A 57137-nucleotide genomic window follows, 5' to 3' on the forward strand; every position below is an offset into this window, starting at 1 on the left:
GTCTGACAATCCCCGGGAGAACAAAGGATCCGGTCGAAGGATAGCCGTCTAAGCATAAGAAGAGAGCTGTTGAGGTGAGTTGAAAAGAAAAACAGTAAATAGTGTGTTGTATTTTTAAAAAGGCTTTTCTGATAATGTAATGTAATGTTTAGGTTGAAAAGACAACCCAAGAAGGCTTCCCGCCAAAAGGCCCCGCCATACCTCTGTTCAACCCTCGCCTTCCCCTGAACGCGGTATCTAATGGTTCTGCGCTGACGCCGAGGTAAGAAAAACCCTTGTATCCAACCGACTATATTTACTATTTTAAAATATTTTGATATAATGTATACATTGTTAAAACGGATTGTCCTTTGTTTCAGCAACTAAAGGCGGTCTCAGACCTAGTGACTTTGCATTTGGCATCTGAGGAGGGGGATTTCACGCAGTTTCCACCGTGGATCCTCAACATCACTTATTTATCCTCCGTTTTTAGCTAGTCTGCTAGCTAGCTTGTTACCACGTTTTTTCCCTACAAAGTCAGCCTGTGTTGTTTTTTTTTAATTCTTTTTTTGTGAAAGCAAAGAGGATTCTTTTCCAGCAACATCTACAAGGGGTAAGTAAATTTTAAAAGCATATCTTCTGTTAAGCTATTGTAAGATATTAATGCATTGTAAGATATTAATGCATTCAGTCATTTATGATTAAAAAGGCTGTTGGAGCATTTTAGCTAGTCTGCTAGCTAACTTTTTACCTCGTTTTTCACAGCCTTCCTCAACAAAGACCTCTGGAGTTTTTTGCTTTTTAATTATTTTTGTTTGAAGAAAGAAAGAGACTGCGTTTTTGCAACTATGCATACATGTGGTAAGTAAATTTAAAAAAGCTATCTTCTGTTTAAGCATATTGTAAGATATTTAATGCATTCAGTCATTCATGAATTAAATCGATTTTGGGACATATATTTTATCTAGTTTGCATCATTAGGTCCTTATCCATGTGTTTTTAGCTACTTAATATATAGACTGATGTGTGTGTGTGTGTGTGTGTGTGTGTGTGTAACAATAAGTTACGGGAGTGAGAGATGCAAGGCATTGTGGCTGTTTAACTAATTTATATCAGTTTAAAGACTAAAAGATCATGTTGTAGGGGCATTTATTGGTTTCAATAGGTAATGTCCAGTAGATTTAAGACGAAGCTACAGCTATAACATTATCTAAATGGTTGGTTTGTGACTAAACCTTTATCACAAGCTGCTTTAACACATAAGCTCTCGCCATATGACCCATTTCTATCATGATCAGGTTTAACAAAATCTTAATGTAAAATGTTCACTTTCTTTAGTGTTAACCTTATAAACTATATAGGAGATAGTTTACTGTTAGCTGACATAGTCTGTCCATGTTATGCATCGGACTGCCTATATTACCTTTCAACAGATGTATTCTCAGTAATCTGGCAATCACTAGAAAACAGGGTGCTTTTAAATCACCAAAATACTGGGGACAACCCCGTTTGGTGTGTCCTCAATGCTTTTAGCATTGGGGGGCTAACACTAATGTTACTTTTACTTTATGACAAGTGTGTTCTGATGACCTGTCACCTAACGTTTCTCTGTCAGTCATTTTTAACTAGCATGTTAGAGCGCTAACTAACTAGCTGTTAGCTGTCCATTGTCCTTCTATTTACTTCACTAAAACAATAAGATGACATCCACTGAACCAGAGTGCTATGTTATCAGTAGTTAGCTTGTACTGGTTTCCTATCTGCGTCGCAAGTTATAGCAGCATAGCTGGGAGCTTCACCCACCTACATGTTAGTGCCCATAAGGTGGTCCTTTTTATAGTGTCAACTTCCTATATTACCATCTAACAGAGGTATTCACAGTAACGGGCCAATATGCTAGAAACAGTGTGCTTTTAAATCACTAAATAGTCGTGACAGCCCCGTTTGGCCTACTTCTCAATCTGTTAGCATCATTGCCGTTAACTGTAACATCTTAGGTAGCTAATGTTGTATTTTAGGTCTTTCTCCCTTGTACTAGGGCTGAACGATTTTGACAAATAATCTATTGCGAATTTTTTCAAAAATATTGCGATTCAATATGCGATTATTTTTTAGCTCTTTGTCTTCTGTCTTATTCAACAAAGACGAGCAATAAATCATTGTATAGTATGAACATACCATATTCTTGTTCTTCCTGGAGGCGAGTAGTATATAGTACACAGGTATGCGCGTGCACGTGAAAACCCGGCAGGTATGCGCGTGCACGTGTGTTTCTAGCGTTTTGATTGGTCGAACCTCCGTGCACGTCTCGCGTGCGCGTTGACGTAATGACGTCATCGCATCATTACGTTCGCGGAGCGTGTGTGCCTCTAGTGGCCGATTCTGGGTATTGCATCTCGCGGACGTAATAACGTCATCGCATCATTACGTTCGCGGAGCGTGTGTCTCTACCGGTCGATTCTGGGTATTGCATCTTGTGGGCGTAATAACGTCATCGCCCCCTTACGTTCGCGGAGCGTGTGTGTCTCTAGCGTCCGATTCTGGGTATTGCATATCATCATTTACATACAAAAACATCTGATAGACCAATGGATAGCTGTTACGATGGGGCTTGCTATTGGTGATTTGTAAATACGCCCTACAGGGTGTGGTTTGTGGTGTTTAAAAACCCTTGTTTCAAGGCGGTCTGATCACTTTTTTATCCTCCGTTTTTAGCTAGTCTGCTAGCTAGCTTTGCTACCACGTTTTTTCCCCTCAACAAAGCCCCTTTGGAGATTTTGCTTTTTCTTACCGTCTGAAAGAAAAAGAGACGGCATTTTTCCAGCAATGTCTTTCTACGCATTTGGACAACAATCCGGATCATCTGGTGTTGAAGAAGGTGAGACAGCTAGAACAGATCCCACTGCATTTGGTTTGAGCCATGTCCATCGAAAAGAGTCATTGCGTTGCGGTGAGACTAATACTGGAGCAACATTCGGTTTGAGCAAGGCCCCCAGAAAAAAGAGATTTCGACCCGACATCTTTTCTACAAGCATGACTGACACGTGTACAGCTGATCTAGAATATTCTGGTGTCAATGGTTACTGTTATTCAATTAGCTACAGTTCCGGATATGTGACATTAGCCATCTATACTAGTGTTGTCGTCGATTTATCTAGCAAAGCTAAAACAGCCTGTACAATGTCTGTAAAAGACTGGAGTCTTTTTCGTGAGGTTGTCTGTCCTGATCTTGACAATCCTGGCTTTCCGGAGCTAGTGTATGTGTCTCAATGGGACAACAGCAATGGGAACGGTATCTATCGTGTGGAAGCAGACCGTTTCACCAGACCAGCAGAGGATTTTATTTTCCTTAGCGTATGCACCGAAAGGGCAAAGTTAGTTGCAGACAGAGGTCGTGAAGATTGGAAGTTAAAGCCGTATCCAGTGTCTAACGAGGAATACGAGAAATGGTTTAAAAATGGCTTCTACATACAATGGTGTGACTGGGAGATAATGAAGACACAGTTTGATACCATTGACTATGTCATCAGAAGAGACAAAATAAGGAATTCTTATGAGAACATAAGAAAAAGATTGATATTTGAGGACGATGCCCAACAGTCTCTGACCCTCCCCAGGACCCTCTATAGACCTAAAATCGTCACACACAAAGACTAACAAAACGGTGGGTCTAATTTGTATGTGCTATTTATTTGCCAAAATAGTTAAAATGCTTTTTTTATTTTTTTGATACTGTGGTTGTAATGTGTGATTTTTTTCTTCCAGAGCCAATGGATTGGTGTGATATGTCCCCTGGAACGCCATCTGGCAGTCCCGGGTTATTTGCACCTCTGACGATAACAGGCTCACCCCATTCCCTTTCATCATCATCATCATCATCATCATCCCCCACTCTAAATCCGGAACACTTCCTATCAGCACCCCCTATGACACCTCCTCTGCCACCGTCTCTATTGATCTGCACCCCGCCCCCTCAAACATATGCTGTATTACAACAGGATGCTGTTGATTGTTCGGACACAGTGGCGCCTGACCAGACGGATGGGGCGGTGTCGTCTTTGTTTATAGACAGTGTTAAAACAGCGTCGCTACATCTTCTTCACATTGTTCTTTACAAGTATTTGGAGGAGCTGTGTTATGGCTGTCAAATAAATCATCCAAGCCAGATACAGCATGATTGTTTAGAGGGACTACCAGAGCACTTCTATGTGGTCCACTTTGATCAGCTCATGAAAAGACTGTTGACTGATAAATTCATTGGTGTTGTACAGCGTTTTCTGTCCTTTAAACATCTCAAGGCTGACGAGGGACGAATCCTTGGAGTAACAGAAACCGTTTTGTACGAGTTGAAATCGGCTGAAGATGTCACGACTAAAATCAAGGCTATGTATGACGCTTTTGTAGGTGACGATGCAGTTAAAATAGCCGAAATTAGAGAGATTGGGGACTATTGGAGTAATTTATATGCTAGAAAAAACTAACAGGGTGAAAATATGGGGAATTGTTTATGCCTGTTGTATAACCATATCAGCGTGCGATATCACATATCGCATGTATCTGGTATACTAGATCAGGCTGTTGCTAATAATGTGAATGATGTTACAAAATACCAATGTAAGAGTGTTAATGTAGATCATACGGCTGTTTGTAGGTTAGAAAAATTGATGGTGATTGTAAGAAACCAACATAGCACCCCTCCTTGGGAGGATCTGTTGCAGATGTTATTATCCATGTTAATGACACGAGAGAGTGTAGTGGAAACTTTTTGTGATGTCATAGCTAACATCACACACAATTTTAAGATGTTGAAAGTTTATCACCTAATGGCTATGTATACAATGCTTGTAGATACAGTGAGTTTGTATGTGAAAGAAAAACCCTATAACGACGTCTTACAGGATTTGCAAAAACTACATATATTCATAATCAGTAAAAGCAATGTATCCGAATTAGTAAAGATGCTATCTGTGCTAGAAGGTGTTTCACTGTCTTCATGACTGCTGTGTGTGTGTTTTTGTAAAAATAAAAAGGAAGACATAACGCTGTTGTGGTCACATGTTTTTAAATGAATCATGGAGAAGGTTATGCAAAAAATATACTACGACCCATCCCACCCAGGGGGGTTAGGAGGTATACACAAGCTTCGTGATTCCGTCAAAGCATGTACGGGCTTGTCCCCATCGATCCCCGCGGTTAAAAAGTTTCTGTTGAGGCAAGATCCCTACACTCTACACGCCCCTGTCTTGAAACATTTCCCCAGAAATAGAGTGATTGTTAATGGTATCGACAAACAATTTCAGGCTGATTTGGTCGATATGACGGAATATTCTATGGAAAACGATAACGTGCAATATTTATTGACATGCATTGATGTGTTTTCTAAATATGCCTGGGTAATAGGTCTTAAAAACAAAACGGGTCCCGTTGTCACAAGTGCCTTTAAAGAAATACTGGAACAAGGACGCACACCTCTGAAACTTCAAACAGACGCCGGAAAAGAATTTTATAATAAGGTTTTTCAAAAATTGATGACTCTACATAAAATTCACCATTTTTCCACATCGAACGAAACAAAAGCAAGTGTTGTTGAGCGTTTCAATAGGACTTTCAAAACCAGGATGTGGAGATATTTAACGGCTGTTAATTCGCGTCGATATATTGATGTGCTACAAGATATGGTTACCGCTTACAACTCTGCATACCATAGTTCAATAAAAATGGCACCGTCCTCTGTGTGTAAAGACAATGAGAAAACAGTCTTTAACACTCTGTACAAACTGAAACCCCAAGGAATGGTGATGTTTAAATTTCAGACGGGGGACACCGTTAGGATATCAAAGCACAGAGGATTGTTTCGTAAAGGTTACGAACAAACTTTTACAGACGAGTTTTTTACAATATCAAAACGTATAGGCAGGACTCCTCCTGTTTATATACTAAAAGACAATAGTGGGGAGACATTGACAGGGACCTTTTACGAAGCAGAGTTACAGGCTGTGATTGTAGACAAAAACAAAGTGTTCAAAATTGAGAAAGTACTGGCTAGAAAGAAAACAGGTCGTAAAAATCTAGTGTTTGTGAAATGGCTAGGATGGCCAGAGAAATTCAATTCATGGATTTCTGAAAAAGACATAGTTGATGTGCGATAAAAGAGAGGGGCAGACTCTTAAACTAGTCATTGTGACTTGTTAGTGAAAGGGGATCGGAGCTATGAATAAGAACGGATTTTTTGTTACGCTGCCTAGTAATGCCTCGCCAATAGTTTATCCTAATAATAAGATTTGGCAGTACAGAACAAAATTGGCAAAACCGCTCATATTACAGCAGCCCTATGAGGTAGGTCTCATAGAGATTCAATACCCTAGGATATGGAATAGTTTTAGCACAGATGATGCTGAGGTTGAATTCTTTGACACGAAAACAAAACAGACATGCCGAATAGAACTAGCGGTCGGTTGTTATAATACGATCGACAGAATTGTTAAAGAATATAATATGAAATGTGCGTCTAACCCAATCCTAGTACCCATAACTATGAGTCACAACAATATCACTAATAAGATATTTTTCACGGGAGGTGATGGGTGGCATATTGTATTTAAAGGACGTTTGGCCGAAATTCTAGGGTTCATTCCAGACACGGTGTTTGAAATACACATAGGGCCCCGTTTAAAATGTATAGCCCCACACCCTGCGGAAATTCATGGGGGGCGTTATAATATATTTATTTATAGTGACATTGTGGACTACCAGCTAGTCGGCGATAGTCATGTACCTCTACTACGCTGTATAAATATCTCTGATGAGAACAAACGTATGCCCACTCTGAGTTACGACAGTCCTCACTACACATCGCTGTCACGCTCCACTATTACTGACATTCAAATAGATCTGCGAGACGACCAAAATAAGCATATCCCTTTCTCGTACGGAAAAGTAATTGTCAAACTACATTTTAGACCTGTGAAACAGCATTAAAATGATGCGGAAAGCGTACACGGCGGATGACGGAAGGTATATGGCTTATTATATGAATCAAGCCGGTGGAGAGTTACAGGGCTTTATAGGCTCCAGTACGCAGTATGGTCAGGGTCTAGGAGGTATATTCCGAAATCTTTTTCGAATGGCTGTCCCTCTTTTAAAAAAGGGTTTTAATATCGCCAAACCTCATCTGAAAACAGCTGCCAGTGGTATTATAGGAGATGTGGTGACTAATGTCAGGAACGCAGTTGCATCCAGACAGCAGGGAAAAGGTCTCGTGGTGTACAGACGCCGAGCATTAAAAAGAACCCCCTCAGGATGTGGGCGTAACCAAACTGTGAACAAAAAGAATAAAAACACAAGCAAAAAACGAAGGGTCGTCAAAAAGAAGACAGCTGTCCAAAGACGCAGAGTCCCGAATCGTCGCTCTTTGTTCCTGACAAAAGACATATTTTAGATTAATTTTAAGGAATTAATCATGGCATACATTCATAATCAGTCCGAAGAGTGTGTGAAAACAGAATCACCCATTACTACAACTCGTTGGGCTAGTTTTTAATCTATTTTTCTATTTTTTCTATTTTCTATTATTATTACACTCATTTTATATTTTCCTTTTTTAACATATTCTTTATTATTTTTTTCTATTGAGGGTATTTTCTTTATTCAAGGATGTGAAAAGACAGTGCTGAATGTAACCTGTAGCATTAAATGAAAGTGTTTACATTTTTTAACATATTTTGTTATTATTTTTTCTATTGTGGGGTATTTTCTTTATTCAAGGATGTGAAAAGATGGTGCCGAATGTAACCTGTAGCATTAAATGAAAGTGTTTACATTTCTTAACATATTTTGTTATTATTTTTTCTATTGTGGGGTATTTTCTTTATTCAAGGATGTGAAAAGATGGTGCTGAATGTAACCTGTAGCATTAAATGAATGTGTTTACATTTTTTAACATATTTTTTTTATTATTATTTTTCTATTGAGGGGTATTTTCTTTATTCAAGTATGTGTATGTAACCTGTAGCATTAAATGAATGTGTTTACATTTAACATATTTTTTTATTATTTTTTCTATTGAGGGTATTTTCTTTATTCAAGGATGTGTATGTAACCTGTAGCATTAAATGTATGTTTTAATTTTATGTGAATGCATTTTTTCTGTATTCTCTAAAAAATAAAAACAAATAAGACATTGTAAGATTAATATATTCCGCATTCTTTATTGAAAAAAAAACATCATTACACAATACTTTTTTACCTATAGGTAGCGCATGAACATTGTACACATTTAAATTTCTGATCGTGACACACATTAGGATGTATTCTGCTAACAAAATGACTAACCATAGTGTCGTTGCATACAAGATTAGGACCATACATGCTCAATACTTTTGTATAAGGAATTTCTTTCTGAATATGACATAAAAAGAAAATGCAGTGTTGACCACAGGTTGTAGAATAATTATTTTGCACTTGGATTGCTGAATGGTACATCTTCACACAGTTTTTTAAGAGGAAATGGGTGATTTCTTGAGGAAAAAAGCTAGGAGGATGGCCAAAGCTATCAAAGAACAAACCATGCTTGTTCTTGGTAATGTAAATACCCAGCCAGTGTTCACCAGGCATGTTACTGGGTTGTGTGTTTACAACTAACATGGCAGGTAATTTACAAACAACATTTTTTGGGAGGTGATCACAAGGCAATACTCCTAAGAAATTTGTGTCTCTAGTCGTTCTTTTTCTAAGCACACTAGTGAGTTCTATTGTATTCATCTTTAGTAGTGGTCCAATAGAACTTGCCTTCGGTTAGATATTTCGATTACAGAATCAAAAACAGAATAGCAGATAAGGGTCACCGTCCGTGGAAGTGGGTTTCTGAAGCGTACTTCCAACCGAACGTTACCGTTCTTAATCAGTGAAACATTTCCTGACCCACCGCCATCAGGTTCCAAATTGAAACAAAAGAGTGTATATCCAGCTCCGAAATCGGATCGTGTTATGGCCAACGAGCGGTCTTTTAAATGGCGCCCTGTTGATTCCACCATCTGATAATATTCACGCACATACTGGCCTCTTTGGAAAAGAGGCTGAAAAGGGCGGGATGGGTGAGGCTGTCCATCTGCATAAAGACTGATGAACTCTGTATTATAGTTTCCAAAATTAAAAGGATTATGGGCATATGATCCTGTATATGCTTCATTATCTACAAAAGCTATGACTACGAATTTAGGTATCTGTCCTATGAATAGGTTTTCTTGGTTGCAAACACGTGTGCCTGTAGGTATGGAGAATGTTTTTATGGCTACACGGTCAATAGCATACTTTGCATTAGCATGCTGCAGGGCTCGACTATGAGCTAGTCTAACAGTCGGAGCCACTGATATTTTCTTGACAAATAGACTAGCAGACATTATTTTCACTTTGAATTGAACATTTCCAGGGGTCATTAATACAAAGTCGTCTTTTGAACGGATAAATTTCAGAGACATGTCTACGCCATTTAGCAAAAGTTTTTCCTGAAAAAACAAATCAGCATGTACGGGCGATATTAATTCCACAATACGGCTTTCAGATGTGTAGGCGCCCCTTTGCTCTAACCCCAAATTATCGCCGTTGATAGAAGTCTCATCCATTTTACCAGCTGTGTCCTTACAAAATAGCCCTGTGCTAAATTGTGTGTCCAATGTGTCCTTTCCATAGTTAAGCAAGCATTCTATAATTCCCCGATAGGGGTACGTATTTGAAGACTGAGTGATCAGTCTATCACCCAACATTATATCTACTTGCGAAAAAAGACTGCATCCAGGATAGTTTATAAAACCTACATCATCTGCATTAGCCAACAATGTGCCATCAGGGTTTGTAATCCTTACACGTGTGTACAAGTACGAATCGTTAAGGTCTAGATAATCCTCTCCACTAGCCGAAATAAAAAATTCAATAGGCCCTTGGTCTGTTAGAGCTGACATCGGAGGTATTTCTACAAATGTTGATTTTTCGATAGATGTTTGCGTGAAAGGTACCGTGAACAAGTCGAGTTCTGTTTTCACACACTCTTCGGACTGATTATGAATGTATGCCATGATTAATTCCTTAAAATTAATCTAAAATATGTCTTTTGTCAGGAACAAAGAGCGACGATTCGGGACTCTGCGTCTTTGGACAGCTGTCTTCTTTTTGACGACCCTTCGTTTTTTGCTTGTGTTTTTATTCTTTTTGTTCACAGTTTGGTTACGCCCACATCCTGAGGGGGTTCTTTTTAATGCTCGGCGTCTGTACACCACGAGACCTTTTCCCTGCTGTCTGGATGCAACTGCGTTCCTGACATTAGTCACCACATCTCCTATAATACCACTGGCAGCTGTTTTCAGATGAGGTTTGGCGATATTAAAACCCTTTTTTAAAAGAGGGACAGCCATTCGAAAAAGATTTCGGAATATACCTCCTAGACCCTGACCATACTGCGTACTGGAGCCTATAAAGCCCTGTAACTCTCCACCGGCTTGATTCATATAATAAGCCATATACCTTCCGTCATCCGCCGTGTACGCTTTCCGCATCATTTTAATGCTGTTTCACAGGTCTAAAATGTAGTTTGACAATTACTTTTCCGTACGAGAAAGGGATATGCTTATTTTGGTCGTCTCGCAGATCTATTTGAATGTCAGTAATAGTGGAGCGTGACAGCGATGTGTAGTGAGGACTGTCGTAACTCAGAGTGGGCATACGTTTGTTCTCATCAGAGATATTTATACAGCGTAGTAGAGGTACATGACTATCGCCGACTAGCTGGTAGTCCACAATGTCACTATAAATAAATATATTATAACGCCCCCCATGAATTTCCGCAGGGTGTGGGGCTATACATTTTAAACGGGGCCCTATGTGTATTTCAAACACCGTGTCTGGAATGAACCCTAGAATTTCGGCCAAACGTCCTTTAAATACAATATGCCACCCATCACCTCCCGTGAAAAATATCTTATTAGTGATATTGTTGTGACTCATAGTTATGGGTACTAGGATTGGGTTAGACGCACATTTCATATTATATTCTTTAACAATTCTGTCGATCGTATTATAACAACCGACCGCTAGTTCTATTCGGCATGTCTGTTTTGTTTTCGTGTCAAAGAATTCAACCTCAGCATCATCTGTGCTAAAACTATTCCATATCCTAGGGTATTGAATCTCTATGAGACCTACCTCATAGGGCTGCTGTAATATGAGCGGTTTTGCCAATTTTGTTCTGTACTGCCAAATCTTATTATTAGGATAAACTATTGGCGAGGCATTACTAGGCAGCGTAACAAAAAATCCGTTCTTATTCATAGCTCCGATCCCCTTTCACTAACAAGTCACAATGACTAGTTTAAGAGTCTGCCCCTCTCTTTTATCGCACATCAACTATGTCTTTTTCAGAAATCCATGAATTGAATTTCTCTGGCCATCCTAGCCATTTCACAAACACTAGATTTTTACGACCTGTTTTCTTTCTAGCCAGTACTTTCTCAATTTTGAACACTTTGTTTTTGTCTACAATCACAGCCTGTAACTCTGCTTCGTAAAAGGTCCCTGTCAATGTCTCCCCACTATTGTCTTTTAGTATATAAACAGGAGGAGTCCTGCCTATACGTTTTGATATTGTAAAAAACTCGTCTGTAAAAGTTTGTTCGTAACCTTTACGAAACAATCCTCTGTGCTTTGATATCCTAACGGTGTCCCCCGTCTGAAATTTAAACATCACCATTCCTTGGGGTTTCAGTTTGTACAGAGTGTTAAAGACTGTTTTCTCATTGTCTTTACACACAGAGGACGGTGCCATTTTTATTGAACTATGGTATGCAGAGTTGTAAGCGGTAACCATATCTTGTAGCACATCAATATATCGACGCGAATTAACAGCCGTTAAATATCTCCACATCCTGGTTTTGAAAGTCCTATTGAAACGCTCAACAACACTTGCTTTTGTTTCGTTCGATGTGGAAAAATGGTGAATTTTATGTAGAGTCATCAATTTTTGAAAAACCTTATTATAAAATTCTTTTCCGGCGTCTGTTTGAAGTTTCAGAGGTGTGCGTCCTTGTTCCAGTATTTCTTTAAAGGCACTTGTGACAACGGGACCCGTTTTGTTTTTAAGACCTATTACCCAGGCATATTTAGAAAACACATCAATGCATGTCAATAAATATTGCACGTTATCGTTTTCCATAGAATATTCCGTCATATCGACCAAATCAGCCTGAAATTGTTTGTCGATACCATTAACAATCACTCTATTTCTGGGGAAATGTTTCAAGACAGGGGCGTGTAGAGTGTAGGGATCTTGCCTCAACAGAAACTTTTTAACCGCGGGGATCGATGGGGACAAGCCCGTACATGCTTTGACGGAATCACGAAGCTTGTGTATACCTCCTAACCCCCCTGGGTGGGATGGGTCGTAGTATATTTTTTGCATAACCTTCTCCATGATTCATTTAAAAACATGTGACCACAACAGCGTTATGTCTTCCTTTTTATTTTTACAAAAACACACACACAGCAGTCATGAAGACAGTGAAACACCTTCTAGCACAGATAGCATCTTTACTAATTCGGATACATTGCTTTTACTGATTATGAATATATGTAGTTTTTGCAAATCCTGTAAGACGTCGTTATAGGGTTTTTCTTTCACATACAAACTCACTGTATCTACAAGCATTGTATACATAGCCATTAGGTGATAAACTTTCAACATCTTAAAATTGTGTGTGATGTTAGCTATGACATCACAAAAAGTTTCCACTACACTCTCTCGTGTCATTAACATGGATAATAACATCTGCAACAGATCCTCCCAAGGAGGGGTGCTATGTTGGTTTCTTACAATCACCATCAATTTTTCTAACCTACAAACAGCCGTATGATCTACATTAACACTCTTACATTGGTATTTTGTAACATCATTCACATTATTAGCAACAGCCTGATCTAGTATACCAGATACATGCGATATGTGATATCGCACGCTGATATGGTTATACAACAGGCATAAACAATTCCCCATATTTTCACCCTGTTAGTTTTTTCTAGCATATAAATTACTCCAATAGTCCCCAATCTCTCTAATTTCGGCTATTTTAACTGCATCGTCACCTACAAAAGCGTCATACATAGCCTTGATTTTAGTCGTGACATCTTCAGCCGATTTCAACTCGTACAAAACGGTTTCTGTTACTCCAAGGATTCGTCCCTCGTCAGCCTTGAGATGTTTAAAGGACAGAAAACGCTGTACAACACCAATGAATTTATCAGTCAACAGTCTTTTCATGAGCTGATCAAAGTGGACCACATAGAAGTGCTCTGGTAGTCCCTCTAAACAATCATGCTGTTTCTGGCTTGGATGATTTATTTGACAGCCATAACACCGCTCCTCCAAATACTTGTAAAGAACAATGTGAAGAAGATGTAGCGACGCTGTTTTAACACTGTCTATAAACAAAGACGACACCGCCCCATCCGTCTGGTCAGGCGCCACTGTGTCCGAACAATCAACAGCATCCTGTTGTAATACAGCATATGTTTGAGGGGGCGGGGTGCAGATCAATAGAGACGGTGGCAGAGGAGGTGTCATAGGGGGTGCTGATAGGAAGTGTTCCGGATTTAGAGTGGGGGATGATGATGATGATGATGATGATGAAAGGGAATGGGGTGAGCCTGTTATCGTCAGAGGTGCAAATAACCCGGGACTGCCAGATGGCGTTCCAGGGGACATATCACACCAATCCATTGGCTCTGGAAGAAAAAAATCACACATTACAACCACAGTATCAAAAAAATAAAAAAAGCATTTTAACTATTTTGGCAAATAAATAGCACATACAAATTAGACCCACCGTTTTGTTAGTCTTTGTGTGTGACGAATTTAGGTCTATAGAGGGTCCTGGGGAGGGTCAGAGACTGTTGGGCATCGTCCTCAAATATCAATCTTTTTCTTATGTTCTCATAAGAATTCCTTATTTTGTCTCTTCTGATAACATAGTCGATGGTATCAAACTGTGTCTTCATTATCTCCCAGTCACACCATTGTATGTAGAAGCCGTTTTTAAACCATTTCTCGTATTCCTCGTTAGACACTGGATACGGCTTTAACTTCCAATCTTCACGACCTCTGTCTGCAACTAACTTTGCCCTTTCGGTGCATACGCTAAGGAAAATAAAATCCTCTGCTGGTCTGGTGAAACGGTCTGCTTCCACACGATAGATACCGTTCCCATTGCTGTTGTCCCATTGAGACACATACACTAGCTCCGGAAAGCCAGGATTGTCAAGATCAGGACAGACAACCTCACGAAAAAGACTCCAGTCTTTTACAGACATTGTACAGGCTGTTTTAGCTTTGCTAGATAAATCGACGACAACACTAGTATAGATGGCTAATGTCACATATCCGGAACTGTAGCTAATTGAATAACAGTAACCATTGACACCAGAATATTCTAGATCAGCTGTACACGTGTCAGTCATGCTTGTAGAAAAGATGTCGGGTCGAAATCTCTTTTTTCTGGGGGCCTTGCTCAAACCGAATGTTGCTCCAGTATTAGTCTCACCGCAACGCAATGACTCTTTTCGATGGACATGGCTCAAACCAAATGCAGTGGGATCTGTTCTAGCTGTCTCACCTTCTTCAACACCAGATGATCCGGATTGTTGTCCAAATGCGTAGAAAGACATTGCTGGAAAAATGCCGTCTCTTTTTCTTTCAGACGGTAAGAAAAAGCAAAATCTCCAAAGGGGCTTTGTTGAGGGGAAAAAACGTGGTAGCAAAGCTAGCTAGCAGACTAGCTAAAAACGGAGGATAAAAAAGTGATCAGACCGCCTTGAAACAAGGGTTTTTAAACACCACAAACCACACCCTGTAGGGCGTATTTACAAATCACCAATAGCAAGCCCCATCGTAACAGCTATCCATTGGTCTATCAGATGTTTTTGTATGTAAATGATGATATGCAATACCCAGAATCGGACGCTAGAGACACACACGCTCCGCGAACGTAAGGGCGCGATGACGTTATTACGCCCACAAGATGCAATACCCAGAATCGACCGCTAGAGACACACGCTCCGCGAACGTAATGATGCGATGACGTTATTACGTCCGCGAGATGCAATACCCAGAATCGGCCGCTAGAGGCACACACGCTCCGCGAACGTAAGGAAGCGATGACGTCATTACGTCAACGCGCACGCGAGACGTGCACGGAGGTTCGACCAATCAAAACGCTAGAAACACACGTGCACGCGCATACCTGCCGGGTTTTCACGTGCACGCGCATACCTGTGTACTATATACTACTGATGTGGGGAGGGGCCCATAGAAAATGCCTTTCTACAGGGCCCAGAATTTTGTGCTATGCCCCGGAACACATCTATTAAAAGCTTGTCAAACTGTTGGTCCTTTCAAGAAGGTAAAAAATGTTTCTAAAATGTTTAACAGTAAATACTGTTTGAGAACATTTGTATATGTAGGCTATACCTGTTAAAGATTTCAGATCTGGGTTCTGTTAGTTTAACCTTTTTGAAAAAACTGATCCGTGATTGATTAGTTATATCTGCAAGGTCGGAAGCGGGAGCTCTCAGCGCAATGCCTCATTCTCGGTGGAGCTACCGAAGAGTAGCCACTCCCTCCTCCTCATCCCGTCCCCTCCCCCTACCTTCCGCGCACTAACCCCCCAACCCCAAATCCTTCTTGTCAGTTATTGGCTGGAACACTATTTGTAATGTTTCATGATGCAGGTTGACACGGTTTGTTTTTGTTGCCATTTGTGGAGCCTGGGCTGTCTACAGAGACTGCGTTTTTTTACAGTGTGTTCAGGGGACAGGCAGCTAGCAATAGTGAGGAGATGTTTGCTGTATGTGACAAAACATGTTGTAGCCTAAAAAACGCGTGACATCGCTTTAAACTGTAGTAATTTGTTAGCAAAATTCTTTGTGCATTTTTGTTTTGTTTTAAATGTGTTGGAAGCTGTATATTCATGTTACGTGCTTAGTTAAATATTAGCAGTCTAAAGTGACTCCTAGTAGCCATTACAGATTGGCACGGGTGGGACATGAAAGGTACACGTGGTGTATGCATGCACAGACTCTAAACTACTGGTGCACACAGACTTTACAGCATACAGTTTATATAAAGCATATTTAAGAGTGTATATGTAAGCTTTTGTTTATACTATTTTTGTTAATGTTTACCTGAAAGCGAGTAATTGTTGTAATTGTGCATTCAAATATCTTTTTGCATTTATTTTAAATACAACAATTCTCGGTGGAGCTACCGGAGAGAAAACATCTTTGTCTGAGTGATCATTTCTATCTCGCATTTCCAGGCTGTTACAATTACATATGATAATATAAATAAATATAAAAGAGTGGATTTCCAGTTTACTAAAAATGTGAACCTATTCTCGGGAACCAAACTTGACACCATAGGTGGCTGTGAGCATGTGACCATGTTTCCTATACAGTGTCACATCAGGTTTAACCAATCAAACACATTCTTCTCTCTAAAGAGTGGAGAAACCAACGCTATTCTGTCATTCAACACAGCAACTTCAACACAATGACATCTCCAGTGTTTGCTCTCTTTCTTACATGTTTGTTCTTGAGGATAATGGGTAAGTTGCATTTTTGAAACTCCAACTTTTATCTGTTATACTGTGGGATGTTTAGTAATTACACTGATGTATTTCACATTACATTAACTCAACATTTGCTTTTTCCCTCATTTCACTTTAGCTCAGACGACAGATCTAAAATCCTCAACTGTTCGTCAAGAGACAAGATTTCTATCAGTTAAAACTGGGGAGGAGTTGACTTTACAATGTTTCTATGAAGGTGATGTTGCTGTAATGCTTTACTGGTATAAACAAACTCTGGGACAGAAACCAAAGCTCATCTCTACATATCATGAATATAATATAAATGGTATTTTTCATGATGAATTCAAGAACAATTCACGCTTCACACTGGATATGGAAAATGGTAAAAATCACCTAAAGATCACAGATGTGCGTGTTTCAGACTCGGCTACTTACTACTGCGCAAGTAGTGATACGTATACATATATTTTTGAATTTGCGGAGGGAACCGTAGTCGATGTAAAGGGTTCAGGTTTGAACGTCCGAGCTACGGTCCATCAGTCAGCATCTGAGAGCATCCAGCCAGGAGGCTCTGTGACTCTCAACTGTACAGTACACACTGGGACCTGTGATGGAGAACACAGTGTTTACTGGTTCAAGAACTCGGAGGAATCTCAGCCAGGACTCATTTACACCCATGGAGACAGGAATGATCAGTGTGAGAGGAAACCCAACACACAAACACACTCCTGTGTCTACAACCTGCCGATGAAGAGTCTGAATCTTTCTCATGCTGGGACCTACTACTGTGCTGTTGCCTCATGTGGACACGTTCTGTTTGGAGACCGGACCAAGCTGGAGTTAGAGGGTAAGGAACATTCTAGCATATGCTGTCTAATCTGATGGGTAGTAACATATAGAAAGTAATTTCCCCATTATAGGATTTGTCTTTGGGGAGGTTTTTGTCTATCTGAATCGAGGCTGTGAGGAGGGTGTCGTATGTTGTAGAGATTGTAAAACCCTTTAAGGCAAATTTCTGATTTTGGCTATATGCATAAAATTGACTTAACTAGACATTGTAACTTACTAACCGAACGTGGAATAAAACAACACATTCTCACACTCATCTCGTAAAATATGGACGCTTGGTCAGGTGCCTTTGTCGTTCTTATTAACGCTAAAAGTCTCCTTTAGCGCTTTAAGTAAATGCGCTTGGTCGGGACTATTGCCGTCCCTTTAGCGCTATAAGTAAACGCGCTTGGTCGGGACTATTGCCGTCCCTTTCAGAGTTTAGATTCTCTGCCCGAGCCCGAGCCCGGGCTGATATTTTCTGCCGCTATCCTCGGGCCGGGCCGGGCCCTTGACCAAGCATTTGCGTTTTTTTAATTATTACTTTATTAGCCTTATTCGGTGGGGAGAACGCTATGCCTCTCCAGCTTCTCCCGTAGCTCTGGGTGTCCTGCACTGACTTGAGTGTGAGGTAAACTGTGCTACGTCGTGTCTCCCCCATCTGCAGCATTTTTGTCGGCCAGTGCGTCAGCATGCAGACCGTGGTGAAGGACAGTATTAATTAGGTGATCGAGACAAGAAAATCTCCTATATGGTTCCAGGGCTTTGATTACGTTGCTGCCTGTTACCCACACTATTCGGCTGAGGGAGCAGCTATAGGGTCGAATTTAGGTTAGAGTTTTTTTTTTACGTTTCTTCATTCGGATCCATTTGCGATCCATTCCAGTCTGAATAAACAAACAGCGCAGTTTCCATGCTTCGTCCTTGTTGCATTATTCATTAAGATAATTCTAAACAGATTTCTATTCGTATTAAAAAATGTCGGGTTTAAATCGGGCTCGGGCTCACAATTACAGTTAATGTGTCGGGCCGGGCCGGTTTCGGACGCAACGTGCACGGGCTCGGGTAGAGTCGGGCTTGATTTTTTGGGCCCGATCTAAGCTCTAGTCCCTTTAGCACTATAAGTAAACACGCTTGGTCAGGACTGTTGCCGTCCCTTTTGACGCAGTTATGTTAAGGAAAAGGTCGTGGGTGGGCGTACGGTTCTGTGACACGCGGGAGGAAAGAAAAAAGCGACTATAGCAAGCATGACAAATTCACCCTTATATTCTACTCGCTAAATCCTATCTAACTGCTGCTCTCCCCGGTGCGTTACACAAACACGCTGAAAGACGCCTTTTTCGTTGCATCAGACGCTGACAGCCACTGTCCAAACGTCCTTATTTTACGAGTTCGGAATGAGAACGGGTTGGATAAAAACAGGAAATATACTTAAAGTCTGTCTCTCTACAGATGAGGTGGACTCTCCTTTTTTGGTGTATTTCTTGAGTGCAGCTTTGGCTTTCACCACCATCCTGAGTGTTTTACTGGCTTTCTTAATGTACAAGGTGAACAAAAGAAACAGCTGCCAAACTGCAGGTAATTGGTACTTTTTCTATCTGGCAGATTGTGTTCACTGAATTTTGCTTGTAAATAAAATGTTTTCTGTGTTCTACAACCAGTGAACCACGCAACATTTCCATCTCCTTCCACAGCGAGTGCAGAGGTGTGTACAGTTTTTATATTTTCAATAACCGTAAAAAAAAAAAAAATAAATAGCATCACAATTAACTGTGTTGTCGACATAATTTCTGAGGAACCATAATTTGTGATCTTTTTAAAAAATATATATTTTGTTACCAGGGTTACCAAGATGCAGACAACCTCCATTATGCTGCTTTAAGTGTCAACCTGCCCAACAGATCAAGAAGACAGAGGAACAACACCAACAATGAATGTGTGTACTCCAGTGTCAAGCAGTAGAACTGGACATTATTTCTACGTTCTGAGTAAGATGGCAGATTCTTCTTATAATCTCTTTGATTATGTACATACATAGATGTAGATTTTTAGATAAATATCTGTATCTTTCATTGGTCCAGGATGTAAAGAGTGAGGAGAAAAATGATAAGAACGGACAGAGTCAGTGGAAAGAGAAGTTTAAATGATCTATGTTGCTCTATGAGACTGTATGAACTGTTGTTAGTTGGCCCTTCTCCAATGAATCCCGTTGATTTGCAGTGGACATTTTAGAGAATAATTCATCAAACAAAGAAATTTGATGTAAATTTATTAAGAAAGCTGGATTGATTGATGCTGTACAACAACCTGGTCTTTGGCTATAAGAGCTTGGATTAATTTACCAATACGTGGCATTATTTGTGTTTTATCCTCAATTTTTTTGACCTAATTACGTGTATTGTGCATTTCCATGAACATCTTGTGTTAAATTGGAATAAATCAATCAAATATATTAAAAGAAAACTAACAACATTTGTGTGTTTCTGTTCAGTCCCTAATACTGTAAGGTAACTTTGGCTTTGTCATGCATTAATGAATGTTTTGAATTGGTGATGGTGCTAGATTAAAAGACAGGATAAAGCTTTTCACAGTTAATCCTTTGGGGACCGTGACTGTACCAATTTTCAATCGCTCAAATAGGTGTGGAGATATTTAAATAGTTTAAAAGCAAAAATATCGAACTAATGGTGGCACTAGAGGAAAAGTCAGGGGACTACCAAAGTCGGTAGTAACCATCCAGAGGGAGACATTAATGTCTGTACCATATTTCATGGCAATCCATCCCATTGTTTTCCAAGTATTTCACTCTGAAGGAGAAATTGCAACCTGATCGTGGCATTTGAGGTTATCACCAAAGTCCTACATAATTTGGAAACCATGAAGATCTGTACACAATTATGTGCTAATCCATTATGTAAATGTTGAAGTGCTAAAGGAAAAGTCACGGGATCACCAAAGACTTCAGAATGTATCCTCTAGTAAACTGTTATATCTGTAGCTAAATGTAGGGCAATCCATGCAATATTTCCCTCTGACCCACAAATGTCAATCCCATAGTGACAACACAGGAACATGTAGCAAAGAAGTAGGATTTATCCTCTAGGGACCATGAATATCTGTTAAAAATTGAAATTCAATCCATCCAATAGTTAGTCTGAATCAAAGTGGTGGATCGCCCAATGAAAGACAAACTGACTGCCATCTTTACAGCCATACTGCTAGCATGGCTAAAATCAATTTCTCCCTTTTCACTGCTGCATTATCACTGAGACCTTGGCCAATAGCAATAGGGCCTGTGGGCACAACAGTGTTTCTTCATGATAACTTTAAGAATCCATTAATGCTATATTATATTCAGACTCTTTTGCTGTCAAAACCCATCAAGGATTCATTAGATTATCACGCCATTGTTTTATTGACTAGCCAATGCATAACCTCTTAACCTTCCACATACCTCTGCCCCATGTATACTAGAGTCATTTTTCAGACGTTTTTGTTCAACATGCCTTAGATTTTCTCATTGGGAGCAATATGGATTTCAGTGTCTAAAGCATTGTGTGCCACAAATTGCCATCAGTTTTGCAATAAATGGCAAAACCCCTGTGGTTAACTGAGCTACAGCCAAAGTCTAAACAACATTTATGTCGTCTAATAGTGTAGTTGGTCAGATTCTTTCCCATTTTCGATAATATTTCTGCCAGCTATGCGTGTCATTTGTTAAACATGGCACAGGAAGGTTTTCAATTGACTTTCAGCATTTGTATTCAATGTCCAAGTTTGCTTCATTATGCCTTGTACAGTATATATTGCTGTATTTGTTACAGTTTGGCCTTTCTACATCCCAGTCACTCTGAAACCTGTTGGCCCTTACCCCTATGTTCTTGTTTTTTTAATCTTTTTTAGTGCAATTGGCTTTGTGGTTTTCTACAGGATGTAACAGTGTTTGCACTCCTACATACTATAGATGCTCTTAAAGACAAAGACCCCTCAAACATCCCTCCACTTCAAATACGACAGGAAAAGAAAAGTATTTAAGCATGTATGTATGTGGGGGGGGGGATCTAAATTATTTTTATTTGACGCGGTTATTTGAAACACGATGACATTCCCAAACTTTATGTATCTGACATGTCTGTTTTGGGGGGAAACGGATGAGTTGTTTTTGTAATTCCAACTTTTATGGAGTATGTTCACTCCTCATACAAATGGTTCAAATATTTTTTCAATTACTGATGGATATGTCACATAAAAGTAATTGTGCATTTGCTTTGTCTCTCAATTCACACCAGCTCAGTCAAATAATCTGAAATCCTCATTTCATCATCAAGAGAGTGGGTTTGTATCAGCTAATGTGAGTGAAAGCTTGCTGTGTTGATATTGACATGTTTATATATGTGCACATCTTTTAATGTGCATATGCACTATATTTGTTCAATTTGCACTTGTACTTTTTTAAAGTGTTAAAGTTATTCATTAAAATCTGGCAATTAATAATAACCTGTTGTAATATATGATTATTAAATGTTAAGGACGACTAAGCCCTACTGTATGTTATTAGTGTTAACATTATCATAAAACCACACTGATTTATGAATCAATATCTTTAGGACTGTAACCAAAGACACCATGAATGGTAAACCTGTATCTCTACAGTGGCAGTGAGCATGTGATCAAGTTTCCTAAATAGGACGTACAGAGTCACTTCTGGTTGGCCAATCAAATGCATCCTTGTCTCTGAAGAGTGGAGACAAAATGCAGATTCTTTTCATTCAGCACGACAATTTGAACACGATGACATCTCCAAAGTTTCTCTTCTATCTGATGTGTTTGTTCTTCAGAAAAGTTGGTGAGTTGTCTTTTTTGTGACTGCAAGTTTGAATTTGTTAAGCCACTACTCATGACATTAGTTCTGATATTCCGTTATGTTTTTCACATGTTAATAAGGTGCATTTGCTTTGTCTCTCCTATCACTACAGCTCAGACGACTGATCCAAAATTCTCCTCATCTCTTCATCAACCGAGTAGTTTTGTATCAGCTAAAACTGGGGATGACTTCACTTTGAGATGTTTCTATGAAGGTGATGTTGCTTCAAGGTTTTACTGGTATAAGCAAACTCTGGGACAGAAACCACGGCTCATCTCTACTTACTACAAGTATGAAAGAAATGGAATATTTCATGATGAATACAAAAACAATCCACGCTTCACATTGGATACTGAAACAGGTAAATATCACTTGAAGATCACAGATTTGCGCGTTTCAGACTCAGCTACCTACTACTGTGCAAGTTATTCATTATCTATTGAATTTGCGGAGGGAACCTTAGTCAATGTAGAAGGTTCAGGTTTGAAGGTCTCAGCTACGGTCCATCAGTCAGCATCTGAGAGCATCCAGCCAGGAGGCTCTGTGACTCTGAACTGTACAGTACACACTGGGACCTGTGATGGAGAACACAGTGTTTACTGGTTCACGAACTCGGAAGAATCTCAGCCAGGACTCATTTACACCCATGGAGACAGGAATGATCAGTGTGAGAGGAAACCGAACACACAAACACACACCTGTGTCTACAACCTGCCGATGAAGAGTCTGAATCTTTCTCATGCTGGGACTTACTACTGTGCTGTTGCCTCATGTGGACACATTCTGTTTGGAAACGGGACCAAGCTGGAGTTTGAAGGTAAGGAACTTTCTAGCAGAACTTGTCTCAGCTAATGAATTGTTATTGTGTTAAGCATTGTCTTAGATAAAAAGAGAATAACATTTGAAAGCTCTGTGCTTTGTCCTAATGTCTCACAGCAGATGAGGTGAACTCTCTTGTCTTGGTGTATTTCTTGAGTGGTGCTTTGGCATTCACCACCATCCTGAGTGTTTTACTGGCTTTTTTTCTGTACATTATGAACAAGAGAAACAGCTGCCAATGTACAGGTAAATGCTGCCGTTTGTACAGTATCTACAGAGTGTCATTTTTGAACATGGCAGTACAGAAACACAGCTTTCCATTATATTTCAGGGTCCCACGCAAGAGTTTCCGCATCCTCAACAATGAATGCAGAGGTATTTTTGGCTGATTAACGTAACATATTTTTATAACTTAACAATGGCTGTGTACAAATTCTGATTTACAGTTTTACGTTTCATTGCTAGGGTTACAAAAATGAGGAAAATCTCCATTACGCCGCTTTGAGGGTAAACAAGGAAAGCAGATCGAGAAGACAGAGGGACGACACAGAGGATGAATGTGTGTACTCTGGTACAAAACAATAAAAATGGACATGTCTTCATCTTTTAAAAAAAAGTGTTTTGTAATTTGGCTTTTCTTGAAACAGGAAAACAAAATGTTTACATTATTTTACCTATACATGTATGATGTAAGGGTTTTACCTTGTAATAAACCAACAGAAGCCAAAATAAGGTTTTTGTAATGACAATGTATCAAGTACAATGATTTCCACTGTGTCTGTCCCAGTGGTTTGTAATAACCTTACATATTAGGTTCTGGTGCTGTTCTTAGCATAGGGAACAACCCAAACTATCTGAGAGGTAAATCATGATGGCATTTTGTTGTCTTACGTTTATTCATATAGCACCTAATACATGCAGTTACAAAGTACTTCACAGGCCTAATAAATTAATAGGTTAAAACCCAATGATCCTCAATAAAAATCTCAATAAATCACAAAGGCAAGGAATATCAAAATACAGAGTAATACAGTCAACAATGTGGCTAATTGAAAGCTTGACTAAAAAGATGTGTCTTTTGGTAAGCTCTGATACCTTTAGCTTTCAGCTTTGTACGGTGAACAGCCAGTAAGCCCTGATCTGAGGACCTCAAAGACCTGAACACTTAAGGGTACAGCAGGTCTCCAAAGCAGGCAGGTGCCGGATCACGGAGGGCTCTGTATGTGATGACAAGAACTAGTTGATTGAGTGATTGTGTTGATTGCGTGCCACAAACCCAAACTCTTTTTGTTTCCATGTGGTCGGCCGTGTCATGGAAAAATCTCTCTATGGTTTTGTAAGGTTTTGTTCTGAACTACTGGGACATATTGAGCTTGAGAGAGAGAGAGAGAGAGAGAGAGAGAGAGAGAGAGAGAGAGAGAGAGAGAGAGAGAGAGAGAGAGAGAGAGAGAGAGACAGAGAGAGTGTGTGTGTGTGTGTGTGTGTGTACAGTATGTGTGTGTACAGTATGTTTGTGTGTTTACAGTATGTGTGTGTGTTTACAGTATGTGTGTATATAAAGGAACTGTGTGTGTGCGTGTACGTGTGTGTGTGTTTGTGTATGTGTGTGTGTGTGTACGTGTGTGTTTGTATGTGTGTGTGTACAGTATGTGTGTGTGTGTACAGTATGTATGGGTGTGTGTGTGTTTACAGAATGTGTGTGTACAGTATGTGTGTGTGTACAGTATGTGTGTGTGTGTACGTGTGTGTACGTGTGTGTGGGTGTGTGTGCATGTGTATGTGTGTACGTGTGTGTGTGTGTTTGTGTTTGTGTGTGTGTACGTGTGCAAACCATAAATGATAATATTGTGGTGAGCAAAATGTAAACGAGAAAAGACAAGCTAAGATTGTTCATGAATATTCAGATAATGTTTTGAGTTTTTATGTCCGTGAAGCACTTTGTAGATTTATTTTTGAAATGCTCTATCTAAACTTTTTTTTTTAATTTTATTTTTTATTGGGGTTTTTAAACAAACATGGCGTCATATAAAACCAGGAAGTATATAGCACTGAGAGATTTACAACTCTACTCATGTAAGCTGCTCTGTGGTTTCCAGGTAAGAGGGCCTCAGGTGGTTCTAAGAAAGGTCTGGGAGGAAGTGACAATTTGCTTCAGATCAGAGAAAAGCAGACAGCAGATCTGCTCTGGATTAGAAAACATTACAGAGGTCAATATCATAGATTAGCCAGGATAAACACTGAGGTGGAATCAACACACCTTTAAAGGAATAAGCCAGTGTATTAGTCATAACTTTAGAGGAGGTTAATGCACAGTTTTAGTTTGCTTCATCACTGAGCCTTCTATCAGAGGACCAGAGCCATCTGTATTCAGCAAATGTAACAAAAAACTCTGACAAATGATTACCATGCTGTATTCTTAGTGTATTTTAATAAATTAGTATGCCTGCATGATATTTCCTCTCTTGTTTCATTGACAAAGGTTAAGCATTAGCAAACTGCAGTCGATGGTAAACTGGTGTTTCCAAAACAGACAAAAACCACAACTTTAAAGTGAGAAAAAGGTGTGAGGTGTGAGTACATGCCGTTTAACAAGTGATGTCTGTGGTAAATTTATTTTTTGAAGAGCGAAACTTGGCAGTATACGTCACAGAGAGCACGTGATTGTGTTTCATTCATAATGAATTTGTTGACACATTATCTATTGAATGTTCGGAGGGAAACTTAGTCAATGTAGAAGGTTCAGGTTTGAAGGTCCCAGCATCTGAGAGACTCATATACACACATGGAGTCAGGACTGATCAGTGTGAGAGGAAACCCAACACATAAACACACACCTGTGTCTACAAGCTGCCTATCAAGAAACTGAGCAGAAGCTCGAGTGAAGATAATGACCTCTTCTGAAGATTCCATCATGTTTTTTTAATCCTCCGTGTCCTCCTTACATACTAGCAACTGTGTGGAGGAGGGGTGGGGGTGCGTACGTGATCACGGAAGGCTTGTTTCACGTGGACGCACTGACAGTTTTGTTGTCATTACTTAGAATTCCTCATGGGGAGGACAGAAAGTACGCACTATAGCTTTAAAGTATTTTAAAGTTGGGTAAATTCAGCAAAATTCTCCAAAACAATATAAGGATAGATATTCATAGTCAACTTACTTCTGGACAATGCATCGACTCAGTCTATAGATATTCTTAATTTTTATGAATACTCAACTTCATATCATTAATGCTTTTACAAATAAACTATAACTGCATTTTACCTTATCTTCTACATAATGACAGTTAGCCCACTGCCAAGTGCTTAGTATGACTAGAGTCCACTGTAAACATTATGCTGTATAACCTGTAATTTATCCCCCCAATGTTAAATAACATACCAAGGTAAAGAGTCATTATTTTCTTTATATACCTCACACCATGTGAATCTCATCAACCAAACTTGACACTATAGTTGACAGTGAGCATGTGATCATGTTTCCATAAGTAGGACGTACAGTGTCACTTCAGGCTGGCCAATCAAACGCAGTCTTGTCTCTTAAGAGTGGAGAAAAGATTGAGATTTCTCTCATTCAACACAAGAATTCGAAGACGATGACATCTCCAAAGTTTCTCTTGTATCTGACATGTTTGTTCTTGGGCAAAATGGGTGAGTTGTTGTTTTTGTGGCTGCAGTTACTATGTTTTTAGTTCATAACAGCTATTCTCGGAAATGCTGAGGAATCTCAGCCAGGACTAATTTACACCCATGGAGGCAGGAATGATCAGTGTGAGAGGAAACCCAACACACAAACACACACCTGTGTCTACAAGCTGCCGATGAAGAGTCTGAATCTTCCTCATGCTGGGACCTACTACTGTGCTGTTGCCTCATGTGGACACATTCTGTTTGGAAACGGGACCAAGCTGGAGTTAGAAGGTAAGGCACTTTTCTAGCAGACATCAATTGATAAGTAGGTTCCAGATTTAGGCTTTGTCTTTGGGGAGTTTTTGTTGCAGCAGAGGTTGTCTCATCTAAACACAGAGGGATATAAAAGCTGCTCTGTAGTGTCTCTGATGTCCGTCTCTCTACAGATGAGATGTACTCTCCTGTCTTGGTGTATTTCTTGAGTGGAACATCGACATTCACCACCATCCTGAGTGTTTTACTGGCTTTCTTAATGTGTATGATGAACAACAGAAACCGCTGCCTGTGTGCAGGTTAGTAGTACTGTTTGTATCTACAGCATGTACTCACTGATCATGGCATGGTAGTGAGTTTTTCTTTCTGTTTTTCAGAGTCTCAAGCAAGATTTTCAGATTCCTCTAAAACAAAGATGAACGCATCAAAGATGCAGAGAGACGACACCTGGAGTGAATGTGTGTACTTTAGTGTGAAGCAGTAGAGCTGGCCATGTTTAATCTCTGTCTCTGTGTAATACATGACACGTGTGTGTGTCACTTTAACTGTGTAATGTAGCCGTTTTGTAAATATGATTTAAACATTTTTACTCTGTATTGCTAAAGCCTCATCTTGCAGTAATCTCATTGAACAAGCTTTTCTTAAGACATGACATGATCTCACTATATGTCTAAATCATTGTGTGTGTAAATGAATACTGCTTGTTAAAATTTGATGATGCTGTGTTGAGCTAATGTGACACTTTGTATCAGGGCTCTGCAATTAATCCAATTTTGATCACGATTTCAGCTCCCAACGATCACAAAAACAATGTAACCAAGAAAAACAATTATTATGCAAATTACATTTAGCAAGTAAGTTCTTTTTATGTCTTGTCCCGCTATTTGAACATTTAAGAATATTTTTATATTGTTTATTTTTAAGGGGAATTCAAAAAGTTCAATAGGTAAGGTATTAACGTGTGTGTGTGTGTGTGTGTGTGTGTGTGTGTGTGTGTGTGTGTGTGTGTGTGTGTGTGTGTGTGTGTGTGTGTGTGTGTGTGTGTGTGTGTTTTAAGGGGAACTCAAACAGGAAAAGTATTTAGGGAAATTTCACAGTTCTTGGTGTTTTCACTGTTGACTTGTATAAGTGTTACACTGTTTTTAAGTTCAATAAATGCAACATCCTTCCAAAAGTCAATGGGTAATCGTGTTAAATATAATCGTGATTTTAATATTGACCAAACTAATGTGTGTGTGTGTGTGTGTGTGTGTGTGTGTGTGTGTGTGTGTGTGTGTGTGTGTGTGTGTGTGTGTGTGCCAACAAACCACAAAAGGTTATCTTCAAGCGGGATGATGAAAATATAAACTGCTATACAAAACCAAACTGACTCAAGCTTTATGTGTTTTATACCAAAAATGAGTTAGATGAAAACCAGTAAAATCATATTAAGATAAATACAATTCTACTTTAAACTGCTCTGTGGTTTCCAGGTAAGATCACCTCAGATGGTTCTCAGAAGCCACATTGGAAGGAAGCCACATTTTCACAGAGAGGCATTTAGAGAAGTAAAGAGTACTGCTTCTGTACAGAGCAGAGATGTTGTGGTTGACCTTTTCAGAAGTAAACAACGCAGACGAAAGAAACGTCATTGTATTGGGGGTGGGGGAGCAGACACTCTGACAGCACCTTTAAAGCTCTTATTAACATGTTTCTCTTATTTGTTAAGGATTTGATCAGATGTGTCTGTAAATGGTGGTTTTCAATAAATATGTAAATAATGTATGGAATTTTACAATAGCCTATAACTTTGAGGGGACCGGTGTTAAGATCCAAACCACATAATTGTTTTCTAATCTTAACTAGAAGGTTTGGTGTCTAAACTAAACTTTCGTCGCCCATGACGGTCAACTTTCATCGGCTAAACTCAACTGCAACGGCCGCTAAAGCGACCGGCACCTAACTGTAATTTTGTAGTTTATCATACGGATTGTTGTGCATACATTTTCGTACGATATCATAAGATCCCGTTCATAAGATTGCGTTGAGCTGTGATATGTGCTAAATGCAACGGTGTTTGCAGCTGCTTGGAGGATCCCATCACACACAGATCACACACACACATACACACACACACACACACACACACACACACACACACACACACACAGATCAAATGTAATGCCTTATCTAAGCATGGCTCCATATTAGCCAGACTGCCTGACAACATAGCTGTTTTACTCATCACTGGCCTGAACAGTGCATGGACGCTCTTTGTTTGACAGAATTGGACAGAACTGCCAAAACAACATAGGAAGCCTAGGCCTTGCTGTATCTTGGTGTCCCCGCCTTTATGACCCAACAGCAGACACTTATCATGATCAAAATGTTCGATTTGCGTAGCTTGATTGCCATGAGTAAAAAGTAAAATGGTCCAACAACGGCAAATGTCTAGCATTGTGATCATGAGCAGCAAAACATGACATGACGTGATATGTGTGTGTGTGACATTATTATCAGACTCCCACAGTATAACTCCTTTAAAAATAGCAGACTCACAGTGATCAGTTAAAAAAAATGTTGTCAATGCAGCACAACCAGAGTTAACATTTTATTCTAAGCATTCACTTTCTTGCCTACATTACCCAAAATGCAACTCATTCCTTGTCAGCAAGGCAACAGCTGTTTACAGACCTATGTTACCCATTATGCAACTCTGTTCATTGTTACCAAGGCAACAGCTGCCTATATGTTGCATCATGGAAATAGAATGCAGTGATGTCACATCCTGTACATGTGCCTTTCATGTCAACATTCTAAGTGACCCATTCTACCTTCACCAAGATCAAAGTTCTCTGTTAGAAGGTTGATTGACAGGCGATCTCTCACTGAGTACTGAGAATCTCATCACGGTTTTACTGTGCTGCGTTGATTATCATCTCTTCAACACCGACAATACAGCTTGCTTCTGTATTTCTGTGCTAAACAGAGAATTATTTTTCAGCGATAAGCTTTAAGAGAGCAGAACACAAGTTGCAACCAAAACATGGTCCTTCCTCTGGAGTCCTTGAAGAACGACACCATGGCCCTCGGCCAGGAACCGACAGTTATGGTTAGCAACCAGGATGAAATGAGTGTGAGCCTACAGGCCATCACGCAACAGCTTAAGAGCCTGCGCCACCAAATTCACAAGCGCCAGAGACAGTTCAATGGCTGGGAAAATTTGGAGGAAATGTTCACCACAGGGAAGGCTGAGGAAAAAGCTGCAAAGAAGAAATGTGACTACCTTCTAAAAGAAGTGAGGGAGCTCAGCGACAAGGTCCAAAATTACAGCACTATTGAGGCTTTGTGTAAAGAAACAAAAGCTTCAAATGTGGCGATGGATCTGCAGCGTCAAACTCTGCAACAAACAGTTAGCGATCTCAAAAACCGGCTCAACAACTTTGATGAAGTGAAAGAAGAATATGAGGCTGTGAGACAAGAGCACGAGGAGCTGCAGAGTGAGATTTACTACCTGCAGAAAGAACTCCAAAATGAGACCAGTGTGGACATAATGTGTGCTGGATTAAAACGGCAGACAGAGGCAATGAGCCAGCAAAACGCCGCCCTGCAAAGCCAACTCCTGGAGCTGAAGGAGAGGCATCAGCAATCCTACAACGATGCAAAAGCCGAGAAAGAGGCGATTAGCCAGCAGAATGAGGCTTTGCGACATCAGATTCAAGAGATGCGCGAAGAGATCGAGAATAATAACGATTTGGAGGAAGAGGTAGAGGCAGTGAAGGCATTAAATGAACACATGAGCTGTGAAAATGACGCCTTGCTGCAGGAACTCCAGGCTCTCAAAAATAAATCAGCCAATTTAAACATCTGGCGTGACATGTACAAGGAAACATTGGACCGCGTGGGCGTTCTGAAGAAAGACAACGATAATTTGAATCAGCAAATCCAATTCGTGAAGGACCAACTCATGATTAAAAGATATTTAAAGAACAGTTATGTAGACCTGGAAGCTGAAGAGAAAGTTCAGCAGGCACAAAACCGAGCCCTGGGTAAAACCCATTCTGATGTTTTTAAGAAGCTTCTGAATGAACCAGACTGGAAGTACAAATACGACGTTCTGAAACAACAGACAGACGACTTGACGCTCCAGAACAACAAAGCCATGGAGGAAATCCAAAATTTTAATGAAAACCTCAGAGTTTTGAATGCCTTTCAGGCGAATTATAAAGCACTGAAGGCAGAGAAAAAAGTTCTCATGAACCACAACAACACTCTGCAGAAAGAACTACAGAAGCTGGAGAAAAAGTTCTCCAAAGAAGAAACTCTGGAGGAAAGAAACAATGACTTGAAGTCAGAGAACGAAGCTGTGAGCCAAGAAAACAGAGCTCTGCAGCTTAAAGTTCAGGAGCTCGGCGACGCACTCCGAGGTGAGAGTGTTTGGGCCAATACATATGATTCCCTGAAAGTGGAGAAAAACTGCTTGAACCGGCTGAATAAAGCCCTTCATAAAGAACTACAGAAGGTTACTAAAAAGGCCGACAAAGAAAAAGCTCTGGAGGGGAAGTGTACAGCGATGAGGTTGAAGACAGAGAACAACCACAGACAACAGGACTCCCTGAAAGAACAAATCAGCGCCCAGATGTGATACTGTGGCGTCATATTTTAGTAGCATGGAGTCCCCCACCCCAAACACACTTTCTTAATTTGGCAAATATTCCATGCAGTGATTGCATGGATTTACTCTAAGTCCTCTGGTTCCCTCCCACACCTAAAAACATTCCTAACGTGGCCTCCATTCCTAAAAAGTTCATCAATTCCTGCAGTGACTGCATGGGTTTACATATAGTTTCCTCCCTCAACAATCTTCTTAATTTGGCTATTCATTAATAAAAAAAAATAAATCAATATACAGTTGTTGTAAGTGTCATGTGTAAATATAAATTAAGTGTCTTAAGTTTTGATCGGTCTCTCCTTATGTACTGTCAGAGGTCGACTTTAACAGCTCAGAAACACACTTAACATTGTTTTATCATCTTCATACTTTATGACTGTTTTCTGTTTGGGGTTTTCGAGTCCCCAGCTGTAAAACTTTAAATAAAAGTTAAATGAATACATAAGTCTAATAATAGACTAAAATAGACCTAACCACAACCCTTTCTCAAAATATTTTGTTTCTCATACTCTGAGCGAGAAGTCTACTTTAGTAGCACCAACATATGCCGCTAGCCTGGTTGACACCAGACCCTTCTCAGTTGTAACTGAGAGTGGGTCTGGGCAAGGTTCTTTCACACGTCACCAACAGACGCCACTCAAATGCCTCTGGGAGCAATGGATAGTCCTTCAACCAATCAGACCAACGATCCGGGTGACGTAGCAGTGACAGCGGCATCAACGGGTTGCTGCACTTCGGTGGCCAGCATGTTGAATGTAAACAAAAAGCTGCTCGCCGTCGCTGCGCTATCGTCATTGTGTAAAGCCCGCCTCAGCGGTGGTGAATGGTGCCTCGATTTGGAAGAATTGGAAATGGGCTTGAATGGGCTCTTGGTCAGACTGACTTGCAGAGCAGATCTCAAAATTGCCGGAAGTTCGTCAGGGTTTTCCCAGGCTAATATGCTGCTATATTCAAGGTTTTTACAGAGGGGTTTGTTCTTTTGTCATCCAAAACTTGATTTATATAACATTTTATTCCTAAAAACATAGCAAAAAAAGGATTTTTATCATGGCCTGTGTTAGTATTTTCTGATTCATGGAGTGATAAAAAGATATCCAAAATGACCTAAAAACCTTTGACCAATGTGTCAACAACATGAAACAAGAATTCATCCAATGTTCACATTGCTGTTTTAGAAATGTATGCAAATTATCACATATTTAATTAGATAATGCTTAATGTGCATATTAAAGACTACAATTTCAAAATAATAAAAATTGTATTAATGCAAGTAATCAACAGGGAAAGTGTAATGGTGATATATATTATCTTTACCCTATTCTTGTGTAGTGCCTTGCTCTAAAAAACCTGACAATAACGTAACATTCATATAGACAAGAGTGTGGTATTAATCCTCTCAATTAATTCTCAACAAAAAAGCAAATGCAAATTTTTTTCAAATTTTCCAAATGTTCCTTCAAGCCGGCTATTATCCGAAATTGCATTTATTAGGAGTGAGTCCACACAAATTACAAAAAGCACAATTGTTTACATCAAATGGTATCTAGTCATGTAAATTAATAGATGTGTCCCAGTTTTGCAATATTACTCTCTTAAGATTTCTGCCCTCCACGCAATGCAATAAGGGGGAAAAAAAAAATCAGCAGAAGCATGTATTTAAAAAAAGTGTTCCTGTTACAGGTTTAAGTGGAAGTACTTTGTACTGAAAAATAGTCCCTCTAAAAAACTAGGGTCACTGTTTCTGGAAAAAAGAGATGCAGCGAGGGTTTTTTCTTTCTAAAATGTTTTATTTCTCCCCTTGGCTCACCACATTCAGGTCAGTGCAACCAAGTACTATGGTACAGCCGCAGTTACATAGATATATTATCTTGATCTGTTACCCATACTTACATTTTCTTTTTACCAACCTTTTGCATGTAGAAACACTTTCAGTTCCCTCCATTCTTCTGGAAAGTATGCATCTAAATTGCAGTTTCCATTTTGCCAACCTCATTGTGGTTTACCTGCTTTCATTTAATATCAAACAGGCCATGCCTTATTGTCTCTATAGACAGAGCAAGCAGACTGTAGAGACAGTGTGACAACACATCTTGATGTAAAACGGGCCATGATGGTGGGTTTTTTTTGCTTCGATGTGAACTAGCAAATCATGTTCCGCAAGGTGAGGATGATGAACCAATCAGACCTGACCGAGGTGGCAGAATGTAGGACAAGTGGTGAATCTGTTAAGTGTGCTGCTGCTGTTGCTTCAGTCAGTCAGAACTGCTGAGGAGGAGAAGCCGGACCAGTGAAGCAGACGAAGATGAGGCTTTACTTTGTGAATGTTCTCCTGCTCTGGCCTTCGTGTAAGTAACAGAAATCCACCTGTGTAATCTTTTCATGAGTGTCCACACACAGACACTTACTTATATCCTGTCTGTATATTTCAGGTGCGGCAGAAATTTCTCAGCCTGTTCCTTTCCAAACAGTGAAGCTCGGAGACTCGGCTACTATTGAATGTCACATAAAGAGTGACCTGTACAAAAGAGTGTGGTACAAATTCACCACAGAGAAGGGACTGCAGCTTGTGGCAGCATTCAATAATTTCTTTAATCGGAGTATATTTCCTGGCGATTCTCAGCACCATTATTCAGTCAAATTTGACATAATCAACAGCCATCTGAGCATTTCTGCAATAACATGGGAAGACGTTGGAACATACTTCTGTGGAGTCACGCAGTTAAACGAGATTCTGTATGGATCGGGAACCTTTTTGATGCTAAAAGGTATTCATTCTCTCTCCTGACAGCACCCTGATTTCAGCTGAATGTGAACATGATGCTAATGATCATAGTTCATATTATATTTCTTCCCCAAGGTGCGATCAGTGACTCTGGCGTCCAGCAGCGGGAGTCTGAACCCGTCCAGCCAGGAGACTCTGTGACACTCAGCTGTTCTGTTCACACTGGCCGCTGTGCAGGAGAACACATTAGTGTCACATGGCTGAAAAACTCTCATCACTCTGCTCCGCAAATGATCTACTACTCTGGAAATAAGAGCTGCCAGAGGACTGAGAGTGGAGAGACTAGCTGTGTGTACGAGCTTCTCCTGAGGAACCTCAGCTCTGATGATGCTGGAACCTTCTACTGTGTCCTGACTTCATGTGGACAGACGCTGTTTGGAAACGGGACCAGGATTATTGTTCACAGTAAGACAGGAACTGTCACTATACATGTAGAGTTTTAGTCCAAATACTTCTAATTCCTAGCAAATAATATAAATCATAAACACAGAAAAAACGTACGTCAATATCGAACAATGCTGCAAAAACCCCAGAGTCCAAAGCCAGCTAGAGTTGGAACGATTGGCTGATTATTCCTTAAGTCAATCAACAGAAAAATAATCAGCCACTTTTTTGATAATCGATTCATTGTTGGTCATTTTTCAAGCAAAAATACGAAACATTTGTCACTATTTCCTGACTTTTAATTGACCAAATGATGAATCCAGAAAATAATCAGCAGATTAATCAAAGATGAAAAGTGTTTTTACAGTATGGTTAATTCTTTGGGAAAAATTGGGGTTATGGCAAATAAACTATTGGTAATGAATGGTTAGGGTAAGGCAACAAAAACACTGTTAAATGGAAATATTCAAGATTACTTAAAAAAAAACTTAAGTTAAGTCTCTGATGACAGAATGCACAGACAAAACTTTTTTTTATGGCTATATACCATATGTATAGGGGAATGTTTTCGGAGTGCACTTTGGGTGAACTGACCCTTTATATATTGAATAGTGCAGGATATTGTCAACAGTAAGTGACCTAAAGAGATTATGTAACTCAAATGTCAAGTTTTTTTTAAATGGAGAATATTGCACTGCTAGTTATTTGTGTTAAAACTAAGCACCGTTTATTTTCTTCTGCAGAAAATGCTGTCACCAATCTGTCACCATCTGAACTGAGTCCAACTGTGATTGCTCTGACGCTGTCAAACATCATTCTGGGGACTGGGACACTCCTCCTTATATGGAAACAGAGGAAAGATTCCACAGGTATTTCAAACCGTACTGATCAGCTGTATCTCTGCAGCAGAATCACAAACACATTTGGTTACATTCTGCAGTAACTGGAATTGACTTCTTTGTTTCTTCAGAGGCAAAGGATGGATCTTCTGAAGGCAATCAGGTAATTCATCAGCTGTGTGTAACCTGTGTGTTTGATCAAGCCTTCCTCACTCCCAACTCCTCAAAAACTGACGCCTGGTTAGTGGCCCTCAGAGTCAGATACCGACACACAATGCCCGTGTGAGGCGGAGGCCCGTTCATTCCTATGAGAGTTGCTCAGTGAAGCATAAAGCCTTCATTGAGTCCAAAATTACCCAGATGATCGGCGCTACTTCCACACTGTGTGGACCATAGAGCAGGCACACTAGAGACCGCCGCCGGCCGAGTTAGCTACTTCTAGTTTAGCACTCTACTAACTTGAATGGGTATGAAATCATTTAATGATGCGGCTCTCATAGACATTACAAATGCTATCAGACCAAATGGATCAAATTAATAATCAATAGTGATATGAGTCATTTCAGTTGTGACGGTGTGTGGTGTTTTAAGCCCCCAACGTCGCCTTCCAGGCAATGGTTATGTTTAGGGTTAGCTGCCTGGAAGGCGACGCTGGAGTCTTAAAACACCATTGAGCGGTTGTGATTGAGCAGTGTTGCATTTCCACCGTTTGTCCGCTATTGTTTAATTTGTTTCAAAGCTTCCTGCGGGCTTCAGGCATAGCAGCATCTCGACCGCAGTGACCTAAGATGATGTAGGATAAGAGCGCCATAGGGTGCCCGGATAGCTCAGTTGGTAGCGCAGCGCCCATATATAGAGGTTTACTCCCTGACGCAGCGGGGCCGGGTTAGACTCCGACCTGCGGCCCTTTGCTGCATGTCATTCCCCCTTTCTCGCCGCTTTCATGTCTTCAGCTGTCCTGTCAAAATAAAGGCCGAAAATGCCCCAAAAATAATCTTAAAAAAAAGGATAAGAGCGACAATGACAGGGAGAAGTATTAAACATTGAAAACCTGCATAAGTTGGGGTGGGGGATAGATCAAACAACATAAGGACTTTCACCCAGGAGACCGGGGTTCTTGTCCCTACTTGTCCTACATGTCACTTCAAAGTACATGTTGTAACCTAAACAACACGGGACTATCACCCAGGAGGCCAGGCTTTGTGTCCCATTCTTATCTTGCGTGTCACTTAAACGAACATGTTTTAACCCCACCCATGACCTTTACTTACCCTAAGTGGCTTTACCCTGCACGTCAACAAGTGACGCCAAGGAGTCCAGACTCAGAGAGTTCAAAAGCCATGCCAAAGTTTCCTGTCCAGGTGCTTTGAAAAATGACAGCAAGGGGTTCTGACGAAGCGCATTGAAAAATGATGCCAAAGGTAATAGTAATGCCAAGAGGAGTTGGGATCGAGAATGTGTTGGTTTGATTTGCACCACGTCTTTCTATGGCCAGTCTTAAGTGTTTTTCATTTTCTTTTTTTTCACAGACTACTGATACAGTAACCTATGCAGCTGTGTGTTCGGCCCCTAGACGCCTCCCCACCAGACAAGCTAGAGGGAAATACTGTGGAGACTCTGTAGTTTATTCTAACATTAGCTACTGTCAACAGAACCGACAGGTGGAAAGACAGACAAACCAGGGAGAATGAAGACTGAAGGAGTAGGAATGCCTAAATGTACATCTTTACACACATTTGAAATATGACCAAAGACCACTTTATCTGTATGAAATATAAAGAAGTCTGCCACTGGAGCTTCTTCATGACTATAGTTAAAGCTGCACTCACGGTACAGATCCATTTGTCCAACACGACTGAAGCGTGGTGTTGCGACATCATACATCCATGGTTGATGCTCCATGCCCTTGACGTGGGTCTGGCTTCTTGAGAATGTCATGGCGGCTCGTTGAGAATACGATCTAGTATTTTATGAAAATAGTTCACCGAAACGCGTTTCTGAAAACATTTTAAGCGAGAAATAGGCCATACAGTTGCTGAATCTGTCTTCATTTCAGATCGACAAAGGTTAGTTTGAAAGATTTTTGTCTACTTCTACTGGATAGTCGCGTCGCGTTCAACGGATTCATTTGCATAAAGATGGGCATCGGCTAGCTTTTTGATGTGCAGCATTTTTTCAAATGCAGCGTTGCTTTCCCGGAATGCTTTGCGTGCACGTTGAAGTGGCTTGACGTCACCTATAGAAATAGAGTGGAGCGCAGCGCGACAGAAGCGTTGCACGGTCAAATGGATCTGTACCGTCAGTCAGCGCAGGGGGGTGCGGGGCCCTGTGCCATCTTAACATGCGAGGGCCTACTTGTTGACATATACCATGCATGCACAAGAATCACTGTCAACCCGCACGAGGACGACCCATAATTCCGACAGCTATATAGTCATATCCTGTGCGTGCGTGCGTGCGTGCGTGCGTGCGTGCGCGAAATGTGGATGTACGCTCTCTGTCCATGGTGCTGAAATACGTACCAAAATAGATGAAAGGCATTGCCAAAGATAGTTGTATTTGTGTTCTGGTGTTAAGAGACTATTTAGCTGTCAAAATAATAAGCAGTCTGATGTATAAATATACAGTAGTACATTTAAATACTGAGTACTTGAATGTGCCAAATCCAATAACATACTTCTGTGACATGGAATTAAAAAAATGTGTTATAATTCAGTAAACATTTATTGTTGGGCATGCTTGCCCTTAAGAAATAACTGAATGGAATGAATGCTGTACTGTATCTTAAAGCTTTAAAAAATGACTTTTTAATCAACCATCAGCACGTCCATGAAACTTTCCATAGAGACTATTTCTTTAGTGTAAAAATGTTCCAATAATGATGTTGTAAAGTTGTTAACTAGATCTGTGGAATAACAAAACTAATGTTTGAAAGCTTTTAGCAACACAAACAAATATATATTTCCCCTTCACATGTAGGATCGACGGTGGCACCATGAATCATAGATCCGCGTAATTTAAAGTCCAAGCAGATAAAACCCAAACTACATGGCATACTGTTGGGGTGGCTGGAGCAATATGGGATTGTAATTTAAGCAAGCTGGCCCTTCAATGTAGTATAGCATAGTATACAGTGGTGTCAAGTAACAAAGTACAAATACGTCATTACCGTCATTACATAATACGGAGTAATTATTTTACAGCAGACTTTTTACTTCTACTCCTTACATTTTCACGCAATTATCTGTCCTTTCAACTCCTTACATTCTAAAAATAGCCTCGTTACTCCTATATAGGACAACCATACAAGAGTAATTGTTACTAAGCCTGCCCTGCACCAATTTTCTTATACAGTTTTGTTATCCTACATCTGTTGCCCTCACAGATTCCTGCAGCTAAGCTTGGATGTACATTCCAATAAAGGCTACTGATAACATGCCTCTGAAGTTTGACTTTTGGCACCATTACGATACTTATAGGCAGCTAGTCATCATATCTTCCGCTCCATGAAATACATGTTAATGCCCCATAGTACACATATATGGTTCTTTAATGTATTTGCATTGTACTGAAATGCGTTCATTTTTAATGGGCATAAATGCGGCTGAAACAGGTGCCTCCCAAATTTTTCAACATTAACATTTTAATGTAACATTATAGTCATTATGGCCTTTAGAAACATGTTTTTTGTGGAGGTGGGGTAGTGCACTATAGGCCCCTGTGGCGCAGCCTAAGCTTTTGTCCTTAATGGCATTTTTTCCCCCCTTACATTACTTTCACTTTTATACTTTAGTAGTTTTGAAACCAGTACTTTTACACTTTTACTTGAGTAAAAAGCTTGATTTGATACTTCAACTAATACAGAAGTATTTTTAAACCCTAGTATCTATACTTCTACCTGAGTAATGAATGTGAATTCTTTTGACTCCTCTGATAATATAAACAGAAGTAGACAAAAGACGAGAAGGGAACAATATATGATTATTCCAGCACCCCTTGCACTCTACCCTTTTGCACTATAGTCTTACAAATGTCATTGTTATATGTATGGATGCACCATCTATACATGTACATAAATGTTTTACCTTTGTTCAGCTTTGTTCTTGTTTTATGTACATTCAAAGCAGCGAAAATCATATTCCTTGTCATATTCCTTGTATGTCTACACATACGTCATACCAATAAATCTGATTCTGACTGTGACAGCTTTTTTAAATATTAGTGCTTCACTAAATAAGTGAGGACAACACCAGAGGCGAGTTTGTCTAAAGAAAGACAAAAGTAAATAGTTACTATTTATGCTAGCAACAGAATAAAGTAAGTAAGAAGTTGCAAAGTCACATTGCTCGACATTACTCTGGAGTTGCAGAGCCTTTTATTCACCCACTGGAAGCTTCTCAAAAGACATCAAACAGAAAGAGCAGAGCTTACAACACAAAGGAATTAAACTACAGTACTGTATGTGAAAAAAAGAGGTTCAGCTGGACACTTTGGTGTCAAACGTACAGTCTAGGCTGCAAAGGGAATTGAGTGTGTGCCAAAAGAAAAGAAAAAAAACTGTAATACACAGCATTGCAGACACAGGTAGAACATGTTCAGAAATCCCCTCTGGTCTATTTATACCCTTAAGCGGAGGGTGCAACCTTTAAAGTAGCCAGCTCTCTGCATTTGACTGTTGTTCTGACTCCTGTGGTGAATCGTGTGTGAACTAGTGAGAACAGGGTTCCGCTGGTGGAAACTTCAGTCCTATACTTGAACACAGGAAGACCGGCCAGTGGCCAGCGGGCCACAGCGTGCAGCGGCTCAGACAGAAGCCGAGAGCAAACAAGAATTCAGCTGTGTGATATGAGGGTCATATCGTAAATGCAGATAATGTCACAAAGAAAGGAGGGAATGGTTAACGCTGCAATAATGCAATGGGAAATAAAATAGCAGAGTACCATCTTATGTTAACTTGTACTCCCCCTGAGAGTGAAGCTCTCCTTAATTCATTGCCTGCAGGAGTTCACACCAAAAAAAAAAAGACATATGTGTAGCGTACGTCCTTAACCAACCCGGTCTCACGCCAGTTCGTAACAGTCAAGTTATTTTTTATTTATTGATACTTGTTCAGGTCACGATTTTCTCGTTTATTTTGTGTACAGGTCACGATTTTCGAACGTTACCATTTCACAAACTGCCACGGGGAAATTAAACGCCACACGCAGGCGACAACAATGGGACAGACCGACGGACTGCCACACGCGGCCACAACGGGGAAATTAAACGCCACATGCCGGCGACAACAACGGGATGGACCGCAACACAGGGACGCGATCCTTGTCCGCAGGGACATGATTTACGGTCTATGTGGCACGCGTCAACGGGGACATGAAACGCCACAACAACGGGACGGTTAAGGTTAGGAAAAAAAAGAACTGGGAAAGGAACCATCACACGCAGGACACGCCGACAACAACGGGACGGTTGTGGTTTGGAAGAGAATAACGCAGAAAGGAACTGCAACACGCGGGACGCGACCCCGGTCTCCGGGATCACGAAATATGCTTCCCATTTAAATACATTAAATTAAAATTCGTAATCACCACACGAAAAAAACGACATAATCGTGTCCTGTTCACGAATCAATAGATTCAATAACGTAACCATTTCACGACCTGCCATGAGACTGGGCTGCCTTAACTGTCAACTGTCAGCCAATCAGCAATGTCTCTGTGTGGATACTTACATAGTCACCAAGGAAGCCATTGCATACAGTTGGGATGAACATTATACACCTTTATGTACATTGCTTAGTTTATTATTTTATATTTTTTTTAGGGTTATTTCTTTTGGTCAGTTTTGATTTTTTATTTGGCGGATTCTACATTTTCAACTATGTGTTGCCAAATCACAAAAGTGATCCTTTTCTGACAGGTTGGGCGGTGTGGATTGGATCTCATAACGGGTCGGGTGCGTGCGGGTGTTAAGGAACTCTGACCGGCGCATCACTAGTATGTACCTATCTATGTGAACACACTTTCACGTGTCAAACCCTGCATGCTGTACATTTTTAGTAGACCCCAATGTAGAATATTTAACAGTCGTCTATTTCTTCTTCTCTTATTTTTTAGTTGTAAATGACCGTTAAGCCTTTCATTTGTTGCTCAAAATGGCCTCTTCCAACACCAGTGATTACTTACTTTGTGTTTGGACCATGGGAAAAGCCACTAACTGTGGATCAAACAGCAGAATGTCAGAGGAATAACATTTGAAATATGGGGTAAATGTTCTTGAAAATTGTTCCCTCCAATGCTGTATGCCTATGTCTATGTGGCAAGTAGTTACCAATAAGCAATGAGAAGCAGTTACAACAGTTAGTATTTATAGGCCTCATTGTATATACACACTATGTGATTTATGTTTCATTGATCAAGGTCAGGTTCAAGCATCATATTGTCATTACTGTTGTGGATGAGAATACCATTGCCAATGTGGGGGCCACTGAACATGTGTTCACTGTTTCCAAATCTGATTGGCCAATCAAACACAGCCTTCTCTGTGAAGAGTGGAGAACGTACAGAGTTCAACTCATTCCGCACAGCATTTGAAGCACGATGACACCTCCGAGCTTTGCTTTGTATTTCACATGTCTGTTCGTGGCGAATCTGGGTAAGTTGTTTTTCTATTGCCTGTGGTTTACTTTAAACTATAACCATATGTTTCCATGCATTCTGCAATACAGATCACAACAGCATTACATTTCAAATGAACTTAGGTATTTGCTTTGTCTCATTTTCTCCTCAGCTCACATTACAACTTTAAAACAGTCTTCATTACATTTTCACTCAGCTAATGTTGGGGAAAGTGTGACTTTGCAATGCAGTGACAATGATGCAAAAACGGTGATGTATTACTGGTATAAGCAAACTCTGGGACAGAAACCAAAGCTGATGTCCACGTTCTATAGGCATAATGATATCGGAACCTTTCAAGATGAATTCAACAACAATACACGCTTCTCACTGGACAAAGTAAAAGATAAATATCACTTGAAGATTTCAGATCTGCAAATTTCAGACTCAGCGACTTACTACTGCGTAGTGAGCAACTTAAATGACTTTGAATTTTGTGAGGGCAATACAGTCAGTGTAGAAGGTTCAGGTTTAAGCGTCCCAGCTACGGTCCATCAGTCTTCATCTGAGAGCATCGAGCCAGGAGGCTCTGTGACTCTGAACTGTACAGTACACACTGGGACCTGTGATGGAGAACACAGTGTTTACTGGTTCAAGAACTCGGAAGAATCTCAGCCAGGACTCATTTACACCCATGGAGACAGGAATGATCAGTGTGAGAGGAAACCCAACACACAAACACACACCTGTGTCTACAACCTGCCGATGAAGAGTCTGAATCTTTCTCATGAGACCTACTACTGTGCTGTTGCCTCATGTGGACACATTCTGTTTGGAGACGGGACCAAGCTGGACTTAGAAGGTAAGGAACTTTCTAGCCAAGGTTATCTCATTTAATAAATAGCGATGAAAACTCCAAAAAGAAGGTATCACTAGGTTTCTATTTTTTAAGTCTTTCTTAATACATTACTCAGATGCAGGCATTAGGAATTCCTGCTCACTGTAATCATTATACTTATGTCTTTACTGACCATGAAGCAGTTCCTTAGTGCTACTCCACAGTGGGAGATAGGGGACAAAATCTACAGTCCTTGTTTCGTGCACATATTCCAAAGTTTAGCCCAAGCCATCATGAGGCTTCAGCATTCTGAGTTAGCCTGATCAAGTGGCTATCTTTGTCCTGGCATGTAAGAATATTGCTGGTGTTTTGCATCCAACATGCCTACACTTCTCTAGCAAGTATATCTTCGCCGCAGCTCAGCATGGGAATAATTTCCATGGAGATAAACAAGGGATTTTGTCCCTGAAGACAGATTCTTCACTGGACGTAAACCGTCCAATATGTCTTTCAATTGGCAACTTGGCATCGAGTATTGTATTTGGAAGATACCCACTTTTTTGTCTAAGTCACACTGCTGAAATGTTTTCTGTCCACTATTCATTACATCAAAATGACTGAAGAGATCTCTTTGTGGCTAGCACACTAGGAGGAAAAATAACCAATAACTTTTCAATGTACAAATGGGCATGGCAGCATGGTTTTCTAAGATATACTTGAAAAAATGCACACCTATCCTATACTCAACTTTGAGAAGACATCTAAAAGCTCTTTAATATTTCCTGGTGTCCGTCTCTCTACAGATGAGGTGGACTCTCCTGTCTGGGTTTATTTCTTGAGTGCAGCTTTAGCATTCACCACCATCCTGAGTGTTTTACTGGCTTTCTCAGTGTACAAGGTGAACAAAAGAAGCTGCCAATGTACAGGTAACTGTTACTCTTTGAATCTTACTGCAAGTATTGAGTGCATATTTCATTTAAATAACATGGCTTTCATTTTGTGTGTCACAACCAGAGTGTAATGTAACATTTTCATCGACTTCTACTCCGAACATAGCGGTATGTATAATTTTCTATCCATCCATCTATGACACCTGCCGTGTTTCACTCATCTTTCTTGGGCTGTATCTTTAATAATAGTGATGAACCATTTTATATTTTGTTACCAGTTACACGAAGACAACCTTCATTACGCTGCTTTAAGGGATCACAGTGGCAACACATCAAGAAGACAGAGGGACAGCACCATGACTGAATGTGTGTACTCCAGTGTAAAGCAATAGAGCTGGACACGTGTCTGTACTTTGTTTCTGAGTACCAAGATATTTGACAAAAGGGTCATTTGAATTTTCCCGAAACATGAATGCTTATGATTTCAGCAAATGCAATAAGTATAAAGGCTTGCCATGCAATAAACTAAGCGCTTCCACTGAAAAATAAAACACTTGTCTTCTGACTGCTGGAGAGATTCACTGATTCACTGTCATACCACTTGTTGCACAACTTGAAAGAACTACACTCACACCTCTGCGGTGCTGCTTGGCTTAGCTACTGTGAGAGTTTCCATGATTCTAACCAGCCCTGCACCTTTGACATCACATGTCCAGTACATACAGAAGGCTAAAGTTACCACAGAACATTCTTCGTAGGTTGTTTTTTTTTGTACATGTTGCCACAAACCCCGGAGATGTAAGAAGCTCTCTGCAGGTAACGGTAAAGAGAGATGTCAGGCGTCTCTGCGGTTTCAGGCAGGATGTCTTTACATCAGTACTTCTCAGTTCTCACATACAGAATAGACTAAGGTGTGTTCGCTCCACTAGTGCAGTGCCCCGGCCGATTGCTTGGCCTACCGTATTGCTGCTTGCAGCTTTCTCCAGAGCCATTGTACCCTGAAATAACTCACACAAGGCCCTCATAGCACGTACTATGCAACTGAACTACTGCCAGTGGTATTACCAGAAGTACCAAAAGTATTCAGATCCTTTTCTTATGTAAAAAAAGTACTAATACCACACTGTAAAAAATACGTTGTTACAAGTAAAAGTCCTGCATTGAAAGTGTTGCTTAAGTAAAAGTATGTAAGTATCATCAGGAAAATGTACTTAAAGTAGAGTAGAGTACTCAATGCAGAAAAATCCTCACATTTCAGAAACTGGAAACGATCCAAACTGTTCTGTGTTTAATCAGCTAATTATTTCAGCTGGACCGTTATATTGTTGGGTAGTTTAATTTATAAGATTTTATAAACTACATGTGTTTTGTGTGCAAAATCCTAATTTGTAAAGTAACTAGTACGTAAAGCTGTCAGGTTAATGTAGTGGAGTCAAAAGTAAAATACTTCTCTCTGAAATGTAGCGGAGTAGAAGTAGAAAGTGGCGTGAAAAGAAAAGACTTGAGTAAAATACCTCAACATTTGTACTTAAGAACAGTATTTGAGTCGATGTACTACTGTACTGTACTACTACTGACTTACTTTGTACTTCAGAGGAGAAAATTGTACTACTACATTTACCTGGCAGAGAAATGTTACTGGTTACATTGCAAACTCAGATTTTACTCACAAAATATTACATTTTCAATATGATGCATTATTATTTATGAAACTATCTAGCATTATATTAGAGTTGAAAGCTTCACCTTGAACAGCCTTTAAGTAAATTTAGGTACATTGTGCTGATAATGCCTCTTTTAAGTAAACATTGAAATGCAGCAGATATCCTACAGCACTTGTACCGTCCAGTCATAGTACAAGTCCTGCAGGATATCCACTCGTGCTCATTGAGGGAAGTGAAGAAAAGTTCAGTAATAAGGTTAGTAGGCTATCTCCAGCAGTCAGAAACACACAGGTCAAATATGGAGGTATTCATTTCCAAATAGGCGTAATAATCACTGGCAGCCCGCCATGGAAGACATGTCTGATTGAGAGCACCTGCAGCTTTTGTTTTTTTTACTCACACTTTATTGTGCCATCACTTAGTTTCATTCATATTTATTAATATTCAACGCTGTGTAAACTGCTCCAAATTCCAAACAACAAGTTCCCTTGGATACCCAGCAATATACCCTCCAAGTATATTGGATGAATGGTGGACACACACACGCACGCACGCACACACGCACGCACGCACACACACACACACACACACACACACACACACACACACACACACACACACACACACACACACACACACACACACACACACACACACACACACGCTTTCCGAGACGGTTTCACTTTGACGCATACTTAAAGAATTTATGCAATATGAAAATACTGTATAATAGTTAGAACACAAGCCCTGCTCCATAATGTGACTGTTTTCTCCTGCCCTGACATAATATAACATGATGGAAATGTTCAGAAATAATGCTGTTCAGGTTAGGTCAGTCCAAAAAGGAAAAGATCAGGTTGTGGGGCAGTGTAAACATAGATGGAATTTGGCCGAGGGTAGAATATGAGGGCTAATGCACATTAACAGAAGAGGCAGTAGAATATGAGAAGCCAAGAAAGTTGCAAGAGATGAGACTTATCTTGACTTGGGTTGGTCCAACAGGATCAAGGAAGTCCACAATCACATCTGGAGATTTCATCCAAACCCGCTTTAAAGGATCAGCACACTTCCAGCACCACGTTGTTGCCCAGGAAAAGTCTGGTAAATCCAGCCGGTTCTTGGAATATCTGCCACTCCATTTATAAACTATGTCATTGTTTTTCTTTTCTTCTTCTTTTTTTTCAGCAAAAATATCCAAAACTGGATTAAACTTTTAGTGATTTCATTCTTTTGCCACTCTCATTCCTCTGTCTGTTCTCCTCCATGCTTCCCCCAGCTCACAGGTGTGTCTCATTAATCACTTTCCCCACCTTCATTTCCTGTCAAGGTTGAAAAGGGCTATTTCATACTTTTTCTTAACCCCCTTTCTACTACACAAGCCACGTGCTGGGTCACATCTTACTTAAGCAACACCCAACTGCGACCCACAGCGTCATTTTAAACTTTTAGTCTATTTTCTTCTACTTTGTATTGTCTTATGGCTCTGTGTACTGCCAAAGTGCAGGTGACCTACACTCAGCACTGTGCCTGAATGCACCTTGTGCAGACACTGACAGCTTGAAGCTGCTGCTGACACGTTTGAACATTCTTTTTTTTTAATATATTTATTTATTTCCACAAAAAAAAGTTAATTCCAGACACACTTGTCACCTCTGCATTGTTTATTTGGTCGTTGCAGTCACAAGGACCTTTCCCAAGACAAGACAGTGGTTTATTTATTGCCTTTAGTTGACAGTAGTGCAGACGTAGGCAGGAAACAAGGGCAGAGAGGGGTGTGACATGCAACAAAGGTCCCCGGCTTGAATCAAACTGTGGCTCTGTAACCATACAGCTACTAAAGGGCTCCAACTTTCTAAGTTTTTACAGTAACATGTCACTTGTGAATCCCTCAACAGTTAGAGAGAATATCTGCTACATTTGATCTACGTTCTCCATCTTTGGACTGCAGGCCAGACCAGTAACACTTACAAGTATCCCCATTCCATGACAAAATAATAAGGAAAATCACTATTACTGTAAGCAGCAGGGGGACCAGCTAGATGTCTGCACAGCAGTGGTGGGGCTAGAAGGGGGAACAGGTGGTGGTGATTGGGGGGTGTATGGGGTGGCACCGCCCCCCCTTAAATATGACTGCCCTCCTCCCCCCCAACCCATTGGGCTAGAGTGCTGTCAATCTGACAATTGTGATTTCCATTGGATCAGACTACTGTCACTTGGCTGCCTGTTCTGCCAAACTTCCCAGCCCTTGTCACATGACCAATTAATGTTTCCATGATAACTATACAAAACTCTGATACCATTACATTATATTTTCTTGATTACCTTCCTTCATTTATGGATACAAATGGTGACAGACACAGACAGAAAGACAGACAGACAGAGATAGATGGATGGATGGATAGATGGATGAATCTGATAGATCCTATTTTGATCTGGAACCAGCACTGGAATTGTCTTCTTAAAAAGTGGCAGACTGAGCCTATAGAAAATGTGTATTGTGTTTGGATATACAATTTGTTTAAAATGAAAACCAGTGAAACTAATAATGAATGAGATGTTTTATTTAGCAAAATTACATTGTGTTGTTCTATCCTATCCAATATTTCCTATATTTCTAAGCAGATTTTCTATGCTGTATTCTGATAAAATGTCCCCCGGGACTGATTATTGGTCCCCACTGTGCCACCCCAATTTAAAAAGAATCCTGGAATCGCCCCTGGTACACAGGTCCAATCAGTTTTAAGGAAGACTGGATCCAGGACCGGAGTCAGACTGGGAGTAAATTATAGGCTACTAGTCTAGTCTTGTTTCACTGCCACAGGTCTCAGGTCTGTATGTAAAAATGTCTAATACCCGAATCGATCCAGGTATTAGACATATAACTTGGTATGTCATGATTACTGCTGGAGAAAATCAGAAGCCTAATGCTGCTGCCACAGTTGTTACAGTCATTATCCTCATGTCTATCCAGATCTGTAAAGATGTCTCACAGAGACAGACCTTTCAAGTAGACTGATGACGGACAGGTGCTAAAATAGATGTAGTATGAAAAGGATGTGGTTGTATACTATACCTTCTGTACTTCCTGTTACAGGGAGAAGAAAAGCAGCTGAACTCATCACAGCAACAGCACTGGGGCAAAGAAACTGTTTTCTGTTATTTCATATTTTTGTATTTCCTAATTTTGTCACTTAAATTTGATTGATTTACTTTCTTTGTTTATGGATATGAATGGAGATAGATAGATATAGACAGACAGAAAGAAAGACAGACAGAGAGATAGATAGATAGATTACATTTTGATCTTGAGCACAGCTAAAGATGACACTAAAATAAAAAGCCATGTATGGGTACTGCTATATTGGTGACGTGAATCTAATGTCTAATGGAGCTTTTTTCGCTGCTTTGTGACCAGCCTTATTCGATTTCCCAAGCAGCCAATCAGGTGAATGTAGATGAATCTAGTGAACCAATCAGACAGCAGTCAGCAGCGTATGTTTATGCGTGGTGAGAGTGTTGACACTTCTGGCACTTTGTCAGACCTGCTGTGTGAAGGATGGGGATGCAAGCTGAGAAGATGACCGTGTGCCTTCTACATATTTCTCTGCTCTGGTCTGTGTGTAAGTAACTCAAAATCCACCTGTTGGATCTTTTTTTTAATGAGGATTTCCATACATCAAAGTGACTTGTTTCTTTTCTGTATCTTTCAGGTGAAGCACGGATAAGTGACGTCTCTCAGCCAGCTGCTTTCCAAGCAGTAGAGCTAGGACACACAGTTACTTTTACATGTTACATTAAAAGTGCTGCAAGAACCAGGGTGTGGTACACACTAAACACTGAGAGGAGACTTCAGCTGCTGGCCTCCACGGATACTTTATATAATCTGACAATATTTGAAGACAAATCACACCGTTATGAAGTCCAATTGGACCACATCAGCAGTCTTCTGACTATCCCGAGGACAACGTGGGAAGACGTTGGCACATACTACTGTGGAGTGATGGACTTAAGAGACATTCAGTTTGGACAAGGAACTTTTTTGATGATAAAAGGTATTTATTCTCCACAGTTTAAGATTAAAAATGTTTTAGCTGAATGCAGTGGTGGAATGTAACTCAGTACATTCACTGAAGTCCTTGTACTTTACTTGAGTCCTTCCTTTTCATGCCACTTTCTACTTCTACTCCACTACATTTCAGAGGGAAATTATGTACTTTTTACTCCACTACATTCATTTGAAAGCTTTAGTTACTTTACAAATTGAAACAGGAAGTTTTTCACAAAATGCTTACTTGTGGGGAATTGTTGGGTCTTTGTAAATGATAGAGGGTGGTCTAGACCTACTCTATCTGTAAAGTTTCTAAAATGTGAGGATTTTTCTGCATTGAGTACTTTCACTTTTAATACCTTAATAACATTTTCCTGGTGTCACAGTTTTACATCAGCAACATTTACATTAGTACTTTTACTTAAGTAAAGGATCTGAATACGTCTTCCACCACTGGCTGAATGTGAGCTAAATGGTTTTTTGATTTCTTCCCCAAGGTGCGAACCCGATCAGTGACTCTGGCGTCCAGCAGCGGGAGTCTGAACCCGTCCAGCCAGGAGACTCTGTGACTCTCAGCTGTTCTGTTCACACTGGCCGCTGTGCAGCAGAACACATTAGTGTCACGTGGCTGAAAAACTCTCATCACTCTGCTCCGCAAATGATCTACTACTCTGGAAATAAGAGCTGCCAGAGGACTGAGAGTGGAGAGACTAGCTGTGTGTACGAGCTTCTCCTGAGGAACCTCAGCTCTGATGATGCTGGAACCTTCTACTGTGTCCTGACTTCATGTGGACAGACGCTGTTTGGAAACGGGACCAGGATTATTGTTCACAGTAAGACCAGAACTGTCACTAAACATTAGGGGTGTGAATCTCTTGACTGTAGCAGAGTCTGAACACAGCAGACAACAGACAAAAAAAAAAAAAAACACCCGGAAAATCAACAAGCATCATCAGTAGGCAACAGTTGATTATGGTCTGTCACTGCATCGATGCAGAATCGCCCAGGTCCGCCCCGCGATGCATCGGCGCAGTGATTAATTTCAACACCCCTACTATACGTTTTTTTTTTAGTTTTAGTCCAATTCCTAGCAAATATTATGAATCATAAACACAGAGAAAATGTTAGGTCAATATTGAAGAATGCTGTAAAACCCCAGATTAAGTCCAAAGCCAGCTAGAGGTGAAATGAAGAATGATTATTCCTTCAATCGATCAACAGAAATATAATCAGCAATAATTTGGTAATTGATTCATTGTTGGTCCTTTTTCAAGCAAACATACTAAACATTTGTCACTATTTCCTGATATTTTATAGATCAAATTAATAAAAAATCGATAAAGTACTCAAAAGAAAATAATTGCTACGCCTGCCCTAAAGCCAATGTTTTCATGTTTTCAAGTTTTTGTTTACACTGACTAGGTTCGAGTAATATTGGGGCTAGAAGTTGAAGAAAATGGAAGGTTTCAGTCCAAGAAAATCTTGCTCTTATAAACGTTTTCATTTAAGAAATTAAGATTTGTGTTCATGTTTGCAGCCATTTACAGAGGCTATTATTGAATACTGTTCATTCTCATATGTTTCAAAGGAGACGTTGCCTTCACCGAATCAGTTGATCTGAGTCATTACACTGATGCTGTCAAACACCGTTCTTGGGATTGGGACACTTGTGCTTGTATGGAAACTTTGCAAAAACCACAAGAAAGATCCCACAGGTATGAACAACTATGTATTATATTACATATCTGTATATCCGAAGCAAAAGCTGATATGTTCTGTTATGTTCTGCAGTAGCAGTGACAGAAGTCATTTTTGTTTTAGCTGCATCCGGATCCAGGGATGGATCTCTTGAAGCCAATCAGGTAATCCATTTGTTCAACGCATTCTCATAAAACGATTTCGTATGATATTGTACAAAAAATACAGTGACGTCCAGCCGGTCACATGACGTCCCGTCACATGACTTAAGTTAAGCAGTCTTACAGCTCAATTTAGCCGAGAAAAGGTTACTGGTAGCTGGAAAAAGGGCACCGCGAGGTGACGGTTCTTGCAGAGGCCGTTAAAGTTGAGCTTAGCTGACAAAAGGTGACTGTCCTGCAGCGACGACAGTTAAGTTTAGTGGTCTTTACAGTAAAATGTAGCCGAGAAAAGGTTACTGTGAGACGAGTGATAGTCCTTTCAGCCGTTGTTGCAGTTGAGTTTAGTAGACAAAAGGTGGCTGTTGAGTGACAACTAGTCTTTATCAACGACGTTCCACTCCTGGGATTGTTCCGGTGCCGCCCAAAATTCCGCCGTATGTCCCTCTTTTTTCGGCCGGATGTCCCTCATCTTCCTCTTTCTTTGTGTTGGCGTTCTAAACCCCGGTGGATTCATGAGGACTATGGTTAACTGCTCCTCAGATCTCTGCAGGGTAAATCCAGACAGCTAGCTAGACTATCTGTCCAATCTGAGTTTTCTGTTGCACGACTAAAACAACTTTTGAACATGTTCCACCAAAACACGTTCCTTCCCGAGGCTATTTTGCAGCGGCACCGTGGCTCCGTCCGACGATTGTGATTGGTTTAAAGAAATGCCAATAAACCAGAGCACGTTTTTCTCCCATCCCGGAATGCTGCGTGGACTAGCCAGACCCTCCTCCACAGCGCTGTAAAGGGAGGTCTGGCAATGCGAGACTATGTGACAACAGTTAAGTTTAGACACCAAAACGACTAGTTAAGATTAGATAAAAGATTGTGGTTTGGGTTTAAACATAAACACACGTATCCTAGGTGAAAGTCTTGGTTTTATCCCAGGACAGAAACTGCGCTCCCCGGCTTGAAAGCGCTGTTTTATGACCCAACCCCGACTTCCTCTACGCGGAGAACGACAGTCTTACGCAGCAGCAGTTACTGTGGTGCTGTTATGTGCTCCCCGCCCTGCTCTTTCCTCCTCTCTGGTCATCTCAGGTGTTCCTGATCTGTGATTGAGGGTGGCCCCGCCCCTGGATATAAGGGGCTAGGAGACAGAAATTGCTCGTGAGAGACTGAAGCAGCACAGATCATCGTTGTCTTCTGTTGTTTTCTGTTATCTTTCTTTTATTTTATTGCTTTGAAGATGGAGGTCTGGTAGTCTAGTTTTCGCGGCTTTTTTTTTATTAGTTAGTCTACTCTTTAGTTTGGGGGGGGGAGTTCTGGGTCCGACGGCCCTTGATGGGTTGGCCCAGGCTTCTTCTCTTCTTTTGTTCATTTTGGCCAGACCTCCAGACTCCCATAGTTTTGGTTAATTAATCATAGTTAGTTTGTGAATAAACTTTGATTTACTTTCACTATCCTCGGGTTTGGTGTTATCAATTTGTTGACGGTCACATTTTGTGTTTGTTTGTTGTGGCCGTAACAGGTGCATACAGCAATAAATGCATGGAATAAATACAGGAAATTATTTTCCGTAGCTGTACCTATGAATGGTTCATGAGAACAGCCTGATTTCTTCTAGCTCAGTTTCTGGTTACAATTTCAGTTATATGCCTTTAAAGGTTCTAATGTGGTATATACAGTATTTCTCAGTCACTGTTTAATGGCAACTTAATGCGGTCTATGTCTCCTCTCTCTGAGTCCAAATGTTCAGAACTAACACTGTTAGTGTCTTTCAGCCTGGAGATGCAGTGATGTATGCAGCAGTGTGTTCTGCTCCCAGAGGCTCCTCCTGCAGAACAGCTCCAGTGGAATACGGTAGCGACGCCGTAGTTTATTCTCACGTCAAGTACTCTCAACAGGACTGACAGACTTGCAAGTAAAAGGAAAAACAAGAAGCATTACAACTGGACTTGTGATCTGGCAGGGATAAATACAGTTAGGACCTGCACGGGATATTAAACTCCAAGCGGGCTGCATGAGAGATATGTATCCTCCCCCCGGTGTCCCCCCCCACCACCACCACCACCACCAATCCATTGGGCTACAGTGCTGTCAATCTGACAATTGTTATTTCCATTGGATCAGAGTACTGTCACTTGGCTGCCTGTTCTGCCAATCTTCCCATCCCTTGTCACATGACCAAATAATGTTTCCATGATGACTATCCAAAATTATGATAACATGGAACCAGCACTGGAATTGTTTCTTTTTTTAAGTGGCAGACTGAGCCTTTAGAAAATGTGTATTGTATTTGGATCATATAAATAAAATGGATAGAAAGGCCATTGAACTTTTTCGTGTGTTCATTTGATTGGTATACAACAAAATGGCGATTGTTCTTAGTTGTCATAGTGACAATACGCGGCAGTAGGGCTGTAAACTGTGTTCGTTCTCGGAGTTGCAGGGAGTGAGACGGGACAGTTAAACCCAGCGGTAGTGGGTCAGCAGACCGCTAACGTTAGACCCAGCCCGCTGTTCAGCTCATTCTCTGTAATCGATGCAGCATAAAAGTACGGCGGAACCAGCAAGTCAGCCAGCCGATGTTAGTTGGCTAACGTTAGCTTGCTAACTCATGCTTAACATTACCCCCTCAACACAGAAATAGTGTGGTCGTCAGTAAAAGAAGAGAACTTTCTATACATAGGTGGAGTTTGATCATGTGCCTATTTAAGAGCTGGTGCTCTCTCTGTGTCTGTATGTTGGTGGTTTCAAGCAGGATGTCCTCATTCTGTTGCTAGGAACCTGTGTAACTCCACCACTGAGACTTTCAGGGGATCACAGGAACCTATTTTTGTGATCAAACTGTGTGTTTAGAAGCAGAATTTCATTGATGTCTTTCTGTGTGTTAAACCGCACACAGCTCATGAGCAACAAAAAAAAAATCACAGAAGTTAAGTAGCGATGTGGTTAGAAAAACCCAAACAAAGGTTATGGTTTGATCAGACAATACATTCAAAGTATTCTCACTGCTTTACCAGTTGGCTTTAATTACATCTCCACAAACAATAGCTTTGTCAAAGTTTATGGTAACACTTTATAATAATGGTACATGAATTATCATTAATTCATGTATGACCTAATGCATGAAAAAGCATGTATTAATTCATGTAGTACTTCATGAACAATCAGTAATGCCACAAATAAAAAAATGGCAAGACATTTCTGGTCTTCAGACACTTAGAAGTTAGTAAAAAGTAAAATTCATAAATATCCTACTTGGCTGAGCATTGTTCTTAGACATAACTCTTTAAGTGCCTTATGTTGTTGTGAATTAAGTATACTGTATTTTGTGTAAATGTAGTGACTTCAGTATCATTTTGCCAACCCACTCCTTTAATTCTTAATACAATTAATTGTATGCCACCATTATCATATGTTATTTTATCAATGTTACAGATGGACCAGGTCAGCACTTTATTAGAACGACCACAAACATGATGAAGTAATGAAGAAGTAATGTTTTGTTAATCATGATTACAACACTACAATTCAGTTTCTTTAGCCTGTCACTTTAACTACAGATTAACCTATGAAGGAGACATGAACATCATTAATAAATCAGAAATCATGAGGAATGAAATCCCTTAATTGATGCATTCATTAATGTATTGTTCCTGCTCCAGTATGTCCAAAACTCTGCTGCCAGGTCTTGGTCTCCTCCATCCATACACCCCGACCCCGAAGCCTGCGGTCCTCAGACGCTGGCCTGCTCTCCATTCCCCACACCAGACTCTGTACCTTCAGAGACAGAGCCTTTAGTGTTGCAGCCCCATCCCTCTGGAACACCCTCCCTGCAGATATCTGAAATGCTACATCCCTGTACATTTTTTAAAAGCTCCTGAAACAGGGCGACCTCTAGCTCACCCAGTAAGAGCATTCGCCCCTCTTTGCTGCGTGTCATCCCCCATCTCTCTCCCCTTTTCATGTCTATCCACTTTCAAAAATGAAGGGAAAAGCCCCAAAAAATATACTTTATATAAAAAATACTTTGTGTACCATTATTATAAAGTGTTACCAAGTTTATTTTATTGAGAAAAGTGTTATACAGCCAAACAACAAAATTACATGTATCTAACATGCATTATTGTTGTGATAACATACTTTAACTGTAACAGATATTCTAAGAACATTTTGAGCGGGGGCTTTCTAGACGTAGTTATTGAAACGGTTTTGGGGGGAAATGAGCTCAGCACAAGCGGGAGTTTTTGTGGACTACTCAACCACGGGGCTCCAGAAATTTGGCCCACTGTTTCCCCAAGTCCACCGCAGTTGGAAAATGAAAGAATGACACGTCATCTTCACCGGTGCATGTACACCCAGGGAAGCACAAACAAGCATGGTAGCGCAAATAAAGAAACAGGAAATAAATAGCTTAGATAGATAGATAGATAGATAGATAGATAGATAGATAGATAGATAGATAGATAGATAGATAGATAGTCCCGCGTGTCACAAAAACATACATTTTATAACCCCACCCACAATCTTTTTCCTAAACCTAACTGTCCCATTCTTGTGCTGCATGTCAGTCAGTACAGTTAATTTTTTCCTTTACTTTGTTCTTTATATCTGAGAATTCATTTGTATTTAATATAAGCCTATTTTTCTGAATCCTGTTTTTCTATGAAAATATAAAATCACTGTTGGGCAAAAACCTTGTATGTCCAAACCTGTTGCTTTTCAGGAAATGAAAAAAGGATGATTTGAATATATATATATATATTTATATATTTATATATCATAGTATTGATTAATATAAAATTATATTGAGCCATTTACCTTTGAGGAAGTCAGACAAAATTTGTAAAACCCACAGATGGACGTAAAGGTTGACCAATAGCATCAATTTATGAAAACAAATTAAAAAACTATCAATTGTTATATAACCTCTGGGCATATTTACTTAAAATCACTCTAAGCAAATGGACCCTGGTGATTTTGCTAATATTTAAGGTGATGATCATTATTTGCAATGAAAATCTCAACATCTGCATTTCTTCGGAAGTCAAAGCCAAAGAAAAAGAAAAGCACAATACCTTTGACACTTAGAGAGACCCCCCTCTCCAAACTCCACCATGTTGGAGTGTGAGCGTCCTCAGAAGTAGCCCAATCTGAGAAGTAGACATCAGAGATGTGTAAATGTATCGATTTCTTCCTTTGCACAGAAAAATGAGGGTTCTTCTCCATCCAGTGGAACATGTTGGATGCTGAATCATACTTGTAAACAGAAGAGAGCAGCTCAGGTCCCCCTCCTAAGGTCTGTCGGTAGCAGGAGAATTGCAGCGCCACTTGGCTGTCGTAGAAGCAATGTAAAGTCCCATTGTCCCCAACACTGGCCCAGTGTCCCGTCAGGCTGCTGCCTCCTGGATCACTGCTGGCAGATGGACTAGGTCAAGAAGAAACAATCATTATTACACTGAAAATATCTCATATCAAGACAATTACATACTCCACAGTGGATCATATACAGGTGCATCGTCTCGGCTGTTTTTAGAACTGAACGTTTTGAGCAATAGAGCTG

At 40.2% G+C, this 57137-nt stretch overlaps 3 protein-coding genes, 1 long non-coding RNA gene and 1 pseudogene across 5 annotated transcripts; all 5 read left to right on the top strand.

The window, feature by feature from the left end:
- Positions 1–2585: 2585 nt before the first annotated feature.
- Positions 2586–14800, top strand: LOC116038079. The gene is made up of 3 exons (XR_004102009.2): positions 2586–2697; positions 12038–12041; positions 14789–14800. It is a non-coding gene; the product is annotated as an uncharacterized LOC116038079 (long non-coding RNA).
- A 1945-nt stretch (positions 14801–16745) lies between these two features.
- Positions 16746–44577, top strand: LOC116042265. Of its 2 annotated transcripts, none has more exons than XM_035994178.1 (4): positions 16746–17451; positions 43926–44048; positions 44137–44180; positions 44291–44577. In XM_035994178.1, exons 1-4 carry the CDS (start codon positions 16854–16856, stop codon positions 44402–44404), a joined length of 879 nt encoding a protein of 292 aa, XP_035850071.1. In that variant the 5' UTR covers positions 16746–16853; the 3' UTR covers positions 44405–44577. The 2 variants fall into 2 exon arrangements, with proteins under 2 accessions (XP_035850071.1, XP_031144247.1); XM_031288387.2 differs by lacking the exon at positions 16746–17451 and adding an exon at positions 42156–43146.
- Positions 22057–23954, top strand: LOC116038075. The gene is made up of 5 exons (XM_031282275.2): positions 22057–22278; positions 22409–23113; positions 23236–23361; positions 23447–23490; positions 23581–23954. The coding sequence occupies exons 1-5, from the start codon at positions 22185–22187 to the stop codon at positions 23698–23700; spliced, it is 1089 nt and encodes a 362-aa protein (XP_031138135.1). The 5' UTR covers positions 22057–22184; the 3' UTR covers positions 23701–23954.
- Positions 33879–37492, top strand: LOC116038077 (signal-regulatory protein beta-2-like). The gene is made up of 6 exons (XM_035994179.1): positions 33879–34010; positions 34095–34430; positions 34523–34852; positions 35575–35700; positions 35802–35833; positions 37200–37492. Exons 1-6 carry the CDS (start codon positions 33968–33970, stop codon positions 37359–37361), a joined length of 1029 nt encoding a protein of 342 aa, XP_035850072.1. The 5' UTR covers positions 33879–33967; the 3' UTR covers positions 37362–37492.
- Positions 44578–48971: 4394 nt separating the features above from the next.
- On the top strand, positions 48972–53609 carry LOC116042274 (annotated as a pseudogene).
- Positions 53610–57137: the final 3528 nt, after the last annotated feature.

The sequence above is a fragment of the Sander lucioperca genome, chromosome 17, assembly GCF_008315115.2.
Source record: "Sander lucioperca isolate FBNREF2018 chromosome 17, SLUC_FBN_1.2, whole genome shotgun sequence".
NCBI lineage: Eukaryota > Metazoa > Chordata > Actinopteri > Perciformes > Percidae > Sander > Sander lucioperca.

Excerpts from the sequence above, each read along its gene's own strand:
- LOC116038077 (XM_035994179.1), top strand. The coding sequence starts at position 33,968 with ATGAGGCTTTACTTTGTGAATGTTCTCCTGCTCTGGCCTTCGT. Across the intron at positions 34,011-34,094 it reads TCTCCTGCTCTGGCCTTCGT|GTGCGGCAGAAATTTCTCAG; the intron begins GTAAGTAACAGA and ends TGTATATTTCAG. Across the intron at positions 35,701-35,801 it reads ACAGAGGAAAGATTCCACAG|AGGCAAAGGATGGATCTTCT; the intron begins GTATTTCAAACC and ends TTGTTTCTTCAG.
- LOC116042265 (XM_031288387.2), top strand. The coding sequence starts at position 42,267 with ATGACACCTCCGAGCTTTGCTTTGTATTTCACATGTCTGTTCGTGGCG. Across the intron at positions 43,147-43,925 it reads GACCAAGCTGGACTTAGAAG|ATGAGGTGGACTCTCCTGTC; the intron begins GTAAGGAACTTT and ends GTCTCTCTACAG. Across the intron at positions 44,049-44,136 it reads AAGAAGCTGCCAATGTACAG|AGTGTAATGTAACATTTTCA; the intron begins GTAACTGTTACT and ends TGTCACAACCAG.
- LOC116038075 (XM_031282275.2), top strand. The coding sequence starts at position 22,185 with ATGCAGATTCTTTTCATTCAGCACGACAATTTGAACACGATGACATCT. Across the intron at positions 23,114-23,235 it reads GACCAAGCTGGAGTTTGAAG|ATGAGGTGAACTCTCTTGTC; the intron begins GTAAGGAACTTT and ends GTCTCACAGCAG. Across the intron at positions 23,491-23,580 it reads CCTCAACAATGAATGCAGAG|GGTTACAAAAATGAGGAAAA; the intron begins GTATTTTTGGCT and ends TTTCATTGCTAG.